The sequence below is a fragment of the Nicotiana tabacum genome, chromosome 9 (genome assembly GCF_000715075.1).
Source record: "Nicotiana tabacum cultivar K326 chromosome 9, ASM71507v2, whole genome shotgun sequence".
In the NCBI taxonomy this organism is placed as follows: domain Eukaryota; kingdom Viridiplantae; phylum Streptophyta; class Magnoliopsida; order Solanales; family Solanaceae; genus Nicotiana; species Nicotiana tabacum.
In genome coordinates, this window is record NC_134088.1 from 44,195,748 (window position 1) to 44,267,836 (window position 72,089).

General features: G+C 40.3%; 2 protein-coding genes and 2 long non-coding RNA genes across 7 annotated transcripts in view; 3 read left to right on the plus strand and 1 right to left on the minus strand.

The window, feature by feature from the left end:
- LOC107789645 (uncharacterized) overlaps window positions 1-521 on the plus strand; it is an 828-nt gene extending 307 nt beyond the window's left edge. The window contains exon 1 of the mRNA XM_016611504.2: window positions 1-521. This exon is cut by the window's left edge and continues 307 nt beyond it. Within this exon, the coding sequence (XP_016466990.2) occupies window positions 1-521 (521 nt within the window).
- Window positions 522-31,734: 31,213 nt separating this feature from the next.
- Window positions 31,735-37,717, plus strand: LOC107789646 (uncharacterized). Of its 3 annotated transcripts, XM_016611505.2 has the most exons (5): window positions 31,735-32,385; window positions 32,577-32,654; window positions 32,736-34,751; window positions 34,961-35,093; window positions 36,891-37,717. In XM_016611505.2, exons 3-5 carry the CDS (start codon window positions 32,739-32,741, stop codon window positions 37,526-37,528), a joined length of 2,784 nt encoding a protein of 927 aa, XP_016466991.2. In that variant the 5' UTR covers window positions 31,735-32,385; window positions 32,577-32,654; window positions 32,736-32,738; the 3' UTR covers window positions 37,529-37,717. The 3 variants fall into 3 exon arrangements, with proteins under 3 accessions (XP_016466991.2, XP_016466992.2, XP_016466993.1); XM_016611506.2 differs by lacking the exon at window positions 32,577-32,654; XM_016611507.2 differs by lacking the exons at window positions 31,735-32,385; window positions 32,577-32,654 and having other exon boundaries at window positions 32,881-33,018; window positions 33,087-34,751.
- Window positions 37,718-37,867: 150 nt separating this feature from the next.
- On the minus strand, window positions 37,868-43,257 carry LOC107789647 (uncharacterized). The gene is made up of 2 exons (XR_012694855.1): window positions 38,160-43,257; window positions 37,868-38,076 (listed from the first exon to the last, which is right to left on the minus strand). It is a non-coding gene; the product is annotated as an uncharacterized LOC107789647 (long non-coding RNA).
- Window positions 43,258-44,351: 1,094 nt separating this feature from the next.
- Window positions 44,352-52,536, plus strand: LOC107810883 (uncharacterized). 2 transcript variants are annotated; one of them, XR_012694857.1, is made up of 4 exons: window positions 44,354-44,814; window positions 45,078-45,208; window positions 46,638-48,259; window positions 52,198-52,536. It is a non-coding gene; the product is annotated as an uncharacterized LOC107810883 (long non-coding RNA). The 2 variants fall into 2 exon arrangements; XR_012694856.1 differs by having other exon boundaries at window positions 44,352-44,814; window positions 45,078-48,259.
- The last annotated feature ends 19,553 nt before the right edge of the window (window positions 52,537-72,089 follow it).

A 72,089-nucleotide genomic window follows, 5' to 3' on the forward strand; every position in this document is an offset into this window, starting at 1 on the left:
GCAAGAGACTCCGGGAAGTCACCGAGGATGACATCACCTTCACAGAGGAGGACGCAGATGGACTCCTACTACCGCATAATGACGCCCTGGTAATCTCTCTAAATGTCTTAGATTTTAAAATTAAACATGTTCTGGTGGACCCTGGAAGTTTGGCCAATATTATCCAATGGAGAGTGTTCGAGCAATCTAATCTCACCGGAAGTATCATTCCGGCCATGAAACTTCTTGTCGGGTTAAATCTGGCAAGCGCGACAACCCGGGGAGATATCCTACTGCCCAAGAATGCCGAAGGGGTTATGAAGATGACCCTTTCCGAGGTAGTAGACGGCGATATGGGTTACAATATCATCCTGGGGAGACCATGGTTGCACGAGATGAAGGTCATCCCATCAATATACCATCAGTTGCTAAAATTCCCAACTCCCGAGGGAATTAAACAAATAAGAGGTGACCAACCAGCAGCAAGAGAGATGAATGCAATCTCAGTCTCCAGTAGCAAAGGGAAGGAGCATGCAGTATAGAAATTATAGGAACCGGCGCCTGCTCCCGAGCCGAGCAAAGTCAACCAGGGGGAAGAGTCATCGTAATCCTATCAGGTGCTAAGGTATTTCTAGGTACAAGAAGAGACGGATGCAACAAAGTCCACAGTAGAAGAACTTGAACAAGTCGTATTATTCGAAAAGTTCTTGGAGAGGAACTTCCACTTGGGGACAGGACTGCACCCCGAACTCAGGTCTGGATTTTTTGAATTTCTTAAATTAAATGAAAATTGTTTTGCATGGTCATATATGGATATGACAGGTACCCCACCAGAAGTGGCCATGTAAAGTATCCTAACTGGCTAGCTAACGCAGTAGTAGTTCCAAAGAAGAAGAATAAGTTTCGCATGTGCGTAGACTATAAGGATTTTAATAAGGCGTGCCCAAAAGACTCATTCCCATTGCCAAACATTGATCAAATTATTGATGCGACGGCCGGGCACGAGTTGATGAGTCTCCTCGATGCTTTCTCCGGGTATAACCAAATCAATATGAACCTGGAGGATCAGGAATAAACTTCGTTCATAACGAACTTTGGCACATATTGTTACAATGTGATGCCTTTCGGGCTAAAGAATGCCAGAGCCACTTATCAACGGCTTGTAAACAAAATGTTTGAGAAGCAAATAGGAAAAACTATGGAAGTTTACATAGATGACATGCTGGTTAAGTCTTTGAACATAGGTAACCATCTGAATCACCTACAAGAGACCTTTGACATCTTGAGGAAACACAACATGAAGATTAACCCCGAGAAGTGTGCATTCGGGGTCAGATCTGGTAAGTTCCTGGGATTCCTCATGTCACAAAGGGGGATCAAGGTTAACCCTAATAAAATTAAAGCCATCGAAGATATCCCGGACCAGCTATCAAGCGTAAAAGAGGTTCAGAGGCTAACGGGGAGACTGTCCCCTTTGAGCAGATTCATTTCCCAATCTTCGAAAAAATGCCATCATTTTTTCGCACTTCTAAAAAAGAAGAATAACTTTAAGTGGACACCGGAATGCCAGTAGGCTTTGAAGGATCTCAAAAGGTATTTGTCAAGTCCTTTGTTACTGTCAAAATCGGAGGAAGGCGAATAACTACTGATCTACTTAGCGGTCTCGGAGGTAGCAGTAAGTGTTGTTTTAGCCCGCGAAAATGAAGGTACGCAATCTCCTATTTATTATGTAAGTAAATTTTTTACGGGAGCAGAAACACGCTACCCACATCTGGAAAAATTGGCCTTAGCCCTCGTAGTAGCCGCTCGAAAGCTAAGGCCTTATTTCCAATGTCACTTGATAGCTGTGGTGACCACTTTTACCCTACGGAATATTCTTCATAAACCTGAACTCTCAGGTAGACTGGCCAAGTGGGCCATCAAAATGAGCGAATTTGACATAAAATATAAACCTAGGACTGCAATTAAGTCACAAGTTTTGGCCGACTTTGTGGCCAATTTCAGTCCGGGACTTTTATCTCTGGCTACCAAAGAAGTAGTAATGGTGCCGGAATCGACATCAGGAGTTTGGACCTTGTTCACAGACGGAGCTTCCAATGTGAAAGAGTCCAGGCTTGACATAGTATTAACCACGCCTTCAGGAGAAACCCTAAGGCCGACCATAAGAATTGTTCCTCTAACTAACAATAAAGCGGAGTATGATGTTTTGATTGCAGGACTCGAATTGTCCGAGGAACTAGACTAGTCATAGAAATCAAATGTGACTCCCAGTTGGTAGTAAATTAGATCTACGGATCTTTGAAGCCAAAGAGGAACTCATGCAACAATACGTAATGAAGGTCCAGGCCTTTCTTGCTTAGTTTCGGGAGTGGTCAATTACATATATCCTGAGGGAAGAGAATGCAGAAGTAGATGCACTAGTTAACCTTGGATCATCAATAGAGATGAATGGATTAGACTCTGGTACGGTAGTACAACTTATACATTTGGTATTCAACGCGGATAGCTATTGTGAGGTAAACGCGACTAATTTGGTCTGGGACTGGAGAAACGAGATTATTGACTATATCGAGCACGGGAAAATTTCCCGAAGATCCTAAGGCATCTCGGGCACTACGCACTAGATTAGCTTGATAAAGCTTCAAGGGGGGTCAATTGTATAAAAGATCTTTCCAAGGCCTGTTGGCCCAATATTTGGGAACCTCCGAAGCTAATTATGTTAAGCGAGAAGTCCATGAAGGGATCTACGAAATCATTCAGGAGCAGATTCCTTAGTATTAAAATTGATTAGGGCAGGATACTATTGGCCTCGGATGGAACAAGATGCCAAAGATTATGCTCAAAATTGTAATAAATGTCAATGCTACACACCGTTGGTATATCAACCGGCAGATCCATTGCACTCAGTTTTGTCACCATGCCCATTCATGAAGTGGGGAATGGATATCGTCGGACCACTACCACCGACCCCCAGTAAGATAAGATTTCTTTTGATTTTAATTAACTATTTTTCTAAATGGGTTGAAGCAGGTCCTTATCAGTAGATCGGCAAACATGAAGTGGTAGATTTCTTATGGGAGAACATAATTTGCAGATTTGGTATACCAAAAGAGATAGCCTGCGACAACGTGCCACAATTTATAGGCGCAAAGGTCACAAAGTTCCTTGAAGACTTGAAAATCAAGAGGATCACATCTTCAGCCTATCATCCGAGTGCAAACGGCCAAGCCGAATCAATGAACAAAGTGATTATACAAAATCTCAAAAAGAGATTAGAAGCAGCTAAAGGTAAATGGCCCGAAGAGCTGCCAGGTGTACTATGGGTGTATGGCCAAATCGAGCATGAGGGAGACGCCTTTCTCTCTCGTGCACGGGGCAGAAGCCCTGATCCTGGTGGAAGTAGGAGAACCTACCCTAAGATATTTTCGGGCAAACAAAGAAGAAAACAATGAAGCAATGTTAGTCAATTTAGAGCTGCTCGATGAATGCAAGGACTTGGCGCATATAAGGATGGCAGCCCAAAATCAGAGAATAGAGAGATATTACAATTGAAGAGCCAACCTCCATTATTTCAAAGTAGGAGACTTGGTTTTAAGGAAAGTAACTTAGAACAAACGGGATCTCAATGCGGGGAAGCTAGGTCCAACATGGGAAGGCCCTTACTGGGTTTCAGCTGTCGCCGGAAAAGGGTCATACGAGTTATAAAATCAAGATGCAGAAAAGTTACCAAGCAACTGGAACGTGGAACACTTAAAGAGATACTATTGCTAATAAACATCGCCTGTACTGAAAATATGTGTTGCACTCTTTTTTCCTTTATCCAGTTTTTGTCCCAATTGAGTTTTTTTGGCAAGGTTTTAAACGAGGCAGCAACAGAAAGCATTCTATGAAGGAAGCTTCAGTAGCAACAATAAGACCTTTAAATGACAAGGCACACAAGCAAAGAACCACTACAAAGAGGTTAGATAGTCTTTTGCTCGATAGTAAAGTTCCTACCGGGAAGTTAAGTTTGTTGCCAAACAGAGATTACCCGACCATTCACAAGTGCAAGCCACTAGGGGATTGTTAGATAATCTTTGGGTCGATAGCATAAATTCCTAAGGGGAAGTGAAGTTTGTTATCGAACTGAAGATTATCTAGCAATTCACTAGTGGAATCCTCAAAGGTGAAAAACTTCCAGTGTTCAAATTCGGATTCTTTACATTCGAACACTGGGGGGGATTGATACGAGGATACGACATGAATTGACTGCCACATCAACCGGAATATGAAATCCGGAAATATAATTGTATCATCAGGACCGGGGACTGCGTGACCAGTCTCATAGAAATAAGTTGTACAAGCTAGCCACAAGTAATGGCAACTTCTTTTTAGCACAACGAATGCTTATGTACTTTTGAAAATGGAAGGAATAAAGTAAAGTCCTTTTATTTCTATCTTGTTTCTTCTTTGAATGATGAATTGATTTTATCATTTGAAAGTTAAACAAGTACTTTAAATGTTAGTGCCGTAATGAATAGGAGACGTCCTCTTCAAGAGTAATGTAAACATAAGAGGGCCCTCTCTTATGAAAACCCTCACGTTATAGGGTTGATTTCGGAAGAACTTATGCCCGAAATCCAAGTGCTTTCGGGGGGGCAATACACCCGAAGCCTTTTACAATTCGACAGAAAAGTAAAACTTGCGCAAATACTTAAACAAAACAAAAGATGCAAATAGCAAACTTGCGCAAATACTTAAACAAAAAGGACGCAAAGAGAAAAACTTGCACAATACTAGAACAAAAAGATACTTCTATTCACAATGAATGTGCCAAACAACACAAGTAAAAAAGTGTAAAAAAGAAAGCAAAAACTAAGTTGCTATATTTCGAGAACCCGGAAGAAGAGAAGTATCTACGCCCCCAGAAGAAGTGGGTAGATCTGCCATCAGTTCGATATCTTAGCCTTCATCATTTTTGCCTTCAACATCATCACCTTCCGGTTCTTTCTCAGTTCCCGAGAACTAAGAACCGGAACCAGAAGAATCGGTAGCATTAGGCTGGACCGGAAGACCCCTTTTGGCACTTGACTCCAACTCCCAAGCCTTAGCGATTTCGGCATCAAAGTCAATAACACCCGTTTTGGTCTCTTCCAAAGTTTTTCTCCTCATGTTGTACATAGCATATGTTGTTTCAATAATGATGGAAGCTACTTGGCGTTGAAGTTCTTCTTTAAGCTGGCCAACCTCAGCAGAAAGGTTATCCCACGTGGATCTAGTGGCCCGAAGGCTGACATCAAGGACACGGATAGTGGAACTGAAAACCCTATTGTGCTCAATGGTCTTTTTATGCTTCTCCACCAAACGGGAATACTTTGCCTCGACAGCAGTAACTTCTTCAGTTTTGGAGTTTAAGGCTATCTCCAAATTTCTCAACCGTTTAACGGAGGCAGCCTCACCAACGGATGCAGCAAGAATGACATTGTGGACTTCAACCCATTTGGCCTTAGTTTCTTCAAATTGTGCCCTTAACGGGGCGTGACTAAGGGTTACCACTTCTTGCTTGCTTTGCGGCAACCGAGCCTCCAACTCAACGGCCTCAAAAGCTCGTGCTTCCAGCTCTGAGAGTCGAGTACCAGTTTGCTCTCGCTCGACCAAAACTTGACCTCGCTCGGAGGTAAGTGCCTCCTTATTATGAATCAGCCTTTGAAGGCCCTCGAAAGAAAGAAAGTTGGATTGCAAAACGAAAAAATACAAATTCATAACCATGCCATAAAAAAGATAGAAGAAATAAAGGAAACAAAGATTATATCGCCCGCTGCATTGTGCATGGCATTGTTCAACAAACACTCTCCCGAGAAAGTTTGTATTTTTTTCCCTATCTTTTTCTGAAGCCAAAGGCTTCAGATAGTTTGCAAGTTCCACTGGTTGGGACAACAGATGGCATCCGGTAGAGACCAAGAGGGTAAAACTCCTCCTCCTTTGGGGATCTTCGAAAGGGACATCATAATTTTGCACCAAATTCCCATGATCTGGGGACTGGGAAAGAGGGACATCATCCTCTCGAACAACCGCGGCCGGTGGATATGATGTAACAGTTGCTGGTGGCGAAGGCAGAGTTGGTGAAGAAGGAGATGAAGCTGATGGCGAAGCAGCTAAGGCAAATGCAGTGCTGATTATTAGTTACTCATCAACCAAAGACGACAGGGACCCGGTACTCAGCCTCATAGTATCGGGCGCGGTAATAGGACTCGAAAATGGGAGATGGAAATTTCTACTATATCAAACTCCCCCGCCCCCCAAGAGGGCCGAGGCATATTCCTCGGTTGGTGTAACTGACTCAACAGATTGAGCATTCTGTTGAGCTGAGGAAGGTCATCGTGTTCTATGTAGGGAAGCCCCCTCCTCGTTGGCTTCTCCATCATCGTCGATCACCACAGTGTTTATGGCCGGCTCCGGCACGGGGCTCATTACCACAACTTCCGAGGACGAATCAGGTGCGGAATTATTTGTCTTTTTATTTTTTCCCCCGGCCACGGAGGAACGTCTTCTTTTTGGTTGCTTGTTCTCCGGCTGGGGACTCCGAGAAGAAGCACTTGCACCAGAAGCAGGCCCGGAGACACCTGTTTGGGTAAAGGCCTCCTGCAGCAGCCTCGTTGCATCATCAAGATTAGCCAAAATGCCCTCCTCGGGGATGACAAGTGAGCCCTGGGTAGACCTAAATTCAATAAGAGAAAAAGGGTTAATCCGTTTTTCTTGTACGAAAGGGGAAAACAAGATAAGTCTAACCTACCATGATTTTTGGCCTTCCACCCATATTTAAGGGTTAGTTCCTTCCACGTACATGTCTCGGGCATAGTAATATCCAAAATTTTTTGGACCCTCTGGTCCAAGCCTTTGACCCTCGGTGGAACCCATCGAGTTGCTGAAACAAGTGAAAGAAGAAGAATCAATAACAGCATGGGATGATCTTTAGCTAGAAGAAGAAGCAAGCGATGAACTTACGCGTACAGTTTCACAATTCTGAAAAGGATGAAGCCGTGGCCGGAATGATATCATTGGTGGCAACTGCAACGAACCGTTCCATCCACTCACAGTCGTTGTAATCATCCATGCTAGTTAGCAGAGCATGGTGGCCACTTTTGCTGAAGTTTATCATTCCCCCTCGGAAAATCTTGGGGGAATAAAGGTTTATTAATCGAACTAGGGTTAGCTCCTCTCCCGTCTCCTGGCATAGACACTGAAGGCAAGTAACTGTCCTTCACACAGAAGGACTTAGTTTGTGCCAGGCACACCTGGTAACAGATGCAGAACTCCACAACAACGGAATCAAGCTCCCCACTCAAAGAGAACAGCCCCAAAGTGAAGGGATACGTATAAAGATACGTAAAACCCTTCTTGGGCAAAGTTACCCGCTCCGCCATATTAGGAGTGATAATGTCTAAATCATGGTAATGGCAGTCTTCCTTCACAGCAAGAATACTGGAAGGACGGATGGAAAAAGGGTACACGCCAATGGCCCACGTACGAAGGTTAGCAGAAGGATACTTCTCCTCGAAGTCTTTAGTAATGATAAGACTTTTTGGGATGATGGTGCTCACCATAGGAGGATCAGCATCATCAGCTTTACCTTTGTTATTTAAGAAACTAGGGTTTCTGGAAGAAGAAGCCATTTTTATCAAATAGGAAGTAAGGGTTTCTCTGAAGAAGAAGATTAAAGAAAGGTTGAAGACAAAGTACGTGTTGAGTAAAGAGAGTTTGAGAAAGTTTGGAGAATTAGAAAGTGTAAATAAAGAAGTTTGATGTGTATAAGTAAAGGAATAGGCGGCTAAAATCGTGGCCATAATTACCTCGATAACCGGCAAAAGTGATGCTGAATCGTGGGATGACGCATGTTCGGGGCATTAAATGCGGAGAGACGTGCGTCTAATCAACCGTGAGAAACTTTTCAGAGGGAGGCAGAGAATTTTTCGCCAAGAAAGGTATCTCTACCAACTTCTCGGTGACACAAAGTTATGCCACTGGAAAGCAAGGGGACTATATGTATGGGATAAAATATATTCATATTTAATGTTAGCATGAAAGAGTGACACGTGGAGCCGAAAACAGAAGGGCCTGAGGGCAATGATCTCGCTTGGTATCAGAGAGAATGATATACATAAAAGCGAAGTAAATGCCCACCATATGGTAGCATTTAATGAGGAATATTCCACAGTATTAAGTGCACGGTCTGTTACAGAGAATATAGCATTCATTGCTTAGCGTTATATATTATTCAGCGGCCCTCATAATTGTTATTAAAGAAGGGCTTGATCTTAGGACCTCGTTGTACTATAAATAGTAAACCCCATAACCATTGTAAGGAGGAGGATTTTTCTGACAAACATACATTATATTCTATTAAAAGCTCAATAATATTTTACTTTCTTGCTTATTTATATTGTTCTTACTACCTTCGGTAGCTCTGTGTCCGGGACTATAAAAGTGTCATTGTTTCCCTCTATCTTAAAATTAGTTATGTTACAAGGTTGAATGTCCTGCTCATAATGTGTTTCTTATTGTCCTCATGTAATAAGAATATGGTCAATTTATTCACCCAATAAGAGGAACTCCCTTCTCATACTTGTTGCGATTAAAGGTTGTCAGAGCTATTAACAGTGGGGCCAAAAATGAAAATGGTTTTGCAATTTTAAAGTAATTGAAGTAGAAGGAATTTCCATTGTTTTTCTAAGTAATTATGAAAGCGATGGCGGTACATTTCATCTTGATTTAAATAATTTGTAGGTAGGCCACCCAAGGGGCGGTTGCCCTTACATTAAAGAAGACACATGGTACAGCAATTCAAATAATAACATGTTCAATTTTTTTCCCTTTCGAAATAATTATGTATATTGTATGTTTGGTGTGAGTAAATTTTGGTTGGTAAGAATGTTTTTGTCGAGCTAGAAAGGGCTTTTGAGTTTTGACTTTTGGATTGCTTGATCAGTGTTTATTTATGATTTCTATATATAGTTTAAGGACATTAAATAGCCTTAAGTTTAAGAGTTTTTGTTATTCCCTCCGTCTCATATTAATATCGTGATTACTAAAAATAGTTGTCTCAAATTATTTGTCATTTTAGAAGTTCAAGACAAAATTGATTATTTTTTTTCTTTTTTATCCTTAGTAATAATTGTTCTTGAAGATAGAGATAACACATAAATAAAATAAATATTCAATGCAGAGAGATTATATCTTAAGACATAAATAAGAATAGAATAGTCCAATCCCTTTCCTAATTAATAAGGACGTGTAAAAGAGAAACACGACACATAATATGAGACAGAGGAAGTAATACAGAGTATCAGTTATTTCTCTTTTAAATATCTCAATTAATTCAATATCAGTAATTAGAGCAGTAATGGTAATTTTGAAAAATAAGTAAAATATTACTTTTTTAAAATATCGATATTTTGGAAGAAATTCAATTTGGCAACACATAAATATTTAGAGCCGGAAAGAGTATGATAACTTTTTGGGGGTCCTCCATTTAATCCTTCCATCTAAACCTTGGTTGTACTTCATATGAAGCATGAAATGTTAATAAATCTTTCAAAAAGTCAAATGAGGTCTAAAAATGTTTTCTCATCAAGGTAGAAAAGATTGAGGTAAAATTCAGTGATAGTTTTACAGTACTTTTAGTGTTTGTAGTTATCAAATTGCGATTTATATCATGCTCTTCATAGTTTTTGTTAATTTCACTATGTTTAATGTCACTTTAATCCGATAATTCCTCAGATATTACGCGGCTACAAACTTAATATAACGATCCGACCAGTCGTTTTGAGCCCTAGCGCGTCGTTCGGTAGTTTGAGGCCATGAGTAGCTTCACTTCAGGTATTATGACTTGTACGTGTGGTCGGAATTGGATTTCGGGAAGTTCGGAGTTGATTTGGAAAGAATACTCTAATTTCAAAAGCTTTAAGTTGGAGGAATTGACTAAGGGTTAGATTCTTGAGTAAAAGACCTCGGAATCGAGATTGGAAGGTTCCAACAGGTTCGTATGATGATTTTAGACTTGGGCGTATGTCCGGATCAGGTTCTGGATGACTCTGGATCGTTCGACGCCTATTGTGGAAAGTTGGCATTTTGAAAGAATTTCATGAATTTGGGTTGAGGTGTATTTCAATGTTGTCGATCCGTTTAAGATTTCGAGCCTCGGAATAGCTCCGTATGGTGATTCCGATCTTAGGAGCGCGTCTGGATATGGATTTGGAGGACTGTAGGTCACTTCGGGATCATTTGGCGAAAGTTAAAAATTTGAAGGTTTTTGAGAAGTTTGACCGGGAGTGGACTTTTTTATATCGGGGTCGGATTCCGATTCCGAAAGTTGGAGTAAGTCCGTAATGTCAAATGTGACTTGTGCGCAAAATTTGAGGTCGAACGGACGTGATTTGATAGGTTTCGGCATCGAATGTAGAAGTTTGAAGTTCTAAAGTTCATTAAGCTTGAATTGGGTTGCGATTCGTGATTTCTATGTTGTTTAATATGATTTAAGGCCTCGAGCAGGTCCATATTATGTTTTGGAATTAGTTAGTGTGATTGGATGGGGTCCCGGGGGCCTCAGGTGGGTTCCGGATGGTTAGCGAATCAAATTTGTGTTTGGGGAAAATGTTGGGGCTGTTGTCTTCTGGTGTAACCGCACCTGCGAGGTTTTGGCCGCAGGTGCGGAGCAGCAGAAGCAGCCAAAAGGGTCGCAGAAGCAAAAAGAAGGAGAGAGGGCTTATTCGCAGAAGCGGCAATGCAGCCGCAGAAACGAGTCCGCAAAAGCGGACTCTTTGACCGCATAAGCGAGGGAAGTCGCAGAAGCGAAGAGGAGCATCGCATCTGCGGAGCCGCAAAAGCGACTAAGGACCACAGATGCGAGGGATCGATGGGCAGAGAAGATTTTTATAAAAACGGGACTTGGCCCATTTTTCTTCTTCTCTCTTGGTTGGGCGATTTTTGGACAGCTTCAAGTGGGGGTTTCCTTCATCTATGCTAAGGTAAGTTATTCCCAACCATTGTAAGTTAAATACCTGATTTTTATATGGATTCAAGCATGAAAATTTATAGAAATTTGGAATTTTGAAGAAAAACCTAGAAATTGGTATTCTTGAATTTTGACCACGAGATTGGACATGGGATTTGGGATAAATTACATAATTGATTTCGTAGTGTCATGGGTAAAGTTTATTTTTGAAAATTTTCGGAATCCGGGCATGTGGGCCTGAGGGTGATTTTATCAACTTTTCGAACGGAGTTGAAAATTATTGTAAATAGGATTATAATGAGTATTAGAGTATATATATTTATGGATTTACTCATTTATTGACTAGTTTTGGAGCGTTGAGCATCGAATTGAGTCGTTTGAAAGGCTTGGGAGCCAGCTATGAAACTTCGGAGCGAGATAAATCTCTTTTCTAACCTTGTAAGAGGGAATTAACCCCATAGGTGAATTGAATTAATATGTGCATCCATTTGTGAGGGGCTAGTACGCACGAGGTGACGAGAGTCCGTACGTAGCTACTAGTTATGCCTATATCCGAGTAGTTTTAGGTTTACGCCATGCCTTGTTGATACCGTTATTTGATTGTGTTTATTATTTTCCTTGAAAAGAATTGAGATCGAGTATGCTTATTAAATTCCTTGAAAAGAGTTGAAATTGAGGATTTCGAGACTTGAAAGTTTTCATTGAATTTCATATTTTTGAAAAAGAATTTAAGAATATTAATTAATTATTGTTGGCTTGCCTGACAGCGGTGTTAGGCACCATCACGACCTATAATGGATTTTGGATCGTGACACTTAATGGCATTAACACTTTTGTTTTACCAACTAAGGCATTTAATCCGACTCTTACATATCGGTGGGAATTGGATGAAGTGTACCAAAGAACAGGACTACAACAGGGAGTACGAGTGGCAAACGGGTAGGTCGGGTCGGTTATGGTTCAGGTAAAAAATAGGTAATAAAAAAATGGATAATTTATCCGACCCGATCAATATTTAATACTGATAAAAAATGGGTTAACCGGCGGATAATATGGAAAACCATATTTGTATACGGTCAAAATCGGGCTTGCCCTTCGTATGACTAATCGAGACTAGAACATGGTAGGCTAAGGTTCAACCTCGTGTTATATCTAACCATGGTGCGAAGTTAGATTGTTGAGCTCGTGACCAGAGACCGATTGAGATCGAGACCGGTCAAGATCAAGACCAAGCAAGATCGAGACCGAGGAAGATAGAGATCGAGCGAGACCGAGGGAAGCTTACCGAACCAAATAATGGAAAGCTGAAATATCAGCAATTGGACGAGGATTGCGGCGAAAATCACGGCACGAATCAAGAAGAGGCCAATTAATAAGCCTGTCATGAGATTCCTTACTGTATTGAGAATTGTATCAAGAGTAGGACCTCCTACTATATAAAGGGGTCTGATCATTTGTAAGGGATATTCATATTCACGCAATACAAAGCAATTATACTGCCTTCTTTTATCTTTCAATATCTTGTTACTCTGTTCTTATATCAGTTGAACCTTCACTTGGTTTGAGGGTGACCGAATTCGAGGGCCAAGGCTATTCGATTCATTTGGTTTGCAATATGGCAAAGGAAAATAATAATAATGTTTCATGGTGCCGGACTGGGCTTACGTGTTTGAGGAAAGGAAAATATTTGGCAGTGGTCCATTATGCGACCGCAGAAGCACTCTGCGGGCCGCACAATGGCCGCAGAAATGAGGCAGGAGAAGGCCAGTTTGGATGCAATTCTGCAGTCGACTATGCGACTGCATAACTGTTCTGCGGTTCATTATGCGACCGCAGAACAGGTCTGCGGGCCGCATAGTGACCGCAGACACAGACAGATATTTGCCAGTACTGGACACCGATTATGCGACCGATATGCGGTTCGCATATGGATTATGCGATCGCAGACCTTGTTCCAGAGCTCCATTTTTGGGTTTTTAAAACCCGACCCTACTTCATTAAATACACGCTTTGGGTCATTTTTGAGCTAAAATCTGACATTTTAGAGTGAGAGAGAGTGCCCTAGAGTGAGGAGATATTCTTCAATATTTGTTCTTCAATTCTTGCTAAAATTTTGGAAGATTAAGAAGGGAAACTCACTAGGTCTTCATCCTAGAGGTAAGATTCCACACCCTAACCCCCAATTTCGAAATTTTCTAGAAAATGGGTAATTAGCAAGATAAATTTTCGGTATGAGAGTTGTTTATTTTACATGCATGTGATATCAAGAGGTGTAGGAAGATTGTTGAACTAAGCATGGTAAAGATTGGGTTGTGGGATGATGGAATCCTCCATAAAAGGACCTTAAAACCTTATGCACACCTAGTGTTGGATAAAATTCTCAAATGAGCAAGAACCATGATCATCTTCCTAATTTGGGTTCAATTTGTTATATTTCTAAAATAGATTGAAGTTGCTAAGAATTCCGAAATATTTAGAGTGTAAGAAAGCTCAAGTGAGGTATGTTGGCTAAACTCTTCTTTAAGAATTGGAATTCCCATTATCCTTGTAAGTTTCAAGATGTTGATTACAAATCGAGTATTCCGATAAGTTTTGTGATAAAGATATATGTTCAATTCGTATTTCAAATGCTCTTATCATATTGCATTATAAATTGAGGATGTGTTCCAAACTATGGATTGTGTATCCACATGTTATAATTTCAAGTTGTGATTTATATAAAAGTTATTATGCCAAGTTGTGTAGAGATTAGGATTGTGATACACCTCCACCTTCATATATTGGGGTGAGGCGGCATGACCGCTTTGTGTAGGAATTATGGTATTGTGGGACTACACCTCCACCCGCATATATTGGGGTGAGGCGGTACGACCGCTTTGTGTATAGTTTTGGTATTGATGTGGCACCACCACCCACATATATATATTAGGGTGAGGCGGCATAGCCGCTTTGTGTTGGTATTGGTATCGTTGATGCATTTCAACCCGCATACATTGGGGTGAGGCGGCATAGCCGCTTTGAGTAGGTTCTTGGTATTGTGGTTATACATCCACCCGCATACATTGGGGTGAGGCGGTAGGGCCGCTTGAATAAAGTTGTGGTATTATACTTATACCTCCACCTGCATACATCTGGTGAGGTGGCGAAGCCACTTTGTGTGAAGATGGTTACAGAGGATCTCATCTTAAATCCTATAAATATTAGTGATAGCTCTTAATAAGCTTGCTCTGGTTTAAATGGTTATCTATATTATTCTATTGCCGCCCTGATTCATCATATTCATATTGTATTTCTAAATTGTTAAATTGGTGTTTGGTTTTTATACTAGTACTATTCGACGTTACTAACGTCCCTTTTACTGGGGGCGCTGCATCTTTAAATAGATGCAGGTGGTTCCACAGCAGGAGATATTGATCAGTGATAGTAGTACACCTTCTTCCCAGCTGAATTTGTGAGCCCCACTTCATCCCGGGGTCATGTATCTTTTATTCTTTGTGTATTCTGTTTGAGGTATAGTCAGGGCCTTATTGCCGGCATTATCCTTGTACTCTTCTTTACCTATAAAGGCTCCGTAGACATAGTGTGGGTTGTGTATTGGTGCTGGAAAAGACAAACTATGTTATGTTGTAGTTGTATTACTTGTCCCATTTGAGACTTTAAAATAATGAAAACTATTGGTAATGAATTGGTATTGTAGACATGATCACGTTTTTTTCTAATTAATAAAATTATGTATTATCTTCATTCATGGATGAGTTTGGGTAGAAGGAAATCTAATGGGCTTGCTCTGTCGGGTTCACTCGGTTGAGCGCCGGTCGCGCTCCTCGGTTTTGGGGCATGACAAACTTGGTATCAGAGCCTAAGGTTTTAAAGTGTCATAGGATGTCTCGGAGCCATGTCTAGTAGAGTCCTTATTATCGGTGTGTTGTCGACCACATCTATAATTAGGATGCTACATTGGCATTTAGAAATAATACCATTCTATCATGTTCTTGATCGTGCGATAAAGCTGGTTGTAAGATTGTTCCTCCTTTAACTCCTGAGTTGCTCTAATTTTCAGTAGATGGCACCTAAAAAGAAGGCAAGAACTGGCCAAAGAGCCAATGTCACCCAGGAGTGGCAGTCGATTCTATATTTGATGATGCGGGTGAGCACCCGAGGGGTGAGGATATTCCCCCAGTTACTACACTGCCTGATTCTACCACAGCTATTCAGACCGCACTTATCCCTACACCTATTAAAGGTGCAACAGTTCCTCCAACTGATATTCCAGTTCCACCTCCAGCTCCAGCTTCCGATTCTGGTGTGTCTGATGTTGATCTTAGGGGAGCCATACAAATGTTGACACAGATAGTGGCTTCTCAGGGCTAGAGATCGAGTGTTGGGCCTACTTCTTCCAGTCATCCAGAAGAATCTGCTCGTTCCAGGGTGAACTAGTTTCTTCAGTTAGATCCTCCAGTGTTTACGAGTTCTGATCCCGAGGAGGACCCCCAGGACACAATTGATGAGATACACAAAACTCTTCGGGTTATGCATGCTACAGAGACGGAGGGAGTGGAGTTGGCCTCCTACCGCCTGAAAGGGGTGGCCTATTCTTGGTTTGAGTTGTGAGAGGAATCCCGTGAGGAGGGAAGCCCTCCGGCAAGGTGGGGTGAATTCACAGATGCCTTTATGGCTCATTTCTTGCCTGCCGAAACTAAGGCAGCTCGTGCCGCTGAATTTGAAAGCCTGTAGCAGGGTAGTATGAATGTGTGGGAGTACCATATAGAGTTTGTGCGCCTGTTCAAGTATGCTATTCACATGTTGCCCACTATGGAGGCAAGAGTGCGCCGGTTTGTACAGGGCCTTAGCCCCTTGGTTATAAATGAGGCCTCTAAAACTGCCTTAAATTCTGATATGAACTATGGTAAGATGGTGGCATTTGCTCAAGCCATAGAAACCCGTAAATTGAAGAATAGAATAGAACATCAGAGTAGCAGCAAGGCCCGGTCCGCAGGCAACTTTAGTGGTTCTTTCGGTGGTGGTAGTGGTAGGTCGGCATTTAGGGGAGGGTCATTAGGACCATCCCAATCATTCGCCCAGTCTTCGATGGGTGCACAGTCATCTGGACCGAGTTAGGGAAACAAGGGACCCCACCAGCAGGGTTGGCCCGATAGAAGGTTTCAGCAGTGGAGGCTTCCATGCCCTAAGTGTGGGAGGATGCACTTTGGGTCCTGCTTCATGGACCTACCAGTATGGTATGGGTGTTGTGTGAGGGGTCACATTCAGAGAGATTGCCGCTCGTCCCGCCAAATTATGGGTATAGGTGCGGCGCAGCCAGCTAATTCTACAGTTATTACATCCACAACACCTCCAGCTCGAGGCACCCCAGCACCCACAGGGCGTGGTGCAGCTAGGGGTGGTGCACAGAATTTGGGAGGACCCAGAAGATTTTATGCTATGCGGAGACGTCGGGAATTAGAGGCTTCTCCAGATGTTGTCATAGGTATATTAAACTGTCCAATCCCATGATGTATATGCTCTTATTGATCCCGGTTCCACTTTGTCATATGTCACTCCTTATGTTGCTATGGAATTTGGGATAGAACCAGAACAGCTTCATGATCCATTCTCTGTATCTACTCCGGTTGGTGAGTCTATTTTGGTCGTGAGAGTTTATAGGGATTGTGTTGTCACATTGCGTGGTCGGGATACCATGGCCGATCTTATTGAATTGAGAATGGTCGATTTTGATGTGATAATGGGGATGGATTGGCTTTATTCTTGCTTTGCCAAGCTTGATTGGCGAACCAGGACTGTTAGGTTCGAATTTCCAAATGAGCCAGTTATTGAGTGGAAGGGTGATTATGTGGTGCCAAAGGGTAGGTTTATTTACTACCTTAAGGCCACAAAGAAGATCAACAAGGATGTATTTACCATTTGGTCCGGGTTACGGACACCGATGCTGAGGCACCTATACTTGAGTCTGTGCCTGTTGTGAATGAATTTTCAGGAGTCTTTCCGGATGAACTCCCTGGGATCCCACCAGACAGGGAGATTGATTTTGGGATTGATGTGATGCCAGACATGCATCCTATATCTATTCCACCCTATAGAATGGCACCGGCAGAATTGAAGGAGCTAAAAGGAATAATTTAGAGATTTATTAGAAAAGGGTTTTATCCGGCCAAGTGTGTCGCCTTGGGGCACACCGGTCCTTTTTCTAAGAAAGAAAGATGGGTCACTGAGAATCTGTATTGACTATCGACAGCTTAATAAGGTCACAATCAAGAATAAGTACCCACTACCAAGGATAGACGACTTGTTTGATCAATTGCAAGGTGCCAGGTACTTCTCCAAGATTGATTTAAGATCCGGGTATCACCAATTGAAAATTAGGGAGCGGGATATTCTGAAAACAGCTTTTAGAACCCGATATGGGCACTTTGAATTTTTGGTAATGTCTTTTGGGCTAACAAATGCCCCAACAACTTTCATGGATCTTATGAATCTAGTTTTTAAGCCATTCCTCAACTCTTTTGTGATAGTGTTTATTGACTATATTCTTATATATTCACGAAGTCGAGAAGACCATGCCGATCATCTCAGGGTAGTTCTACAAACCCTATATCAGCACAAGTTATATGCAAAGTTTTCAAAGTGTGAATTTTGGCTTGAATCGGTCATATTCTTGGGTCATGTAGTCTCTAGTGAGGGAATTAAGGTTGACCCTTAGAAAATTTCAGCTGTGAAGAATTGGTCGAGGCCTACAACTCCAACAGAGATTCATAGTTTCTTAGGCTTAGCTGGATATTATAGAAAGTTTGTGGAGGGGTTTTCTACTCTTGCCTCTCCATTGACTAAATTTACGTAGAAGGCAATTAAGTTTCAATGGTCAGATGTTTGTAAAAAGAGTTTCTAAGAGTTGAAAGCAACTCTACCAGAGGGTATAGATGGATTTGTGGTATATTGTGATGCTTCAAGAATTTTGCTTGGGTATGTATTAATGCAACATGGGAAGGTGATAACTTATGCTTCTAGGCAACTAAAGAATCATGAAAAGAACTATCCAACACATAATTTAGAACTTGCGGCAGTGGTATTTGCATTGAAAATTTGGCGTCATTATTTATATGGGGTCCATGTTGATATATTCACGGACCATAAGAGCCTTCAATATATTTTCAAGCAAGAAGAATTGAATCTGAGGCAGAGAAGATGGCTTGAGTTACTCAAGGACTATGACATTGATATTCTATATCATCCGGAAAAGGCCAATGTTATGGCAGATGCTCTTATCCGGAAATCCATCGGTAGTTTGGATCACTTGGAGGCATATTAAATGCCATTAGCCAAGGAAGTTCACCGATTGGCTAGTTTGGGAGTTCGTCTGGTGGACTCTAGTGAAGGAGGGGTAATTGTGCAAAATAAGGCTGAATCATCGCTTGTTGTGGAAGTCAAAGAGAAACAATACAACGATCCATTATTGGTGCAATTGCAAGAGGGGATTCATAAACATAAGACCATGGACTTTTCTCTTGGCATGGATGATGGTACAGTAAGGTACCAAGGGCGACTATGTGTTCCAAACGTGGATGGTCTCCGTGAAAGAATTATGACTGAAGCTCACACTTCTAGGTATTCCGTGCACCCAGGTTCTACAAAAATGTATCATGATCTTAAGGAAGTATATTGGTGGAATGATATAAAGAGGAATGTAGCGGAATTTGTGGCAAAGTGTACAAACTGTTAGCAAGTGAAGGCTGAACACCAACGGCCCGATGGGTTGGCACAGAACATAGAAATTCCAATGTGAAAGTGAGAAATGATTAATATGGATTTTTGTGGTAGGATTACTGCGCGCTCCGCGCAAATTTGACTCAATTTGGGTGATTGTGGATCGACTCACAAAATCAGCACACTTTTTGCCAGTTAAGGCTACTGATGTGGTGGAACAGTATGCTTAATTGTATATCAAAGAAATAGTCAGGCTGCATGGCACTCCAGTTTCTATCATATCTGATCGGGGGGGGCACAATTCAATGCTAATTTTTGGAAGAAATTTTAGCAAGGTTTGGGTACCCAGGTGAATCTTAGTACAACCTTTCACCCGCAGACTTACGGGCAGGCAGAGCGGACTATTTAAACGCTTGAGGATATATTGCGCGCTTGTGTTCCAGACTTCAAAGGTAGGTGGGATGATCATTTACCACTCATAGAATTTGCATACAACAATAGCTATCATGTTAGCATTCAAATGGCACCGTTCGAGGCTTTATATGGTAGGAGATGTAGATCTTCCATTGGGTGGTTCAAAATTAGTGAGGCAGAGTTGATAGGGCCAGACCTCGTGCATCAGGCCATGGAAAAAGTTAAAATCATTAAGGAGCAGTTGAAGACTGCTCAGAGTCATCAGAAATCCTATTCGGATGTTCGTTGTAGGGATTTGGAGTTCAGAGAAGATGATTGGGTTTTCCTGAAAGTTTTCCCCATAAAAGGTGTAATGCGATTTGGTAAGAAAGGGAAATTGAGTCCGAGGTATGTCAGACCGTACAAAATAATTCAGAGGATCGGTGAGGTGGCGTACAAGCTTGAGCTACTACCTGAGATATCATTAGTACACCCGGTGTTTCATGTGTCTATGTTGAAGAAATTAGTTGGAGATCCGACACTCATTGTTCCGGTTGAGACCATTGAGGTTAATGAGGAATTGACTTATGAAGAGATTCCAGTTTCTATTATTGATCGGCAAGTCCAAAAGTTGAGAGACAAGGAAATTGCCTCCGTGAAAGTGTTATAGCGAAACCAACAGGTTGAAGAGGCTACTAGGGAGGCCGGGGAAGAAATGAAGAAAAAGTATCCTTATTTGTTTGAATGACCATGTATTTATAAAATTGTGATCTAGAAAAATTATAAGACTTACTTTCTATGAATTTTGTATCATTTGAACAATTGGCGTTAAGGGTGTTCCTTTCTGGAAATATATTGCTTATGAGGCCACAGTTGGTGCTGTTTTGTATTATGTTACGTCGTTGGATTATGTATATGCTGTTAGGATGTGTTTCTGGGGCTCTCTGACAAGTGGATAGGCCTAGTTACAAGGGAAATTCTAGCGAAAGTTTTGGAAATTTAGGGTGTTAGTCAAATTTTGGGCTGCTGGTGTGTGGTAAGATGCTAATAACAGATTTTGACCCTCATTCGAGGACGAATGATCCTAAGTGGGGGAAAATGTAAGGACCCCTAAAAATTTTCAAAGGAAAATAATAATAATGTTTCATGGTGCCTGACTGGGCTTACATGTTTGAGGATTGGGCTCACCGCAGCTCACACTTTTTGGGTTGAACAATGCACCGTAAAGTAAAGGAAAACTTTTGGCAGAAAAATTCGTTCTTGCAGTCCATTATGCGACCACAGAATAACTCTGCGGGCCGCATAATGGCCGCACAAGTGAGGTAGGAGAAGGCCAGTTTGGATGCAATTTTGAGGTCGACTATGCGACCGCATAACTGTTCTGCGGTTCATTATGTGACCGTAGAACAGGTCTGCAGGCTGCATAGTGACCGCAGACATAGACAGATGTTTGCCAGTGTTGGACACCAATTATGCGACCAATATGCGGTCCGCATATCGATTATGTGATCGCAGACCCTGTTCTGGAGCTCCATTTTTGGGTTTTTAAAACCCGACCCTACTTCGTTAAATACACACTTTGGGACATTTTTGAGCTAAAATCTGATATTTTAGAGTGAGAGAGAGTGCCCTAGAGTGAGAAGGTGTTCTTCAATAATCGTTCTTCAATTCTTGCTCAAATTTTGGAAGATTAAGAAGGGAAACTCACTAGGTCTTCATCCTGGAGGTAAGATTCTATACCTTAACCCCCCCAATTTCGAAATTATCTGAAAATGGGTAATTAGCAAGATAATATTTGAGCATGGGAGTTGTTTATTTTACATACATGTGATATCAAGGGGTGTAGGAAGATTGTTGAACTAAACATGGTAAATATTGGGTTGTGGGATGATGGAATCCTCCATAAAAGGACCTTGAAACCTTATGCACACCTAGTATTTGATAAAATTCTCAAATGAGCTAGAACCATGATCAAGTTCCTAATTTTGATTCAATTTATTATATTTCTAAAATAGATTAAAGTTGCTAAGAATTCCGGAACATTTAGAGTGTAAGGAAGCTCAAGTGAGGTATGTTGGCTAAACTCTTCTTTAAGAATTGGAATTCCCATTATCCTTGTAAGTTCCAAGATGTTGATTACAAATCGAGTATTCCGATAAGTTTTGTGATAAAGATATATGTTCAATTCGTATTTCAAATGCTCTTATCATATTGCATTATAAATTGAGGATGTGTTCCAAACTATGGATTGTGTATCCACATGTTATAATTTCAAGTTGTGATTTATATGAAAGTTATTATGCCAAGTTGTGTAGAGATTGGGATTGTGATACACCTCCACCTTCATATATTGGGGTGAGGCGGCATGACCGCTTTGTGTAGGAATTATGGTATTGTGGGACTGCACCTCCACCCGCATACATTGGGGTGAGGCGGTACGACCGCTTTGTGTATAGTTTTGGTATTGATGTGGCACCACCACCCACATATATACATTGGGGTGAGGCGGCATAGCCGCTTTGTATTGGTATTGGTATCGTTGATGCATTTCCACCCACATACATTGGGGTGAGGTGGCATAGCCGCTTTGAGTAGGTTCTTGGTACTGTGGTTATACATCCACCCGCATACATTGGGGTGAGATGGCATAGTCGCTTTGAGTAGGTTCTTGGTACTGTGGTTATACATCCACCCGCATACATTGGGGTGAGGCGGCAGGGCCGCTTGAGTAGAGTTGTGGTATTGTACTTACACCTCCACCTGCATACATCGGGTGAGGCAGCGGGGCCGCTTTGTGTGAAGATGGTTACAGAGGATTTCATCTTAAATCCTACAAATATTATTGATATCTCTTAATAAGCTTGCTCTAGTTTAAATAGTTATCTATATTATTCTATTCCCGCTCTGATTTATCATATTCATATTGTATTTCTAAATTCTTAAATTGGTGTTTGGTTTTCATACTAGTACTATTCGACGGTACTAACGCCCCTTTTGTCGGGGGCGCTGCATCTTTAAATTGATGCAGGTGGTTCCACAGCACAAGATATTGATCAGTGATAGCAGTATACCTTCTTCCCAGCTGAATTGGTGAGCCCCACTTCATCCCGGGGTCATGTATCTTTTGCTCTTTCTGTATTCTGTTTGAGGTATAGCCGGGGCCTTGTTGCCGGCATTATCATTGTACTCTTCTTTATCTATAGAGGATCCGTGGACATAGTGTGGGTTGTGTATTGGTGCTGGAAAAGACAAACTATGTTATGATGTGGTTATATTACTTGTCCCATTTTGAGACTTTAAAAATGATGAAAACTATTGGTAATGAATTGGTATTGTAGACATGATCACGCTTTTGTCTAATTAATGAAATTATGTATTATATTCATTCGTGGATGAGTTTGGGTAGAAGGAAATCTAATAGGCTTTCTCGGTCGGCTTCACTCGGTTGAGCGTCGGTCGCGCTCCTCGGTTTTGGGGCGTGACAGTTAAAACGTACCATGGTGTCGATCACAAGGGAGAAGCGAACTCGGGATTACACACCAGAAGGAACCTTGTCCTTCAACGACGAGGACGCATAAGGGATCATGCAGCCCCATAATGATGCACTGGTAATATTTGTACTCATGAATAAGACTCAAGTTAAACGTGTGTTAATTGATCCAGGTAGTTTGGCCAACATCATTTGGTCGAGGGTCGTAGCACAACTCGGCCTACAGGATCAAGTTGTGCCCGCGGCCCGAGTGCTAACGGATTCAACATGACATGTGAAACTACTAAGGGCGAGATAACTTTGCCAGTGAGCATGGCCGGGACCATCCAGGAGATGAAGTTCCATGTGATGGAGGGCTACATGAGGTACAACGCCCTGTTCGGAGACCATGGATTCACAACATGAGGGCAGTGCCCTCAACCCTTCACCGGGTTCTAAAATTTCCGACACCAGAGGGAATCAAAATCATCTACGGGGAACAACCCGCCGCAAAGGAAATGTTTGCCGTTGACGTAGTGATTCTGGTATCGGCACTCTCATCAACAAAAGAGTCAAATTCGGAGGGAAAATAGGAGGCCAAATAGCAACCACAAACGCCGCCCTCAACCCAACTAGAGAAGCAGGGGACTGACGAAGATGATGATTATGGGGTCCCTCGATCCTTCATAATCCCCGATGACTCTGACGCTACCAAATCAACGGTCGAAGAGCTAGAGTAAGTCATACTAATCGAACATCTGCCCGAACGAAAGGTATACCTGGGCAACGAGGTTAACTCCCGAACTCAGGATACAACTTATTCCATTTCTTATAGCTAACATGGATTGTTTCGCTTGGTCCCATCTCGACATGATAGGGATCCCACCAGAAATCACCACCCATAAACTAAGCTTGAACCCGAAGTTCCATCCGGTGAAGATGAAAAGAAGACCCCAGTCAGAGATCAAGCATGCCTTCATCAAAGACAAGGTAACGAAGCTTCTTAAAATAGGGTCTATCTGGGAAGTCAAATACCCCGAATGGTTAGCAAACGTAGTGGTAGTCCCTAAAAAGGAAACAAACTTAGAATGTGTGTAGATTACAAAGATCTAAATAAAGCATGCCCCAAGGATTCTTTTCCTTTGCCTAATATCGATCGCATGATCGATGCCACGGCCGGCCACGAGATCCTCAGTTTTCTCGATGCCTATTTCGGGTACAACCAAATACAAATGAACCCGGATGATCAGTAAAATACCTCGTTCATCACTAAATATGGAACCTACTGCTATAACGTAATGCCATTTGGATTAAAAAATGCTAGTGCCACGTACCAACGCCTAGTAAACCGGATGTTCGAAGAACAAATAGGGAAATCTATGGAAGTGTACATTTATGATATCGAAATGGGCCGTAGAAATCAGCGGGTATGATATCGAATATCGACCCCGAACAGCCATTAAGTCTCAAATTTTGGCAGACTTGGTGGGTGACTTCACACCGGCCCCAGTACCCGATGTTGAAAGAGAGCTATTGGTAAACTCGGGTACATCCTCAAGAATCTGGACCCTTTTTACGAATGGTGCTTCGAATGCACAAGGGTCTGGACTCAGCATCGTACTGAAATTACCCGCATGTAACATGGTTAGACAATCTATTAGAACTGTGAAATTGACTAACAACGAGGCCGAATAAGAGGCCATGATTGCAAGTCTCGAACTAGCCAAAGGCTTAGGAGCAGTGGTGATCGAAGCCAAATGCGACTCCCTCCTCGTGGTTAATCAAGTTAACGGAACTTTCGAGGTTAGGGAAGAACAAATGCACAGATACTTAGATAAGTTACAAGTAACTTTACACCGATTTAAGGAGTGGAATTTGCAACATGTCTCGATATTAGAATAGTGAGGCTGATGCCCTCGCAAATTTAGGGTCATCGGTCGAAGACAACAAGCTCAATTCGGGGGCCGTCGTGCAACTTATGAGGTCAGTAGTCGAAGAAGGCCACACCGAGATAAACCCCACAAGCTTGACCTGGGATTGGAGAAATAAATACATAGAGTATTTGAAAACTGGAAAGCTTGCCTCAGATCCAAAAGAATCGAGGGACCTGCGCACGAAGGCAGCACGATTCACCTTGTCCGAAGACGGAACCTTGTTCAGAAGAATGTTCGATGGTCCATTAGCGATATGTATGGGACCGGGAGACACTGAGTATGTTCTAAGGAAAGTTCACGAGGGCACTTACAGAAATCATTCTGGTGCCGAATAATTGGTTCAAAAGGTAATCAGAGCCGGCTATTACTGGATCGACATGGAAAAAGATGCGAAAGAGTTTATTCAAAAATGTGACAAATGCCAAAGACATGCACCAATGATTCACCAACCCAGGGATCTACTCCATTCGGTTTTGTCACCATAGCCATTCATGAAGTGGGGAATGGACATCGTTGGCCCTCTTCCATGGGCACCGGGTAAAGCTCAATTTATTTTATTTATGACTGTCTATTTTTCTAAGTGGGTTGAAGCACATGCCTTCGAGAAATTTAGGGAGAAGGAAGTCATCGATGACATTTGGGATCACATCATATGTCAATTCGGGATGCCATCCGAAATTGTGTATGATAATGGGAAACAGTTCATCGCCAGCAAAGTAACCAAATTTCTCGAAGATCATAAGATCAAAAGAATCCAATCAACACCTTATCATCCTAGCAGGAACGGGCAAGCCGAATTGACCAACAAAACCACCATCCAAAATCTTAAGAAGAGGTTAACCGACGCCAAAGGAAAGTGGAAGGAAATTCTGCCCGAAGTTCTTTGGGCATACCGTACGACCTCGAAGTCCAGTACCGGGGCTACCCCATTCTCATTAGTTTATGGGACCGAGGCTCTAATACCGGTCGAGGTCGGAGAGCCGAGTATCAGGTTCCGATATACAACAAAGGAATCAAATGACGAGGCCATGAATACGAGTCTAGAGCTATTGGATGAAAGGCGTGAAGCCGCCCTCGTCCGATTAGCTACCCAAAAGCAACGGATCGAGACATACTACAATCGAAGAGACAATCTTCGATATTTTAACGTCGGGGACTTAGTGCTAAGGAAAGTCACCCTCAGCACCCAAAATACGAATGAAGGGAAATTGGGTCCGAATTGGGAAGGACTGTACCAAATTCTCGAGGTCACCGGAAAAGGGTCCTACAAGCTCGGAACGATAAATGAAGAACAACTACCAAGAAATTAGAACATATCTCACCTAAAACGGTATTACTGTTAAGGTACGACCCCTTTCCATTTCCCTTTTTTATTTCAGACTAACACTCGCAGGTGGCCAACAAGAAACGACGATGGATTTTTCAGCAAACGGCACGAAGTCTTTAGGTCTGAAAGCACGTATTGCACTCTTTTTTCCTAGACCGGTTTTATCCCAAATGGGTTTTTCGGCGAGGTTTTTAACGAGGCAACAATGAATCGTACTAATATAGAATCAAGCCCGATTACAAATCGGCACCAAAGATCAATTCAACAATATCCGAGGTTCCTTTGCAATCAACCTCGAATACTGGGGGGATACCCTCGGATATGCATTGTCTTCGAATATCAAACTCTAGCGAGGAAACTACTCCATAAAGGGAGGGTCTCGATAGATAGGATTTATTGTAAGGGGCAAACAGTCAAAACAAACCGTGCCCATGTAGATTGCTCGAGCCTTGGCATAAAATATGTACGCATGTATGATTGTTTCGATCGAGAATAAAGAGAAGTACTTTCCTTGCAATCATCTTATATTTTAAAATTTTTCCTCTTTACATCCCCTTAAAGAGCTTCGTACTCGGGGACTGCCGTCCAACTCAAACAGCCCAAGTCATCGGGCCTCGGTGGTAAAAGACCTATTAGGCAACTCCGCGATTTCTAAAGGCCATGGCCAACCTACTCGGGGACTGTCATCTTGGGCAAGCCCGGATGACTCGAAAAAATAAGCTCAGTGGGCAGTTCCCGAACTAAAAGGCTACGGCCAATTTAACACGACTCGGAGATGTCCGAAACCAGTAAAAAAAAATAGGCCTTCTAAAAAGAGAAAAAATTTCACAATCGGTTCTAAAGGCTTCCCTCGGCAAAGTCATAAATTCGAATCCTCAAACACAACCTCATTGTTTCATGCTAAGGTATTTCGGCCTTTGTGAATACAAGTAACAAAGCAAAGGAAATATTTGAGAGCCAGAAGAGGAAGAAAAGCCTTATATATAATAAAGGCCAGATCGGCCTAATACAAAAATTTACAACGGCCAAAACGGCCTCAAAAAAGATGCAAAGAAAGCAAAAATATAAAGGCCTAAGTGGCCTGGACTTCATCGGGAATAGCATCTACATCCTCGGGATATTCCCCTTCTTCAAACTCGCTTAAGCTGTCGGAGTCATCCTCAGGAAAGGCCAGCTTCCGAGCCCTGGTTTCCTCTGCTTTGGCATTCTCGATTTTGGACATAATATCTAAGCCCTGAGCATGGACTCCCTCGAGGGCTTCCCTCCGAGCTTGCCATTTTGCATGATCCACCATGCTCTTGGCCTTCGCCTGGGTGGCCTCGACATCGACCTTAAATTGGGACACTTTAGCATCAACTTTGGTGTCGGCCACGACCACCTCAGATCTGGCCACTTTGAGTTTATTAGCTAAGTTTACCTTATCAGAAATAGCCAAGTCCAACTGAGATTGAAGCTCTTTGATTTCTCAACCTGCACCGAGGCCTTCTCTTTTGCAGCTTGGAGCTGGGTCTCGGCCGACTCCAGTTGTGCTTGGACGGTTTCCTTTTTGAGGCTAAGATGTCCGTATTCTTCTTGAATTCTTCAGCCTCGGCTTGTATTGTATCTACTTGTTTCTGAAGCTCCCCGTCTGTTTGAGCCTCTGCCGGACCTGCAGGCTTGGATCATTAGTTACTATTTTCAATTCATCTTCACTATCGTGAAGCACCCAGAATACCTGCTCGGTCGTCTCGGCATGCTCATCCCGAGTTGTTACTAAATCAGCCTGAAGCTTCTCACTGAGAAGCTTGTAGGTGTCACTTTTCTCAGTGAGGTCCCGAACCTCGGCTTCATGATGAGTTAATTCCTCCCAATATCAGAGGAAAGCCTCGTGATGCAGCACTGAAGCCTGCAAGCATAAAGGAAGATATTATAGTAATTTATTACTTTAAAAGTTAAAATATATGAGAAAGAAAAGACACGCGAATTTACCCGATTTAATGCTTGTTGGGATTCATTGAATAGGCAGGGGCTTTCCACCTCGTCCATCACTGCCTGATCTTCTTCGGTCACCAAACACCGAAGGTGACTAGCGACCCCCACAGGGTTAGAGAAAACCCGGGCATCCTCCGGGATAGAAAAAGCTATTGACCGTCTTCGGACATGATTAACACATGGGACCGGTAATCGATCCACCAGTTTTGAGCCCAATGAAGACCCGGTGGCACCCGATGACGGTTCCTTCCTTGGTATCGGTAGGTCACCGAGCCCGATGACGTTTTCCAAAGCAGCAGACTCAACCCCATACAAGAAGTCGTGGATATCAGTCACCCCCTGAGGACTCAACATACCGGCCTTACGGATCATGGCATCCGAAATCTGAGGAGACCCGCTGATGTCGATCGCTCCAAGTTCATCTAATGGGGCACTTTCCGCAGCTTGAGAACCATCGTTCTCGGTCTCTCTCTCGACCCCCCTAGCTTGGGGCGGAATGGGCTCAACCCTTTCTAGCTCGGAAGCTTCAGCTAGAGCTCTCTCACCGACCTCCTCATGTCGGGATGCTTCAACCTCAGCGCTCGCTGATTTGAGAACTTCTTGTACGGTGACACCGGCCCGCACGCGGTCCACCAGTTTGGAATTATCTTCCTCTTCTTCTTCGGACTCATCCCTTAATCGGCGGATTGAGTCTGAAGACATAGCATCGGTGTCCCCCTAGGCTTGCGAGACCTCCTCGCCGGTCTCTTCTTTTTCGAGCCCGGGGAAATCGGAGCCTCTTTCCTCTTCTTCTCTTTGGCCTGCTTCGGAGCAGGCGGGTGGGGAAGGACTTCTTCGTTACCAGATGGGGGCCTCATTGCAATATCCTTCTCGAGGCCTACAGAGGAAAAAATATAAGTAAGATCGAGAAGAATCCCGAGCGATCACCGTTCTAAGAAAGAAACTTACTATGATTACGGGCCTCCCATCGACCCTTTGGTAACTCCATCCAAGCACACTTTGAATACAGCCTCTATAATACAATGCCTTCGACCCATTCCTTAAGTTCCGAAATTGGGTCCGGCATCTGGGCCACAGCTGCGACACCAGAAAACATCAATGAAGAAAGAAATGAGAAGAAAAGTAACGAGATTAAACCTTCAAAGCGAAGTACTACTTACGTTTCATGTTCCATTTCTCGAGAAATGGCATGTCTTTGGCAGGGATCAGGTCTGAAGTCCTTACTCGAACAAATCAGCCCATCCAACCTCGGTCCCTAGTTTCATCTATGCTCGAGAACGGAGCCTTACTGGCTCGGCGAGCAAGCTTGATCAGCCCCCCTCGATAGAGTCAGGGACTGTAGAGGCGCATAAGGTGGTCGAGGGTAAAGGGACATCCCTCGATTTTTGCTTACAAAAAATCGGAGGAGACTCACTATTCTCCAAAAGGAGGGGTGGATCTGGCCGAGGGTCACATCATAACTCTTGCAAAAAGCAATAATGATGGGGTCTAATGGGCCCAACATGAAGGGGTAAGTGTAAACACTTAGAAACCCCTCCACATGGGTAGTAATCGACTCCTCGGACGAAGGAACCACCACATGCTTATTGACCCAGTTGCAGTCCTGTTTAACCCTAGTGAGGAGGTCTTCGGTAATTGCGCACATGTACCTCGAGACCGACTCACATCGGCCCGGTACCGAGGAGGTCCTTTCGATCCTAAAATCAGTGCAGTCTGGCACCCTACCGAAATGAACATGGTGAGGTTCCGCCGCAACCTCACTGCCGGTGGGCCGTGATGAAGAAGCAACCTCCTTTTATGGTACGGTCTTAGAAATTTTCGCCATTGAAGAACAGGAGAAAAGAGAATTAAGATAGTATGCGGATTGATGAAAATTCAAGAAATTTGGGTGCAAAAGTTGTAAAGCAAAGGGATTTTTTGAAGAAAGAGCAAGAGTAGTAAGATCTTTGAACGTAAAAGTTTGAATGAGAAAAAGCTAGGGTATTTATGGCTTGCTGGTGACGATTCAGAACTGGTAGTGGCCGACCTGCGACTGACAGGCATTTAATACCTTGATAACTAGACCGACGAGACGTTTCGAGTTGTTTCTTACGCCATGATCGGGTGTATCAATGAGGTTCGTCGCCTACGTCATTACCCATTGAGATGGAGCTCAAAAATTCGTATCATTTTTTGTCATCTTCTTTCCTAGAAACGAGGGGACTATCTGTATACGGTCAAAACCGGGCTTGCCCTTCGTATGACTAATCGAGACTAGAATATGGTAGGCCAAGGTTCAACCTCGTGTTATATCTAACCATGGTGCAAAGTTAGGTTGCCAAGCTCGTGACCTAGAGACCGATCGAGATCGAGACCGGTCAAGATCAAGACCGAGCAAGATCGAAACTGAGCAAGATAGAGATCGAGTGAGACCAAGGGAAGCTTACTGAGCCAAATAACGGAAATCCGAAATATCAACAATCGGGCGAGGATTGCGGCGGAAATTTCGGCACGTATCAAGAAGAGGCCGATTAATCAGCCTGTCATGAGATTCCTTACTGTATTTAGAATTGTATCAAGAGTAGGACTCCCCTACTATATAAAGTGGGTCTGATCATTTGTAAGGGACATCATATTCACGCAATACAAAGCAATTATACTGCCTTCTTCTATCTTTCAATATCTTGTTACTCTGTTCTTATATCAGTTGAACCTTCACTTGGTTTGAGGGTGACCGAATTCGAGGGCCAAGACTATTCGATTCGTTTGGTTTGGATTATTTCTTTCAGTCAATTTCAATATTAATATATATATTCTCTCAATTTGTGCCAAGTTATATCACGTATCCTTAAAACCGCATATAAATTCAATTGTTATTCATTTTTTGGGTAAACAATATTATCCATGACTTCTTGAATATGATCACTTTTGGGAGAATTCCTAATCTTTCAGACTTGAGGAACCCCCAATTTGAGACTTTACAAATATAAAAGTTAAACCTATTAGTTATCTATTGATTACCCATTAATTATCCATTTTCTAAATGGATAATATGATTCTTATCCATATTTGACCCGTTTTTAAAAAGTTTATTATCCAACCCATTTTTTAGTGGATAATATGAGTGGTTAGTTATTTTCTTTTAACCATTTTGCCACCACTAATTGGGAGTATTAAATAGAGTTGAATACCTTGGGTTAAAGCGTTTTATAGTTCACAATCATTCTAATTAAGTCTCATCAGCCACTCTATCTTTTATGTTAAGGTAGCACTAGTGTTGTATATAGAAAGAGAAAACATGCTACAGTCTCCACAATCAAAATATTAAAAGGGAATTTAAAAATAAAAAAAATTGTTCGCATGAGAGTGATCTTTGAGCACACCCACTTTGAGTGTGATGTGAAGTTAAAATTACTAAAATATAACTCCAATTATATAACTCTATAATAATAATAATAATAATAAGGTCCGGAAAGAGAGTGCATCCCTCGCTCAACAGGGCTGAACCGAGTTAGTTAGCTAGCAGGTTACTAAAGACTAGATGCTTAAAGGTCAGTCTGACGCACATAACATTTCGCATTCACGCAGATTTTGGAAAAGAGTTGTACCCCAAGGGATGTGATGTAAACAACCTATCCTAACGCAAGCATTAATAGCTGATTTCACGGCTTGAACCCGTAAACTATAAGTCATATATAGACAACTTTATCATTGTTACAAGGCAATCGTAAAAAAAATCTTTTTGCAATTTAGTGCACAATTCATATCGCACTTCACGGTTTTATTGTCACTGTTGTTTACATGGACCTTTTTGTACTTCATCTTTAGTATGTAGAAAAAATCTCACATGCCAAAGTTATTTCCAGAAAAAAAAAATATAATATTAGGTTTCGGACTAAGACTAGTTTTAAATAATGTTAACGGGAGCAGAGAATCTAGATAATCCACCTCAAAAACAGTTCCTTGGCACAGAATAAGGTTTTCCAAGCACAAGCAAACAGTTAGGCACCCATATATTTAATAAATTCACGGGCATTTTCATTTTTCACAGGTAGTTTCTCTTTGTAAGTAACTGCACACAACTTAGGACTACGTAGGGTAGGTGTCTCTTTCCAAAGTCTGTGATCCAATGCCCCTTCACCTTTTCTTTCCAATTAGCCCTTAACACACTGCAATTCACATGTATACACCATCTTTCTCAACCACCTCCAACAATTCACATTTAAACCTCTCCTGAATTTTTAGTTTGAATAGGAAAAAAAAAACCTATTTCTTGAAAATACAGGGACCTTGGGATCTTTGTTTTCTGTTAAAGTAATTGGCATTGTAGTATAGAGTGAAGAAAGTCAAGATTCACCAGCTATTTTGTACTATGTGGGATCTGGGCTTCTTTCTTTTTTTGACTAAAGATAAGGAGGCTTAGCTGATAATGTAGGTGGAGAGCAGTTAATGAGTTCATGGGTTGTTTAATTAGGTTCTTGAATGTGTCTATCTGAGGCTTGGTTTCATCATTTGGGGTTCTTGTCTTAGCTCAACATTTTCATTTGGGTTTGCTCTTTTAGAGGTCTGAAGGTGAAAGAATCAATTTTTGATCATTTTCCATTTACCAGAAGAGGCAATAACTCAGGTACTTCATATGTACTAACATTTGGAGAGTTGTTTTTAGTGCTTTTTGTGTCTTGTAGATTTGTTATTCAAATGTTCAGATCCATTGCCTTTTTAATTTGAATATTTCAAGAGGAGATGAATTTGTTCAAAATTTGGTACATTTGATATTTGTTAATTAGTTGTAGACGGCAACTAATTCTTTGCTTTCAGTGACTTCAAGCTAAGAAAGACTTGTGTCTGTCTACATCACTCTCTGAAAAGCTTGGTGGAGATATACTACTAGTTTATGTGAGTACATTCGGCAAATTCTACTAGTATAAGCTTGTTTAAGTTGCTGACTTGTTCTTGTGAATTTTTTTTGATTAATAGAATATGCCTCAAGACAGTCTGAGATCAGCTGTATACAGATCCTTTGTGACATGTGATGACCCGAAAGGTGTTGTGGAATGTAAGACAATTAGAAAATCCAAGATTGACCATCCAAAGATGGAAGGAACACAAAGAACATGCAGCCATTTGAATGTGTCTTCATCATCGTCAGTCTGCAAAGGAATGGCGGCAGATGAGTTATATTCCTCATCTTCCATCCAGCTAATGGAGGTGTCCAGAGAAGCTCAAAAGCTGAATCAAGTGATTGACTCATGGTCTAAGGGTATGACCTTTGAAACGCATTCTAAAGATATCGCCAAAGATTTGTTGAAAGGAGCTCTTGATTTACAGGAGTCGCTAGTGATGCTAGGAAAGCTGCAAGAAGCTTCACAACATATGGCTAAGTTGAAGAAAAATCAGAAAGATGGAATATGCATTGGAAGGACCAAGTCCGAGAGGATTTCAGATCACAGGTTTAATAGGCTTGAGTTTCAGAAACAGAGATTTTCTGTTGATGGGGCTTCTCAAGATTGTTTTGATGAGCTGAGGGAAATGATAAGAGACAGCTTTGCTAGACAAAATCTGTTGCCACCAACTTGTGCTTCAGAAAATGATAGAAGGAAAGTGGAATTATCTCCAGATCTCCCCTTTACCAGCTTCAATAGCTCAAGTGACTCCTCCTTTGAAAAGGCTAGTGTTGGTAGAAGTAAAATGATTACATCATCGGATGTCCCATCAACTAGCTCAAGCCAGTCCTCCATGGTTCAATCCCAAGAGGTTAGCTCTTTTGGTTATTCTCCACCCAAGGTTCAATCCCAAGACGGGCCGAATTTAATTGCCAGACTGATGGGTCTTGAAGAGATTCCTAGAAAGCCTCAGCACTTGGAGAACGAAAGGGTTATCAAGCAGAGCAGACCTATATTTGAAATAGATTTGCCAAAGGCAAAGAAGCCAACATCCATCGCTCAGAAGGTGGATGCAAAAAGAAGAACATTGGATGAAATTATTGAAACCATGCATTTCAAGGGGCTTTTGAGAAGAAAGTCTAATCATGGAACTCCTCAATTATTAAATAGGTTTGTTGATGATTCTCCACCCATTGTGATCATGAAACCTCTGTATGCGCTAGACTCGCAGGCTGAAAGGTTTCCTCCCTGTAACCATGAAGAAAATCCATCAGGCAATAGAAACACAACTGGAAAATGGGATGTAAAAGAAGAAACTTCACCTGAAAACTCTGATGATAAGAAGGGAGCATTGAATTCCACCATATATAGGAAATTGGAGACAGGAAAATATCAAAATAATAGATTCAGTAAAGGAAAAGGGCGCAATGATCATGGTGAAGCACCTGCAAAATCAAAGACTCTTGATGTTCTGGTTCATGGAAAACAGCCTAATTATACAAAGATTAGAGCTTCTTCTCCTGGACAGTATCGTGGTGCAAAATCAAAGACTCTTGATGTTCTGGTTCACGGAAAACAGCCTAATAATACAAAGATTAGAGCTTCTTCTCCTGGCAAGTATCGTGGTGCAAAATCAAAGACTCTTGATGTTCGGTGTCAAGAAAAACAGCCTAATACAAAGTTCAGAGCTTCTTCTCCAGGCAAGGATCGTGGTGAAGTACCTGCAAATTCAAAGACTCTTGAAGTTGTGATTCAGGAAAAAGAGCCTAATACAAGGACTAGAGCTTCTTCTCCTGGAAAGACCCTGCAACCAAAGAAAGAAGCAATTGAAAAAAGAGAGGACGGGACTCAACGAGTAGCTCCTGCTTTGAGAAAATCTAAAGAAATGAAAAATGTCAAAATCAACGACAGTGCTAAATTTCAGGACCAAAGCAAGATGAGCACTATGAAAGTGAGAAAACCCGAGAGAAATCCACTGGTTGCACAAGGTAAAAATACTATATCAGATCCCACCTCGAAGCGCATAACAACCACTGCATCTGATAACTCCAGTAAGAGGAAGAAGAATGTTAAAGCTGACAAGTCTGTCAAGAGTACCCCCATTGCTACAGTGAGTACATAGTTATAACTGATATTTTCGAGTCTTCCTTCTTCTGGAAGCTATGGTTCTCATCTCACGTGTTATTATTTATTGTCCAATTTCCTTTTTCTAACACAGAATTAGGGGACACTGTTCTGTAGGTGTTGGTCCTTCTGTGGAAATTAACTTAGGAGGATTTTTCTAGTATGGGCCCAGACTAATGAAATGTATTGATACAGGTTGACAACACGGAACACAAGGATGAAAATGTAGAAGCGGAGAAAGACACAGATATAGCCATAACCAAAGTTACATCCTCAGAAGAGCTTCAGTTAGAAGAAATGGCTGATATCTTTGAGAATCTTGTCATCGGTAAGACACTTATTTCATTATTTTGCCAGTTTCATGCAATTGTTCAGGTTATATTAGAACATGTTGTTTGCAATTGTTCATCATACATAGGCTTTCAAGTAACTATTTCCAGGGAATTACCTTAAGTGTTGCAATGTAGTTAGATATATATAGAGAAAAGGGCCAAATATACCCCTCTACTTTCATATATTGTCTACATTTAACCTTCGTTATACTATCGGGCCAAATTTACCCCTATAATCAACAAACTTTTAAAAATACCTCTTGATCTGTTAAATAATCCAAAATCTCCCAAATTTCTTTTATTTAAATTACTTGTTGTTCTTCTTCGTCCACTATTTCTGAAATAATTGGCATTTACCTGCTTTCTGAATTAGAGAAAAAATAAATAAGAGAAAAAAATATTAAATAATACAACCGAATAAACAAAGTATAGTAAATTGAAAAATCTAAATTAGGTAGCTTTTCTAAATTCTAAAAGTATTTACAACATCCCAATTTTAATGAATTCGTTGCACCAAATGTATGGAGACTTTGCAAGTATTAGTGATTGAAGTTGAAGTTCCTCGGAGACTTTACATTGTCTAATTCAACTTTGCTTTAATTAAATACCTACACATTTTGCACTCTTAAGTTAGTCGATCGAACTCTATACTAACCAGGCAATGACAAAATATATTTGAATATACATGTACATACATGATGATCAGCTGCATATAATACACAATAAATAGACCCACTAAATTCTACGGTGTGTATATGATTGAAAAATAAAATAAAAAATTAAACCAATTTTATTTATTACAAAAAGAGAAATGGGCGCATTGGTAATAAAAAAAAATTATGAATAATTTGTATAGTCTAGTAACTTTAGCATTCACATCAATAGTAATTTTTGAAATTAAAATAGTGGACCAAGAAGAACAACAAGTGATTTAAATAAAAGGAATTTGGGAGATTTTGGATTACTTAACAGATCAAGGGGTATTTTTAAAAGTTTGTTGATTGTAGGGGTAAATTTGGCCCGATAGTATAACGGAGGTTAAATAGCAGACAATATATGAAAGTAGAGGGGTATATTTGGCCCCTTCCCGATATATATATATATATATATATATATATATATATATATATATATATATATATCTCCAAATCAAAACAAACAAGAATGATGATATTACCTACATATAGTATCTAAGAGACCAAACATACAGAGTATTTATATTCTTCCTGTGCAGCTTAGAATATCTATTTTCTTCTTTTCGGCGAACTAATATATGCGACAATACTGTATACTGTTTAGTAGACACGCAGCAGCTGCATATAACCAAAAACTTAAACGAAAAATCTGGTGGACTCAAAAGCTTCCATAAAATCTATATATATATCCGATATTCTTGAGAAACTATATAAAGTTGTTTTCTAGTAAAACATATGGATTTTTGTATCTTGATTACTGTCTTTGTGGGTGAAAGTTCCAAAACTTGTAAAGAGATCAAGGGTTGGAAAATCTGCAAGCAGTAATTGAAGTAGTCTAATGCACTTCAACCTTTTACAGCCAGACACACAAAAGGTTGTAATAATTATAGTTCCTGAAGAAAAAGCTTTGGCCAATGGTAGCCACTGCTTGCCATGTGCATATATACCTCTTTGTTATTCCATCCGTTCAAGAACCATGATAGACAGATGACAATCTGAAAAGCTGTCATCAGTCAGGCTCCAATTTTCCTTTAGTGAGATTTATCTGTTGGCTTTGTGAAAAAATTCTAATAAAATATAATACTTCTTCTATTGCAGATAATATTGCCAATGGTGAACGTTTCCCTTGTGAATCTAGCGTGCAATCAATCCATTGTGTCAGTGACATCAGATTAGTGGAGCACACTAACTGTAACATCGATCTAGACTTCACTGAGAATGAAAACTTCAACTCCGGAGCCACTACAAGGTATTTACTGTTAAGCAGTGAATCATTCCTCTGTCAGTCCGAGGAGCTATTTGAAACAGATGCATGGGAACCAACTGTAAGGCATATAACAAGTGTAGATCATGAAATCGCTGATAGCGGACTCTTACTTGATTGTGCAAATGAGTTGTTAGAAAATAGAAGGTCTCAATGTGCACTGGCAGTTGATCCGTTTTCACTGAAGATGCAAAAAATTCCTATATCTTTTGACAAGTTGGTGAATGAAATTTGTGACGGGATTGAAGTTTTGCGAAGTTACCATAAGGTTGCTGGGAAGAACCTTTCAGCAGATGCTCTTCATCCACTGCTAGAAAGAGATTTATGGTGTAAGGGAGTGGTCAGCAGTGCATGGGATTTGGGTTGGAGAAGTGGATTAACTAATAATGAAGTTGAACAAGTAGTGACTGATATTGAGAAGTATCTTTTAACTGGATTTATCGATGATGTGTTGACTGACTTCATGCTATAGCACCAGTACATATTCACGTTGGCGATTTAGTAGCTTGACTTATATAATCTGTAAATAAGATAGACGAGTTGAAATAGGTTTTTAAGAAGCTGGGGTTTCGGAATAACATGAAGTTTACTAGCTCAAATTACATTTTAATGCTGAGTTGATCTTGAATTTATTCATATATTTCTGATATAGTTTTACAAATCCAGATATCATTTTGAAGCTTGATCAGCTTCGTAGAGGCAGCATGTGCACCGTTGTTTATGAAAAATTGAGGTTTCTGTCAAAAGTTGTTTAGAAGGATGCACCGTCTGTTTTAGTTATATTGTACTTCAAGTTTGTACACCTGCAAAAAAAAAAAAAAAACGTCCATTCTGCTTCATTCCTATACTTTTCGTGTTGATGTTTGTACACGAAGCGGAAAGCACTAATATAAAATGCTAAAAGAACTTCAGACAGTTGCTCCCTTAAAAGCAACTGTTTGAGTTGAGTGATGAAACAGCCAAAGTTTGAGTTGAGCCCACCACACATTGCCATCCACTCCCATATAACTTATCAAATTCCTGAGATCAAATCAACGCAACAAAAAGCATCAAGATTAAACCCAAGAAAACTAAACCAGAGTAGCTAAGTAAAATTAGAGTACCTTCACAACTATAGAGGTATAGTCATAGACATCATAAACATCAAGAGCTTCAGATGCAGAAGCCATCTGCATCCTCATTGCCATATCTGTCTCCTTTATCTTGCCTTTTTCCTCCAGCATTCTTTCTTTCTTTCTTCAACTCTGTTTTTACAACTCCACAAATAGATGAATTCTTGTTTTGGAAATCAATAATGGAAAACATAATTTCATACAAGAGGTTTTTTTAAAAATTTATTTGGGGGAGAGGGGAGAAGGAGGGGCCTTTGTACATGAGATCAACCTTTATCAATAGCATTAGGTCTAGTATTTGAAAGTGCATCTTCCTGATCCACAGGTATGGACACTTTCTATTGCTTAATTCACTTCTAAGTACTACTAGATATCGTTACCCGTGCTGTGCACGGGCCCGACATGAAGATGTTAACGTGCCATGGAAGATGTGAGACTTGAAATTCAGTCCTTCAAATTAACAATTTCGATAGTATGATTTAGCACAAAAAGAAGTACAAATGCCTGTATTGCATTCAAAAAGTACAAATGAGATGTCGACATGTCTTTCTCATTCAAACACACCCTGCCTCAATTCCATTATCACATTTTTCATCCAACAGAGTCCACATTTGCCATCTAAAAGAGTGAATATTTCACAATGCTGAAATGAACAGCCAAGAACGCCTTACCCAACTAAAATTAACTTGCGATAGATGAGGAATCTAATCTAGTTGCTACATATGAACACATCAACGCTATTATTTCTCAAGATTTTCTCATGTACCTGGAAAAGCAGCCCATATCAAAGAGAGATTATTATTTTTTGCTTTACTAATGACCCTAACAGTACTTTCACTGCATTGGATAGCAAAAACAGTAAATCAAGCAATTCATATCTATCTCCCAATAGAGTAAATCAAGTAATAAGAAAATCACAAAGTTCCCAACAACATTTTCAGTAATAGAACAGTTGCAACTGCCCTCAAGTTCATAGGAGGAGCTAGTAGATAAGGTAGTAATTGGCCATGTTGTTTGGCTATAATTATATATTTTTAGTGCATTACTTACCTTACATTTTGGTGCTTTAATACTAAATTGTACTATATTTGTGCTTAATTAAGTTTATTTTATGTGTAGGTACCGTGGAGATGAAATTGGGAGCAAAGTAGAAATTTTATGTGTATTTTATATCCTACAAGAATGGCTCATGATTATTTAATGATTGAAAATATTATGATATCATGATTGGGTGATGATTGAAGACATAATAAAGGGGTAATGATTAAAATAAGAAAAGAAAACAACAATTGGAAAGAAAGAGAAAAGGAACGAGTAGAATGGCAAAGTTAGGCGGAAACGCTGTGTTGCGGAATTTTTCCTATTTCGCTTAGGACAGTTATTTCGGCCCTACACAGTCCCAACTCATTTAAAAGGAGTTCTAAACCTAATATGGAGGCTACCTAACATATTTTGGAGGCAGAGAACACACACCACGCTTGGAGGAGCCTTCTAACTAGTTTTCTTCATCTTCTCTTCCTTTAACTTTTATTAGTTTTAAAGTTTTGGGTGCAACACGAACGTTATAGTTTGAAACTTGAATTGTTCTTATTATATTATCATATTGGTTTATTAATTCAATCTTGTGCTTAATTATTTGATTGTTTGATCACCAATTGAATACTATCTACGATTCTAGGATTGAACTCGGCAGAGGGAATTCTAGATTGCATATAAGATTGAGTAGAGCAAGATCTTGAACCTGAATTACGGAGAACGGATTTGCGGTTAGGATAGGGATATACTTAATTTCCTTGCTTGGTTATTATACGGGAATTATTAATGCGTTCTTGTTAACCGTAATTCGATAGGAATATATGTGCTAGGTTAGCTTGAATAGGCGAGTAATACTTCGGGAGAATACTACGAGTAATATTAACCCTGTCAATTAATATACAAGATAAATTAATTAGACAATTTAAGTGGAAGACTCAACGGGATTGTTAGCTAACCCATAACTCTAGAATATCGTCTCATTGAATTCGTCTCTAATATTGCCGACTTGTTTTCTTTAGTTTCTTGATTTTTGACTCTAGATTAGTTGTAGTTAATAATCGTTAGAAAAGTGCTTGAATAGATTAATTGTCTTAGTTTAATTTAGTAAATAGTTAATCACAAGTCCCTATAGGTACGATATCTGGACTTACAATCCTATATTACTTGTATGACCACGTATACTTACGTGTGCGTTTGGGAGCAACACAACTTCTCAGCAGGATCACCATTGTCACTCTTGGGTAGGTTGAATTTCCTGGTGAATAGTAGCATTTTTGTTGAAACTTTAAGCCAAGCTATTAGAACCCATTTTAGAAAAAATCTTCTGGCTGTGATTTACACTTCCATGCGCTAGCTCGGCATCTGCCTTAAAGTCCCTATTCGCACAAGGTTTCACCGCATATTCAACTGTTAAAATAAGAAATTTGAATTGGAATTTCTATTAAGGTTGTATACGGTCGAAATAGATTTCGGTTTTCGTACGTTTGATCGAGTTCGAAAGATAATCGATCGAAGTGAGACCTCGAGATGGGTTCCGAAGATGGTACAAACAAGCTTCGAATCCGAGGGGCCGATCAATGTCGAGTTCGATATCATTATCAAGCTCGGATCCAAATCGAACTATGATGCAAAGTAAAGCTATCAAGCTTATGATCCAGAGACCGACCAACATTGACCCCGAAGCAATTCGAGAGCTCAAGTCAGAATCGAGCTCGAGCCAAGATCGAGAGCTCGAGTCAAGATCGAGCTCACAGACAAAAGCCGTTGCAATCCCACTAGAGGAGAGAATCTTGGCAGGAATTGTGAAAAAGCTGATTTATCGTTGGGTCTCCCACTGAGTATTTTTAATTATGTTTAAAGCAAGATCCCTCTACTATAAAGGGCATGGTTATCATTTCTGTAAAGGCAAGTTTTCATGCTTACATTGTAATCAAAACACTATATTCTCCCATAGTAAAGAGTTGTTCTTTCAAGCTTCTTAAATTGATTCCACTTGTTTAGTCCTAAAATTCATCTTCCTTACAACCTTATCTATTTTGCATTCTTTGCAATCCATACTTATATTTCTATTTATCCTTACAATTTGTATTAAGTTGTGCCACATATCCTTAGAACTACGTACAAATTCAACTCCATCCGTTTTTCGGGTAAACAAAGGTGACCGATGACTAAACAAGCAAAAGATGGAACGCGACAATTTCCACCAATAGAAAACATAAAATTAAGCAGGAATAAGTTGCAGAGTGGAGCAAGGCCAAATGAGAGGAAAACATACATTAAATTGAGCATACAGAAATTTTAAGACAATAAGGTCAAACATACATTTAAAAAGTGAACATACTACGTACTTCAGCATCTCCTTTATGTATTGATAAAACAAAATGTAAATATTCCTTCTTTCACTGTCTGGACTCTCATATGAGTTTGTTATTGCAAACAAAAACAGGAAAGAGAGTTTTCAACCATAAATTAGTAAGAAAGTGCATATCATTCATTTTTCCCATTTACCTAGGATGAACTCATCCTTGTTTATCCATCAGGTGCATTTTCAATTTTTATAATCTCTTTCTACGTTAAGAGTATTTTCTTCACCAGAGAACATATGGGAGAATTATGTCTCTAAAATTTATTTTGGAGTTTTTACTTCTACTTTAGGACTCTTTCAATGAATGCTGTTTATTTCAGAAAACTGCATTAAACGGTTAATTATAAAGAGCGAAGTATCAATACCATTTTAATTGAAATTAGTCTACTACACCATGCAATCACTATTCTCTTAACAATCTTTTACAGAATTAGCATATATAATATATAATATAATGATATAATGGAAAGAAAGAAATAAATTAAACTTTTCTGCGGCTTCTATTGCATCTAACTATTTGCCTTATTATCTGGTGCAAGAGCGGAGGATGAATGAATAAAACATGTGTATTAGCAAAAGCATAATACGCTTAAAAGAAGAGAATGAAGATGAGAATTTATTTCCTTTCATTTTTGAGAAGCTTCAATACATTCCTAAGATTGAAGTACAGTTCCATAAATATTTTTTAGAAACTCTTATCATGATTGGCACCAGAACAACAGTCGAAAACAAATGCAGAACACATCTAACATGTCGCAACTTTACCATCGCAAAGCATATTGGGAGAATCTAAATACTCCCTTTGTCCCAATTAATTTGATGCATTTCCGATTTTGAGAGTCAAAATTCTCAATTTTGACTGCGAATTCACACATAAAACTTTTAATTTTTTAAATAAAAATTACATATTTGAAAACTACATCAAAAGTATTATAAGTCATAATAATTAATAATTCAAAATACTTAAAAACATAAAACAATCGCGATCAAAGAATAGTCGTTTAACTCTCAAAATCCTAAATACATCAAATAAATTTGAACGGAGGAATGTTCTATAATCTGAGATGACCATCCCTTTCTTATCCCCTCTTTTGGCATGTACATAGAATCTAAAACAAATTTTGTTCTTAATACAACTTTCAGGTGCCCATAGAAGAAATTAAACCAATAGAGGATATATATGGAAGTTGCAGAATTAATAAAACAATGACAAAACTTAGACAAGAGCAGCAAATAACAATGGTAGAAAAGGAAATAAAACTATGACCGATAGGTCAAACAGATGACCAAAGTAGGCAATTAGAAGATACAGAAAAAAGTCAAACGACAACTACAGCAACCATTAGCTTTTATTGCATAATGGTGTTTAAAAGATAGCGAAGAAAAAGAAGAAAATATTAAACTAATGCAACTAATCACAAATAAAAGCTAATGAAGATACATAATAACACCTAAAGAAAATTCTCGAAAGAGGCAAAGGCACACCATCGCATAGGGTCATAGTTTTATTACTTATGGGTTTCTCCAACTGATTTACTTGATTACTAAATCAACTTACAGTAAAAGAAAATTTATTAATTCTAAAAAGGTAGGAGATTACCTGAAATACCAATGGCCATTAGGCGTGGATGCATAGAGAAAGCTCTAGATGAAGCAAGCATAGAGAAGATAGACAAAAGTTGGACAGACGTGGCAGTTTCCTTTAGGTTAAAAGACACACGTCCAGTTTTTAAACTCCAAAATGTCCTTATTGAATGAAGCCTACACGTGTTAAAAGTCAGGCCCAAAAGTGGCAAGAGCCAACCAAATAGGTCCCACACTTTATATTAGTACAATTTCGAAAACTATTTGAACAACAAATTATAACCGTGTTCGTCCCCTACAACACCCTTTTCTAAATATTAGTAATGCAAGAAGATGAAAATAAAATATGTATTAATTTTGCTATTATTAATTCCTTATTTGGTAGTGTTTTTTAACATATGATTAACTAATACATGTATTAGTTTTACATCTTATTCAACACTATTCTTATACATAGTAAACCATGACATTAGTAATGCCATTATTTTTAATATGAATAAGTATATATAAAGACAGAACTGCTCTTTTAAAACTTTTTTCATATCCTTTCTAATGAATGTGGAGGGTATATTTGTAAATAACCAAATTTTAAAGAAATTATGCAATGCATGTTATATTTAATATACCAAACCAAACAATCGATAAAAAATAATTATATCATAACTAATCTCAGCATAATTAATTCAGTATTACTAATCTCAACATTACTAATACATCATATTCGATACAATTCTTATACATCCTACCAAACGACCTCACAGTGCACTACTCATCGACATCAAAGTTCCATACCTTTTAATGAGATGTACCATGGAATGATCACACACAACACCCAATAGGGGCCACCTTAAATTGTAAATTTGGAGAATAAAAATGACGGAATGGCCTCGTGACCACTTAAACTTGTATTAAATTTTAAAACCGATATATAAACTTACATCGTTCCCATTTGAACATTCAAACTCACGTATTTGGTAACTAATAAACTTATTTGACGGTTGACCATAACAGTGACAGGTGGTGTGGACAAACACTATAAGAAATCTGATATTTAGTGGCGACTATTTGTGGCGCCACAAAAGATAAGTGTTTAGTGGCGACAAATATTATTGCCGCTGAAAGCTCTGAAAGCTTAATATTAGTGGCGACTAAGAACGAGTCGTTACAAAATATAATGTATTTCGCTGCGGCCGGGGTGAACGCCACATAACACAAGGGATTATGTGGTGACTCTCGGTGTCGCCACTAATCTATATATAATTATAAAGCAGGGCTTTAGACCACTGACGCGGCATCTATCATTGAACAAGAATGATATTTATCTAATTTCTCAATTTTTTGAGCTTTTTCTTCTTATTTTAGGATTCATCCATCCCGAAAAGGCGGAGCATTCACAATTTCCTGAGCCTTTCAAACCAACACGTTTTAGAGCAAATTTCCCAAACCGTTTCAAACCAGCACGTTTCAGAGCAATTATTCCACCGCTTCAATTGCAAGCACTTAAAGCAAAAAATGAAACAACAAAGCGGATTCAATTTCAATGGTGCTTTATTATTTCCATTACCTTCTTAATCAGCAACTACCGATCCCTGATTTCCAATGAATTATATCTCAAGCTCGGATACACACTGATGATTACAAACCCCTTACTGTTTAACATGGGTAATTCTTTTCACTACCTAACCCTAATCCCCTCTTATTTTGTTCCTTTAAAATTTTCTTGGTTATATACTTATGATAATTGAAACTAATGAATTAAATATTGTTTGTTACTCTTTTGGATTGTGCAGTATTGTGATTACATTCACTTCCAGCATCCAAGAAAATTTCTGATTTTCTCTTAAATATTTCTCAATTTATAGTAGTATGGTTGAGGAAACATAATCAAGCTATTGTGGGTTATTATAACTGAGTTTGTTTTGCAGGTATCATTCGAATGGTAAAGATTTTTCTGATATTATTGTTTGAGACACTTGTGGTGGTGCTAAAGAGCAGTTGCACTACAAATATTTCAATTATTAATGCAGGAGATGGTCCTAGACAACATCCAGCTCAGGTTTGCACCTCACGTAATTAAAATAATTGCTTTAATAGACTCATGTTACAATTATCGGAGCGGCAAGCTAACCAACCATGGGAATTCTTTGAAACTTTTTTCTCCTTTGCTTCTTCTTCCTTTCCTTTTTGGCCTTCACATTGTTAGTCTGGAGAGTGAGATTTATATTAAGAAAAAAGAAGAGTGCAAAAAGAAAAACTGAGAATAGTGTTTGCAATTGGTATTTACAGCATTTATAGGTTCTATAAATGTGCTGAAAGTACACTTAGTGTGACTAGCACTGATATAATAATTCAGTTTGTATGCAATTTCATGTTCAACTAAGATGTCAATTTTATAAAATTTAGCACCTCTGGGTTTCTCTTTTTATTATTTTTAATTACATTGAGGGTAGTATAGAGCCTGAAACTTGGTATTATAGGCTTATCTTGATTTTTACTGGCTATTTGCTCTATGTTCAGTTTGTGTGTCATTGCTTCATCTGATGAATCAAATGTTCAATAGATATTGGACTATTAAGGTGGTCGTAGTAGTTGTTTTAAATTGGTATGTGTCTCCACCTCAAGGTCCAAATAAATCGGGAAGAAAGTAAGTTTTAAAAGAAAAGTGAGCAACTGCATTTTGATGGATGGATTATAGCAACCATATTTTCTTGCGTCAATGAAAGTGACATTCTTTTTTTTTCTCTTTCTCCGTAAAAATAGCATTTCTTCTGCTCTATCTCTGTATGTCATCCATCTTTTATTTTGCTTTAGCTAAATACGACTCTAAGAGGCTTTCTCAGTTGTTGTTAGGAAAAAGAATAAGAACGAAGAAAATGTTTAAACTTGTGTTTTGTTGAGATGGATATTATTTTTGGTAATGTAAACACAATTACTGTTGAATTCGTCTTTAAATACATGAATTCTTATATACTTAAGTGGTCACGGATGCTTATTAATTGCTTCCATAATTAGGAAGTCAAGGCAGCTGCAGAAACTAAATAATGAAGTTCTTATTTTATTTGATCCCTTTTTTTATTGGGTGCCAGGGTAGGGTGGTTTAAGTTTTGAATAATGACGCAAGTCAAGTTTTTAAAGTTTTGATCTTTCTTATACTTTGATCAATTATGGGCGATGCAATGGGTTGAAGGTGTTTCTTAACTTCTAATGTCCCTCAACTTAAGATATTTTCATGGAGTATAGAATGATTTAGTTTGGGTTTACTGGGAGGATAAAATATGAGAATTGGTTTTTATGATCTAGAAACAACCACTTCGCTAGCCAGTATAACAATTTTTGAATTTCCAACAGTAAGTTATTTCGACAAGAAGATCATTTATTAATTGATTGCTATAAATAAGTTTTATTGAGAGATTCCATGTTGCTTCCAACTGATAATTAACTTTTGGCATGATTTGCTTTAGAATTCTGATACTATTTTAATCCAGATGAAGCCTTTAGTGTTCTTTAAGATGTTCTGAGTGAGGAGTGTACCGACGCTTCTACTCAGTTGTTATCACACTCTTTAGACAATAAAATTTGGGGAAAAAAAGATGTCCAGCCACAACCTTTTTGCACCTGCTATTGATTTGGACTGGTCTAACCTGCAAGGAAGATATTGATTGAGTCGTTGATTAGCTCCTATTTTGAGAGGCTGAACATCCATTTTGGAGCGGATAAGTTTATTTTTCAAGAGCGGAGAAGTTTGCCCTTTTATAGTCCATTAATAATGTTATTTTGTTATTCAAATTGTAAATGTGTGTATATATGAGATCATTTCCTCTTTGTAATATAATGGGATTACATAATCGAATGAACATATATATTTTTTGTTTTGTAACTAGCAATTGGAGGTAAGAGAAACTTTTTGAGTATTGTGCAATATGTATAATGCAAGTAAAAGAATAATGCAGACATGTTTTTTTAAGTACGATATCAAATCGTCGATGTAGCATAGTATCCTTCTTCGAAATTGAACATGCTTTTTCTATAAAGTTATTTTCTGAAACTGAGAGATTGGATTGTATGTTTATTTTCGCTTTTCCTGTATCCTTTATCTAGGTGAAAAGTTGTCTCAATAAAAATACATCATTCGAAAAATTATACGAGATACGGTGATATGAATTGGAAAGAAAAGAAGATTCTATGAGAGGAATTCTCTCTAACATTATGTGATGTGAATGAAAAAATAAAATCAAAAGATAGAAATATAGAGAAAGGCAAATCTGCACTAGAGGGTGCATAATCATAGAGGTTTGAGAGAGAAGACAACCGATCGAGGTGCTGCCAATTAAAGATAGGTTTGTGTGATGAAATTGAGAAACTAAACTGATATATTTCCCAATTTCGAGGCTTTGACCTTTTATTTCATTGTTAAGATATCATTGTTAATGCGGAATGGTTAAAAAGTGCAGATTTAGTTATTTTTTAATTTATTTTTCTTTTTATTTCACATGTTTGCTTTATTTTTTAAATACTAATAAGGAATCCATGGCTTCTCTTATATCTTAAGAATGTGTTATGTCTCATTTGGTCGATGTTGAATTGTTGAGTACTATTCTTACTATTTAAAGTTGGAGCATACAGAAGCTAAAATTGATTGAAGAGTAAAGATTAATTTTTTCTAATTAAATTTTTAACAATAACTATTTAGCCACACAAATTCACTAGTTGTAATATAATTAAATCGCCCTAGATAGTCCTATTTTTATATAAAGACGAAAAAATTAAAAAACAAACCCTAAAGTAACAAATCTCCTCCTCATAAAGGAGCTAACGCTCCAGCTTCTCAACCCCAAATCACCTTTCTTCTACGACTTGCTTCTCAGTGAAGAGGACCACACACCGTCGGTGGTGAACATGCTCCTTCTTGTCTCATTATCTGGCGAATCGAGCGCTGATTTCCGTCCTCATTTCTTCCTCTATCTTGATTTTGTGCTCTCTGTTTTCACAGGGCGAAAAAACCTAATCTCTTTTTCTCTAATGTGATGGTTTACGAATTATCATCATATTCAAAAGAAGCTATTATACCTGATGGCGACTGGTGTGTTTGTGCAGCGCAAGGCTCATGGTAAGCACGGTCTTTAGGGTTTTTTGGTTATTTAGTGTTGTTTCCTTTCTCTAGAAGTGTAAAATTAAGTCCCGATTATGTGGATTTTAACTCTTTTTTATGGTATCTTTGTTCTCTTAAGCTTTAAAACTACTGGGTTTGATTAAATTTTTGCAATTTAGGGTTTTTATACTTGAATACTGCTCAATGCTTTGGAGTGCTAAGTTTTAGGTAATTTTGGAAAGATTCAATTCCCATTTTCCGTAGTTATTGGTTATGATAGCCTAGAAATTAGGTCTTTGAATGAGAACTTGTATTAATTTGCTTCATATGTTCCCTTGATGATATATTATTTTAGATTAGAAAGAAAAATAGAATTGGGGATTTATTCCATCTTGTGATTTTTCATAGAAAAGAGAATATGTGATTCACATATATTTGGATAGTTGATTTATTATGTATTTGGGATGCCCATCTAATCAGATTGGTCGCTAGTTAATTTGCCAAATTGAAACTAAGTGCTCTTATTGTTATCAACTTCTATTTATTTCCTTGTTAATCCAATGCTCCGAACAGGTTATTTTTACCATCCTAATATTATAAACATATTATTTTTGGAGATTTGTACTTGTCAATGATCTGCATTAGAAAATCTGATACAATTTTCTTCTCATGTTTAATCTTTTAGTAGCCTCCTTATGGAAACTACCTGATGAACTTTTTTCAAGTTTATATTCTTATTAATCACCTTTGTATTAGGTGTATCATTGAAGGGTGCCTGCTTATTTTGAGAAGTATTTATTTTTAAAAGCGCTTTTCAAAAAAGTATTTTTGGTGAGAATCGGTTTGTGTTTGGCTAATTAAGTTGAAAAGCATTTTTGATCAGTAATTAGTGTTTGGCCAAGCTTTTGAAAATTGCTTCTTAGTATATTTTTCTCAAAAGTGTTTCTTTGGAAAGTGCTTTTGGGAAGTTTGTTCCGGAAGAGATTGATATTTCAGCTTATTAGCAACTTTAAGGTACAGTAACTTTTGGTAGGATGCATTGTGGTTAATGAGTTATGATAAGAGCCAAGTGTCTTAAATATTAGTGTTAAGCTCATGTTAGAATAGTAGTAGTCAAGTGTTCTAGTTTCATGATAATACTATTACACGCCTGTTCAACTTATACATTTATAGTTGGTCCTAAAGTTATAATCTTGTGCATTATACACTACTTTCTTAGTCATATGTCTAAATGGTTGTAGGTTAGCAGTTCTATCATATTTGTTCAGGGAGATCGGTGAATTAGTGGCTACAAATTGGTAAAACCAAGGGAAAGTAAGCTATGTTTGAATTTTACCCCTTTGGCGTGGCTAATTTGTGGTCTGATTTGCTAATTTTATAGCTGCATTTCTTCTGCTGTCGCGGAGAACCAACTGATAATTCTCATGTTTCTTCGTGTATAAGTTTATTATCCGGCGTTATTATCATGTGTCAAGATGTTATTATCTTTCATGTAAAATATGTGGTTCTGTCTTTTGCTGAGAAGACTTAAACCACATGGACAAAGAAACTGGTCTCGGAAAGATGACGGATAAACGAGTTAGTAAATCTTTGATATTCCTATTGACAATCATTGTTTTTTTGCTTGTTTATTTAGTAATTCCATTATGTCTATAGGATACAACAACAACCCAGTAAAATCCCACTAATGGGGTCTGAGAAGGGTAGTGTGCACGCAAATCTTACCCCTACCCCGAAAGAGTAGAGAGGTGTTTCCGAAAGACCATCGGTTCAAGAAAATAAAAAGACAAAAGGACAAAAAGGAGACAATGTTAGTAACACCACAACAATCATAGGAAAAATAGGAACACCATGAAATCCAGAAGAAAGATGCAAAGCAAAGGGAGACAATATTAATATCACCACAGCAATCATAAAAAAAATAAGAACACCATGAAATTCAGAAGAAAGATGCAAAGCAAAAGCGATAGCTAGTAAATAGGACCTGCAATGAAAAGCGAAATAGTAAGACACAACATTGCCACTAGTTATCTTAGACAAAAACCCTACATGGCTAGTCCCACAATGGTACGAAGTAAGGCACAACTCAATTACCTCCTAACCTACAACCCTAATACTCGACTTCCACATCTTCCTATCAAGTGTCATGTCCTCGGAAATCTGGAGTCTCGCCATATCTTGCCTGATCACCTCTCCCCAATACTTCTTTGGCCGCCCTCTACCTCTTCTCGTGCCCTCCACAACCAGTCGCTCACACTTCCGTACCAGAGCATCTGGGCTTCTCCTCTGAACATGTCCGAACCATCTAAAGCCTCGCTTCCCGCATCTTGTCATCAATGAGAGCCACATGCACCTTCTCTCGAATATCGTCACTCCTAATCTTATCTATCTTAGTGTGCCCGCACATCCACCACAACATCCTCATTTCTGCTACTTTCATCTTCTGGATATGTGACTTCTTAACGGGCCAACACTCAGCCCCATACATCATGGCCGGTCTAACCACCGCTTTATATAACTTACCTTTGAGTATCGGTGGCACTCTCTTATCACACAGGACTCCAGATGCTAACCTCCACTTCATTCATCCTACCCCAATACGGTGTGTGACATCCTCGTCGATCTCCCTCCCCCTGGATAACCGAACCAAGGTACTTAAAGCTGCTTCTACTCGGGATGACCTGCGAATCAAGCCTCACATCCACGCCCACTTCCCCTGGCTCAACGCTGAACTTACACTCCAGGTATTCCGTCTTCGTCTTGCTCAGCTTGAAGCCCTTAGACTCAAGAGCCTGTCTCCAAACCTCCAGCCTTTCGTTAGCACCGGCTTGCGACTCATCAATCAGAACTATGTCATTGGCGAATAGCATGCACCATGGCACATCCCCTTGAATATGGTGTGTTAACGCGTCCATCACCAGAGCGAATAAGAACGGATTGAGCGCAGAACCTTGGTGTAACCCCATTACAACTGGAAAATGCTCAGAGTCGCCTCCTACTGTCCTAACCCGAGTCTTATCCCCATCATACATGTCCTTAATCGCCATAATGTAGGGAATCGACACACTTTTTGCCTCCAAGCATCTCCAGAGAACTTCTTTAGGAACCTTGTCATACGCTTTCTCTAGGTCAATAAACACCATGTGCAGATCCTTCTTCCTCTCTGTGTACAATTCTACCAACCTTCTAACAAGGTGTATAGCTTCTGTAGTCGAACGACCCGGCATGAACCCGAACTGGTTGTCGGATACGGAAACCGTCATCCTCACCTTCGCTTCAACCACCCTCTCCCACACTTTCATGGTATGTCTATAGGATGATGGAAATTAAAATTTAAAGAATAGATTTAAGTTGTAAAAAAATGTTGAAGGCTACTGGAAACTAGTAAAAGGTTGAACTCAAGCTATTCTCATGCATGCAAATATCTCATTTTAAATAGAATAGCTAGAACAGTTTATGTATAAATATTGTATGTTCATTTGAGTTGTTTTGGTTTGTGATATATGCGAATAAGAGCTTGGGGATGTTTAAGTTTCATGGTTGACCTTACTGTCCACGGAGAAAGAGATAGGATTGATATTGCACTATCAAAATTTTATCTCATAGGATTTAACATTTTCTTGAAGTGCACATCTTATTTCAATGAGATTAAAACATGAAGGCAGTGGAGATGTTAAACTCTCCATACATAACATTTATTTCTATCGCTTGTGAATTATTTCAAATGTTAACATTGTCAAACTATACTTGCATCACAACACATTGTAATACTCAATTAGGAAGTTTGTTCTTTTTCAGTTGATTAGTTTAAAGTTTGGGGATTTACAAATGAATGAAAGTAATTTTAGTCATCATTCCGATCGCGACTTTTTAAAGAACATATTCACATGGTTGCATCATTCCATATTAATGGTATCTGAATGTGTTGTCTAATAAATCTCCTTGAATCTTTGTAGGTAGTAACCAATCTATCCAAAGTGTGTGCAAAGTATAATGATGCACCTTCTTATAGGCAGTACCAAGGAGCGGAACAATGGGATCTGCCAATATTATCCTATCTTGGTTTTGGTCAGGCCTTTTCTCTCACATTTGGCAGCATTTAGGACATCAAAGTTTGTTAGTTGAATTACAAAATCATGTTCTTTAGGGGAGGAGGGAATGGTTCTAGCCAAGGAGGAGCTCCAAAACATTATATTTATCTTTGTTCTTTTGTACATTTCATGTTTATGTACAACTACTATATGTTATGAATTTGTTAATAAAAAGTTCCGATTTAACTTTGTTTGAGAAATATATTTATTGGTGTCTCTTCTAACGTTATGGATTATTCTAATACATTTGGGCAACATTTGTAAAAATATTGCAGCATCATAATAAGAAAAAACTATTTGTGGCGACTAAAGTCGTCACTAATCAGCAAGCTATTGTGGCGACGGAGGCTTGCTGCCGAATGTACGATTGTTTTGTAGCGACTAATGTCGCCACTAAAAGCCACTAAAAGCCATTCTCCATGAGTATTTACTTGTTGCCGAATGTACGATTGTTTTGTAGCGACTAATGTCGCCACTAAAAGCCATTCTCCATGAGTATTTACTTGTTGTGGCGAGTGTAGTCGCCACAAATTGTGGTTTTTTGTGGCGACTATCAAAAGTCGTCACAAATAACCTTTAGTAACGGGAGTACATGCAGCGAGTCCAAGGTCGCTCGACATTGGTCGCCGCAATAAGTCAGATTTCTTGTAGTGAAAGTGTGTCACGACCCGAAATTTCCACCTTCGGGATCGTGATGGTGCCTAACATTTCACTTGCTAGGCAAGCCAACGTTAGAATAATTCTTTTACCAATTTTAAACACTTTGAACAATTTACCCAATCAAACAGAAATGAAACTAAAATGAAGAACAAGTAGCATAATAACTCAATTATCTAGTACAATCCGGATCTGGAGTCACAAGTACACGAGCTTCTAGAGTTTCTACAAATAGGGTTTAAAATAAGTACAACTGTCTCGAGTGAAATGAACAGTAAATAGGGAAAAAGGAAAGGGGACTTCAAGGTCTGCGGACGCCAGCAGATCTACCTCAAGTCTTCAAATAAGCTAAGCCGAGCTGATGCGCCTCACCGACAGCTGGGGCCAGTACCAAAATTTGCACAAGAAGTGCAGAGTGTAGTATGAGTACAACCGACCTAATGTACTCCGTAAGTGTCGAGCCTAACCTCGACGAGGTAGTGACGAGGCTATGACAGGATACCCACGTAATTAAACTTGTACAGACGAAAATATACGTACAATATAACAACAAATAAAGATTAAACATGTATTATTTGGAGGGGACATGCGAAAGGGGTACAAGATACGGTAACTACAACAGGGAATGACAATATGAAATAGTCAATAAACCTTCAGCCAATGATACAGATATACATAATGAATAAAAACTGCATGGCATCACCCTTCGTGCTTTTACTCTCAACTTCACCATGAAACAATAATAATGGTACGCCATCACCCTTTCGTGCTTTTACTCTCAATCTCTTCATAAAATGATAAATACGACACGGCATCACCCTTCGTGTTTTTACTCTCAATTTCATCATGAAACAATAAATACGGCACGGCATCACCCTTCGTGCTTCAACTCTCTTCCTCACTGTGTATTAATCAATAATTGCAACAACAATCGACATGACATCACCCTTCGTGCTTTTACACTCCCCCTTACCATGTAACAATGAACATATAATAATTGGGAGATAGAATAGGCAAGAATAAACCTTACGTCAATAACGGTTCCACAATAACAACCTCAACTTCAAAAACAAAACTCAATTATCACAAATAACCCATAAATGCGGAAAGAATGATCAATTTAGTAACAAACTAGTTTAAGCATGGATATCATTATCAAAGAAGGGAGTAAATTACAAGAAACAAGTCCCACCTGCATGCTTTAACCCAACAACAACGCATAAGTACTCGTCACCTCACATATACTTTGTACCCAACATTTAAACATGTAGAAAATAGGCAAACAAGTCCTAATCCCTCGAGTCAAGGATAACCACGACACTTACCTCGCTCCAAAATCGACTGAAAGTTCAACCACGGCTTTGCCTTTCGAACAAACCTCCGAACCAACCAAATCTAGAAAATTATCAACCAAACGATTCAAAATAAGCCTTAGGAACTACCCACGAATGAAAGAGGTTCAATTTAGGTCATTATTGAAAAAGTCAACAAAAGTCAACTTCCGGGCTCGCTTGGTTTAAACCAAAATTCGGACCAAAACCCGATTACCCATTTACCCCCGAGCCCGGTTATGTAATTTATTTCGAAATCCGACCTCAATTTGAGGTCTAAATTCCAATTTTACAAAAATTTCTAATTCTACCCAAATCCCCAATTTCTACCATGAAAATCCTAGATTTTAGGTTGAAATCTTATGAAATGCAATGGGCAATTGAAAGAAAGTAGGTTAGAATAACTTACCAACGAATTGGGGAAGAAGTGCTCTTGGAAAAATCGCCTTTAAGGTTTCTAGGTTTGAAAATTTGAAAGAATGAACTAAAATCCCGTTTTTCCATCTTAAGTCCAGGCGGAAATGTCGCAATTGTGACCTGGGGTTCGCAATTGCGAACCCCGCAAATGCGATAAATCCTTCGCAATTGCGAAGGTCCCCTATCTCTGCTACCATCGCAAATGCGATGATTTTGTTCGCAATACCGAACTTGGGACTTCCGCAATTATGACCCCTTGATCGCAATTACGAAGCATTCCCTCCCCACTAATACTTTGCAAATGTGAACCAATTGTTCGCAAATGTTAATCAATTGTTCGCAAATGTGAACCCATGGTGCCCAGCTACTCTGCACAATTGTGAGGGAGTAGCTCGTAATTGCAAACTTGACAGGTTGATTTCCTTATCGCAAATGTGAAGCCAGACCTCGCACTTGCGAGGTCTGAGGCCTGCACCAGAAACAGTAGAGCATCAACTATTTTTCTAAGTCCAAATTCACTTCGTAGCCTATCCGAAACTCACCCGAGCCCTCGGGGCTCTCAACCAGACATGCACACAAGTCCAAAAACCTCATACGAACTCGCTCGCGCGATCAAATCGCCAAAATAATATCTAAAACTACGAATCAGACACCAAATCAAATGAAATTTTCAATGAAACTTAAGAATTTCTATTTTAATAACCCAACGTCCGAATCACGTCAAACTAACTCCGTTTTTCACCAAATTTTGCAGACAAGTCATAAATATAGTAATGAACATATACCAAGCTCCGAAACCAAAATTCGGACCCGATAGCAATAAAGTCAAACCTTAGTCAAATCTTTGAATTCATTAAACCTTTAAACTTCAAATTTTTGACAAAATGGGATAACTCGAGCTAGGGACCTCCGAATTCGATTCTGGGCATACACTCAGGTCCCACATTACGATACAGACCCACAGGACCGTCAAAAAATGGATCCGGGTCCGTTTACTCAAAACTTTGACCGAAGATAACTCAAATGGATTTTAAGTCAAAATTTCACATTTTATCAATTTTTAACATAAAAGCCTTTAGAAAAAAGAGACGGACTGCGCATGCAAATCAAGGAAAGCTAAAATGAGATATTTGAGGTTTCGAAACATAGAATTGAGGTTTAAAACTCTAGATGACCTATCGGGTCATCACATTGTCCACCACTAAAATAATCGTTCGTCCTCGAACGGACATAGAAAAGTACCTGGATTGGTGAAAAGGTGTGGATATCTACTCCGACTAACCTCTCCACTGCACTCGAACTGAAGGATAACTTTTTGACCTCAACTGTCGAACTTGCCGGGCTAGAATAGCCACCGGCTCTTCCTCATAAGTCAAATCCTTGTCCAACTGGACTGAGCTGAAATCTAACACATGAGACGAATCACCGTGATACTTCCGAAGCTTAGACACATGGAACACCGAATGGACTGTTGATAAACTAGGTGGCAATGCGAGCCTGTAAGCCACCTCACCCACTCTCTCAAGAATCTCAAAGGGTCCGATATACCTAGGGCTCAACTTTCCCTTCTTCTCGAACCTCATCACACCCTTCATGGGTGAAACCTGGAGCAATACACTCTCTCCGACCATGAATGCAACATCATGAACCCTACGGTCGGCATAACTCTTTTGCCTAGACTGAGCTGTGTGAAGTCGACCCTGAATAATCTTGACCTTATCCAAGGCATCGTGTACCAAATATGTACCCAACAACCGAGCCTCCCCCGGCTCGAACCATCCAATTGGCGATCAGCACCGACTCCCGTATAATGCCTCATAGGGAGCCATCTGAATGCTCGACTGGTAGCTATTGTTGTAGGTAAACTCCGCAAGTGGCAAGAACTGATCCCAAGAACCCTCAAAATCTATAGCACAAGCGCGGAGGATATCCTCTCTAATATCTTAATAGTGCGTTCGGAATGTCCGTCCGTCCGAGGATGAAATGTTGTGCTCAACTCAACCTGCGTGCCTAAATCACGCTGTACTGTCCTCCATAAGTGCGAGGTGAACTGCGTACCTCGATTAGAAATGATAGACACGGGTACACCGTGAAGACGGACGATCTCGCGGACGTAGACCTCATCCAACTGCTCTGAAGAATAGGTAACTGCCATAGGAATGAAATGCGCTGACTTGGTCAGCCTGTCCATAATAACCCATACCATGTCGAACTTCCTCTAAGTCCGTGGGAGTCCAACAACAAAATTCACAGTGATACGCTCCCACTTCTACTCAGGAATATCTAACTTTTGAAGCAAACCACCAGGTCTCTGATGCTCATACTTTATTTGTTGATAATTTAGACACCGAGCTACATATGAAACTATGTCCTTCTTCATCCTTCTCCATCAATAATGTTGTCGCAAGTCCTGATACATCTTGGCGGCACCCGGATAAATAGAATACCGAAAATTTGGGCCTCCTCAAGAATCAACTCACGAAGTCCATCTATATTGGGCACACAAATACGACCGTGCATCCTCAAAACTCCATCATCTCCAACAGTAACCTGCCTGGCACCACCGTGCCGCACTATGTCCCTAAGGATAAGAAAATGAGGGTCATCATATTGCCGCTCTCTGATGCGTTCATACAAGGAAGACTGAGCAACTGTGCACGCTAGAACACGACTGGGCTCTGAAACATCTAACCTCACAAACTGATTGGCCAAGGCCTGAACATCCGATACAAGCGGTCTCTCACCGACTGGAATGTATGCAAGGCTGCCCATACTCACTGCCTTTCTACTCAAGGCATCGGCCACCACATTAGCCTTCCCCGAATGATACAAGATGGTGATATCATAGTCTTTCAATAACTCCAACCACCTCCTCTGCCTCAAATTGAGATCCTTTTGTTTGGACAAATACTGTAGACTCCGATGATCCGTGAATACCTCGCATAACACGCCGTAAAGATAGTGCCTCCAAATCTTCATTGCATGAACAATGGTTGCTAACTCTAAGTCATGAACATGGTAATTCTTCTCATGAACCTTCAATTGCCGCGACGCATATGCAATCACCCTGCCATCCTGTATCAATACTGCACCAAGCCCATTACGAGATGCATCATAATACACCGTGTAAGATTATGAATCTGTGGGTAACACCAACACTAGCGCCGTAGTCAAAGCAGTCTTGAGCTTCTGAAAGCTCGCCTCACACTCGTCCGACCATATAAACGAGGCACCCTTCTGGGTCAACCTGGTCAGTGGGACTGCTATAGATGAAAACCCCTCCACAAACCGATGGTAATAACCCACCAAACCCAAGAAACTCCGGATCTCCATAGCTGAAGTGGGTCTAGGCCAGTTCTGAACTACCTCAATCTTCTTAGGATCCATATGTATGCCCTCTGCCGATACGACGTGCCCCAAGAAAGCGACCGAGTCCAACCAAAACTCGCACTTTGAAAACTTGGCATATAACTGGCTGTCCCTCAGAGTCTGAAGTACGATTCGAAGATGCTGCTCATGCTCCTCTCGATTGCAGGAGTAGATCAAGATATCATCAATAAACACAATTACAAAGGAATCCAAATAGGGCTTGAACACCCAGTTCATCAAATCCATAAATGTTGTTGGGGCATTTGTCAGCCCAAATGACATCACTAGGAATGCATAATGCCCATAGCAAGTTCGAAAAGCTGTCTTAGGGACATCGCATGCCCTAATCTTCAACTGATGGTAGCCAGACCTCAAATCAATCTCGAAAACACCTTGGCACCCTGAAGCGGATCAAATAAGTCATCAATCCTCGGAACTAGATACTTGTTCTTGATGGTGACTTTGTTCAACTGCCAGCAATCTATGCACATCCTCATCGATCCATCTTTCTTCTTCACGAACAACACAGGCGCACCCCAGGGCGAGACACTAGGTATAATGAAGCCCTTATCAAGTAAATCTTGCAACTGCACCTTCAATTCTTTCAACTCTGGCGGGGCCATACGGTATGGCGGAATAGAAATGAGTTGAGTGCCCGGAGCCAAATCAATACAGAAGTCAATATCTATTCGAGTGGCATCCCCATCAGATCTGCAGGAAACACCTCTGGAAACTCACGAAAAACTGGTACTGAATCTATGGAAGGAAATTCCTCACTAGAATCGCGGACATAAGCCAAATAAGCTAGACACCCCTTCTCAACCATATGCCGAGCCTTCACATAAGAGATAACCCTGCTGGTAGAATGGCCAGGAGTCCCCCTCCACTCTAATTGGGGCGACCCTGGCAAGGCTAAGGTCATCGTCTTGGCGTGACAATCTAATATAACATGATAAGATGATAGTCAATCCATAGCCAAGATGACATCAAAATCTACCATATCGAGAAGTAGGAGATTTACGCTAGTCTCGAGACTCCCGATGGTAACCACACATGAATGATAGACACGATCTACAACAATAGAATCTCCCATAGGTATGGACATATACATAGGAGCACTTAAAGAATCACGAGGCACAACCAGATATGAAGCAAAATAGGATGACACATAGGAATAAGTAGAGCCCGAATCAAATAGAACTAAAGCATCTCTATGAAAAACTGGAAGAATACATGTGATAACAACATCAGATAACTCAGCCTCAGACCTAGCTGGGAAAGCATAGAATCGGGGCGGGGCCCCTCCACTCTGAACTACGTCTCTGGGATGGGCCCTAGCTGGCTGGCCTCCACCTCTAATGGTCTGAACTCCACCTCTAGCTGCCTGAACCCTACCTCTAGCTGGCTGAGCGGGAGGTGAAGTAACCGGTACCGGGACCATGGCACGAGTACCCTGCTGTTGTGAGCTGCCCGGTGCCCGAGGGAAAAATTTAGCAATGTGCCTTAGATCACCACAAGTATAACAGGACCTCGGCTACTGTGACTGCTGACCCTGAAACTGACCCTGTCGACCTGAATAACCACCCTGAAAACTCTGGAGCGTAGGTGCACTTATAGGATCTAGTGGTGCACTATAGGCTAGCTGGTCGGAATAAGACATATGAGGGCCGCGACCACCTGAAGCACTGTGGAATGCCTGGAGTGCTGAGTAAAACGGCCTGGGAGGATGGCCTCTACCAAAAATACCCTTGCCTCCAGACGAGGCACCACTGAACCCACCGAAATGACGAGGACTCTTATCAGACCCCTGCCCTCTTTCCTGTGCAAGAACCATCTCGATCCTCCTAGCAACATTATTAGCCGTCTGAAAGAAAATCTCACCTCCGGTCTCCTTGGCCATCTGCAGCCTGATAGGGTGAGTGAGTCCATCAATAAACCTCCTCACCCTCTCTCTCTCTCTCAGTAGGAAGCAAAGGAAGAGCATGACGGGCTAGATCCACAAAACGGGTCTCATATTGAGTAGCAGTCATACTGCCCTGCTGGAGACACTCAAACTGCCTGCGGTAATCCTCTCTTAGTGTGATAGGAAGGAACTTCTCTACAAAATAGCTAAGAGAACTGGTCCCAAGTAAGAGCAGGCGACCTAGCTGGCCTGGTTGATAAAAAATCCTTCCACCACCTCTTGGCGGAACCCTTCATCTAAAACATAGCAAAATCGACCCCATTGGTCTCAACTATACCCATGTTCTGCAGCACCTCATGGAAGTGGTCAAGATAATCCTGTGGGTCCTCAGAAGGTACACCACTGAAGTGAACTGGGAAGAGCTTTGTAAAATTGTCCAATCTCAATAAGCCCTCAGAAGACATGATGTTCCTATCACCGGTCTGTGCCGTAACAACCAACTGAACTACCCCAGCTGGCGGGACTGCTGGAGTCTGATACTAGGGAGCCATCTACTCCGGAGTATGAGTAGCGAGAGTCTATGTTCCTCCCTCAACCTGAGAGACGGTTGGTGCCACAGGAAATGTACTGGCCTGGGCCACACTCTTCATAAGGCCCACCAAATGGACTAGAGCGTCCTGAAGCACTCGGGTGGCGATGAACCCCTCTAGGACCTGAGCTGGTCCAACAGGTACAGTCTGAGCTGGAACCTCCTTGTCAAAATCCTCCTAAGGCCCCACTACTGGTGCTGCTGCTCGAGCTCTAGGCTGAGCTCTGCCTCGGCCTCTGGCGCGACCTCGTCCTGTACCCCTAGTAGGAGCTGCCACTGGGGGCTCCGGCTGCTGTCCAGCTGAAGATGCAGTACATGTTCTCGCCATCTGTGAGAGAACAAGAGTAGAAGAGTTCAATTATAAATGAGAGAATAAAATCTCATGATAGAGAAGAATAGAAGTGAAATTTGTTCCTAAACTCCATAGCCTCTGGAAGATAAGTACAGATGTCTCCGTACCGATCCTCCAGACTCTACTAAGCCTGCTCGTGACTTATGAGACCTTGGCAACCTAGTGCTTTGATACCACTTATCACGACCCGAAATTCCCACCTTCGGGATCGTGATGACGCCTAACATTTTACTTGCTAGGCAAGCCAATGCTAGAGTAAATCTTTTACCAATTTTAAACACTTTAAACAATTTACCTAATCCGACAGAAATGAAACAGAAATGAAGAACAAGTAGCATAATAACATAATCATATAGTACAACCCGGATCTGGAATCACAAGTACACGAGCTTCTAGAGTCTACAAATAGGGTTTGAAATAAGTATAACTGTCTCGAGTGAAATGAACAGTAAATAGGGAAAAAGGAAAGGGGACTTCAAGGTCTGCGGACGCCAGCAGATCTACCTCGAGTTTCCAAATAAGCTAAGCCGAGCTGATGCGCCTCACGGACAACTGGGGATAGTACTAAAATCTGCCCAAGAAGTGCAGAGTGTAGTATGAGTACAACCAACCTAATGTACTCCGTAAGTGTCGAGCCTAACCTCGACGAGGTAGTGACGAGGCTATTGACAGGACACCCACGTAATTAAACCTGTACAGACAAAATATACGTACAACATAACAACAAATAAAGATTAAACATGTACTATTGGGAGGAGACATGAGAAAGGGGTACAAGATACGGTAACTACAATAGGGAATGACAATATGAAACAGTCAATAAACCTTCAGCCAATGATACAGATAAACATAATGAATAAAACCTGTACGACATCACCCTTCGTGCTTTTACTCTCAACCTCACCATGAAACAGTAATAATGGCACGTCATCATCCTTCATGATTTTACTCTCAACCTCTTCATAAAATGATAAATACGGCACGACATCACCCTTCGTGCTTTTACTCTCAATTTCATCATGAAACAATAAATACGGCACGACATCACTCTTCGTGCTTCAACTCTCTTCCTCACTATGTATTAATCAATAATTGTAACAACAATTGGCACAACATCACCCTTCGTGCTTTTACATTGTCCCTTACCATGTAAAAATGAATATATAACAATTGGGAGATAGAATAGGCAAGAATAAACCTTACGTCATCAACGGTTCCATAATACCAACCTTAACTTCAAAAACAATACTCAATTATCACAAATAACCCATAAATGCGGAAAGAACGATCAATTTAGTAACAAACTAGTCTAAGTATGGATATCATAATCAAAGAAGGGAGTAAATTACAAGAAACAAGTCCCACCCGCATGCTTTAACCCAACAATAACGCATAAGTACTCGTCACCTCACATATACGTTGCACCCAACATTTAAACATGTAGCAAATAGGCAAACACGTCCTAATTTCTCAAGTCAAGGTTAACCACGACACTTACCTCGCTCCAAAACCGACTCAAAGTTCAACCACGGCTTTGCCTTTCGAACAAGCCTTCGAACCAACCAAATCTAGCAAATTATCAACCAAATGATTCAACATAAGCCTTAGGAACTACCCATGAATGAAAGAGGTTCAATTTAGGTCATTATTGAAAAAGTCAACTCCCTGGCCCGCTTGATCCAAACCCGAAATTCGGATCAAAATCCGATTACCCATTCACCCCGAGCCCGGTTATATAATTTGTTTCGAAATCTGACCTCAATTTGAGGTCTAAATTTTAATTTTATAAAAATCTCTAATTCTACCCAAATCCCCAATTTCTATCATGAAAATCCTAGATTTTAGGTTGAAATCTTATGAAATACAATAGTCAATTGAAAGAAAGTAGGTTAGAATCACTTACCAACGAATTGGGGAAGAAGAGCTCTTGGAAAAATCGCTTCTAAGGTTTCTAGGTTTGAAAATTTGAAAGAATGAACTAAAATCCTATTTTTCAATCTCAAGTCGAGGCGCAGATGTCACAATTGCGACCTGGGGTTCGCAATTGCGAACCTCACAAATGCGAGAAATCCTTTGCAATTGCAAAGGCCCCCATCTCTGCTACCATCGCAAATGCGATGGTTTTGTTCGCAATTGCGAACTTGGGACTTCCGCAATTGCGACCCCTTGATCGCAATTGTGAAGCATTCCATCCCCAGTACTACTTCGCAAATGCGAACCCATGGTGCCCAGCTACTCTTCGCAATTGCGAGGGAGTTGCTCGCAATTTGTGAACCTGATAGGTTGACTGCCTTATCGTAAATGCGAAGCCAGAGGTCTGTGGCCTGCACCAGAAACAGTAGAGCACCAGCTATTTTTCTAAGTCCATACTCATTCTGTAGCCTATTCGAAACTCACCCGAGCTCTCGGATCTTCAAACCAAATATGCACACAAGTCCAAACACCTCATACGAACTTGCTCGCGCGATCAAATCGCCAAAATAACACCCAAAACTATGAATCGGACACCAAATCATATGAATTTTTCAATGAAACTTAAGAATTTCTATTTTAACAACCGGACGTCCGAATCATGTCAAACTAACTCCGTTTTTCACCAAAAATTACAGACAAGTCATAAATATAGTAATGAAGATATACCAAGCTCCGGAACCAAAATTCGGACCCGGTCGGAATAAAGTCAAACCTTGGTCAAATCTTTGAATTCATTAAACCTTTAAACTTTAAACTTTCGACAAAATGCGATAACTCGAGTTAGGGACTTTCGAATTCGATTCGGGCATACGCCAAGGTCCTAAATTACGATACAGACCCACCGATACCGTCAAATTACGAATCCAGATCTGTTTGCTCAAAACGTTGACCGAAGCCAAATTCAAATAGATTTTTAAGGCAAAATTTCACATTTTATCAATTTTTAACATAAAAGCCTTTCGGAAAAAGACACGGACTGTGCACGCAAAATCGAGAAAGGCTAAAATAATATATTTGAAGTTTCGAAACATAGAATTAAGGTTTAATTCTAGATGACCTATCGTGTCATCACAATGTGTGTGCAAGTCACATAAACTAAGCTCACTACAATAATTTTGATTAAAAAAATTACAAAGAAAAAGAAAGAAAATAAGCCCCCCCCCCTCCAAAATCATTATTCCCCTCACCCCTTTCTGTTTCTTTTCCCTTTTCTCCATCGTCGTCTGCCCCCCTCGTTTTCTTTCTCACCCACTCCAATCTTTCCCCGCTTCTTCCTCTTTTTGTTCCAAACCCAGGTAGCAGTAGTGAGAAAAGCAATAAATTTCGTCAAAAATTTTCTGTCAATCTTTTCTCTCACATTAATTTCCTTTCTCCTTTTTGTATCTATCTCAAGCTGGAAGACAGATAGAGAAAAGAGAAAGACCATAAAAAAATTGACGAATTTTGGGTGGAAAATTCTACTTACACAGTTTGACTTCTTCTCTCTTTTGGATTTCACCATTCGTGTCCTTCATTGACATAGCTTCGCCGACTCTTTTTTGCCTTGACAGTATTTTAGGAGTGGCCCATCGACTCTTTGACTTAGAGTATGAATTTTATGGATTTTGTTAGAAGTGAAAGATGGAATGAATTTTATGGAAGATCATGGTTGATTGAGGCAGTCAGGTGATGGCTGGGATTTTTCCCCAATGGCGGCGCTAAAATATGTAGAAGAAACGGTGAAAGAAGTAAAATAAAAAAAGAAATTATGATAAATTAGTAAAAAAGGGACCCACAGATGACACATGTAAAATAATAAATGATCTTAGCATTTGATGTGTTCTTCTTGTCGGGCACTTGAGTCACACCGCAACGACGAAGGGATTTATACTCAATTGATTGAGTTGAAGTGCTAAAATGAAAAAATTCAAAGTTTATATATCGGTCTTTTAAATCTCGTACAAGTTTAAGTGGCCACGAGGTCATTTCGCCGATAAAAATTGAAGACACAAGCTAAAGCATAAAGCAAGTTAACAACATTAGACATAGATGACTGCTGGAGCTCAAACATCAAAAGAACCATACAGGAAGAGGCAGAAAGCAACCCCTTTCACTTTGTTACTTCCCCTCAAACATAGCATTTTCTATTTTTATGGGAATTGGTAAGGATCCAGTAAAAGTGAAAAAGACCTACTACTTACCGGCATCTTTTAACTTGGAAAGAACCAGAATATCCAACATATACTACTGTATATTGGGCATAATTCATTCTGATCAGTTTTATGTGCAAAGGCAAACCATTTCAGCTATAGTCCGCCCACTAGCTACTAATATTTTGCTATAGCACCTACTCAAATGATCCGTCAGCTATCAACTTTCTTTATCTCATGTTTACATCTGCAATCTTAATTAAATCACAGAACCAAGAGGAACTGGTTCTGTCAAAACTACCTTGATCATGCATTTAGTGTCAACACAAATATGTGCCTATGTTCGAATCACTGATTTTTAAAAGGGGGCAAGGTTAAAATGGCCTTCTATTTCGTCTCAAAGTTCCTAGTCTTTGCTCCTATATAACTTTTTTACATAATTCCATGAATTTTTTCTTAAAATAATTTTTTGACTTTACAATTGTCGCAATTATATTCAACGTCAAAAAGTTTTTCGAAAACATAGTGTGCCACAATTATTTAAAGTTTTAAATAAAACATGGGTGAATGGTAAAAGCATCTATCACAACTGTAGCTAAATGGTAGACATATGACAAAACAGCTATTGTGGGTTCTCAATGTGAACAAAAGCAGTGAGCGAAGTAACTCCTGCAACAACTGACAGGGCTTCAAAATTAGTTTAGAAATCAGCTTGAGAAGAGAAATGAGAAAGGAACAAGATTAGGATGATGATGTCGTTTTTCCCTAGTAATAAGATGATGTGCAACACGAATAACAAGTATTCATGTCATATTATAACCATGCTTTTGAAAACCATTAGAACGAATATATTTATAAAAGGCCACCAATCAACCAACCATCATGCCATCAGTTTTTTCAATTGACAAACAAGCAAAAGTAGGATCGGTTGCCCCTTTTGCTGAATATTGCGGATATCAATTGAATTTATACGCGGTTTAAAGGATATGTGATTTAATTTAACACGAATGATCAAAGAATAGTAAATAATTGAGTTAAAAGAAAACGAAACGATCAAACCAAACACGATAGATGATTAAGTCTAGCTTTATAATAGATGCTGGAAATTGGTCCCGATCCAGCCCTCGAAATGTGCTCGGTTAACTCAACAAACAAACAGCTGAAGAACACTTTGAACAATAGCTAGAGAACAAAAATTAACTTTATTGCATTGGTATGCGTGCCAACATCGGCCCTCAAAATAAAAAAGTTCTCCCATTTATATAGTAGGGCAGTTTTAATCCTAGTACAAGTCTAAGTAAGGTAAAGATCTTCTTCTTCCAGTAAGCATTGATACGTAGTTGATATCGGGAGAGACTTGCACCGTAATATCTGGTTAAGGACGGATATTTTCGCCCCCTTTTTGTGTCGTCTAACCATCTTTCCCTTAGCCACGGTTCTTCACTTTGCTCGAGCTCAATGCTTGGCCGCGTTCGGTTCCCGGTGCATCATTCGTCCTCCCCGGATTCTGGTCTGTGGAAGCCCTCGGCATTGCCCGAGGCCATATCGGGTCGGGTTATCCTCTCGTTTCTCTACCGAAAAATTGGGGGTAACTTGATATCCGATTTTACCCGCACAAAGATAGTCCCCTTACTTTTCGTAGAGTAGATTTATAGAAACGATGAGAAGTGATTAACTGACCCCGGTTCCTTCCTCCATACTCTACAAACGGGTTGACGAGTCAGCAAAACGTCTCATCAGTCTTGTCGTTCTGACTCCGGACACGTGTCAGCCACCGGTTGACCATCCTCGGTGAGCATCGAATGCGAAATGTTACGCATTAATTATTTCCTTCCTATAAAAGCTCTAGTTTTCTTTTTTTTTTCCTCACTTTTTTACTTTCCGATTTCAAATCTTCAAGAGCTACCCTTGAATTTTTTACGTGTTCATAATTCCCTCAAATCTTCACAAATTATTCTTCACACCTTCATTTTTTCATCTCCAATCTTCAAATCTTCATATTTTGTCTTTGAGTCTTCAAGTGAGACCTTCAAATCTTCATACCCATCAGCAAAGCTTCATATCTGCCTTCAAACCTTCATATTCCCAGATAAAGATGGCAAAACCTCAAAATTTGTGTCTCTTACTGCTCCTTTAACTTCTATGCCGACCGCTGATATCGAAATTTATGTGATTCTCCTCCGTCACTTTGTCAACAACACAGAGGAGCCCCGGTACACTATCGACCATCTGCTCCGTATCTACAGCCTCTGAATCTTCCGAGGGGGGTTAATCAAGCTCGCCCGAAGAGCAAAGAAGGCTCCCTTCTCGAGCATCGATGAGGACAAGGATCGAGGCTAGCAGGGGAGATTTGTTCGGGTCAAGACCGAAGATCTCATTCCCTCCAATTTCCTATCGTTCCCTGAGAAGTGGAACTAGACACGTAAGTTCATCGCCTGTTAAGTCGTCAAAATAACACTTCAAATTTACTATTCATTTCCCCAATGCAGTCCCCTGTTTCAAGGAGTGGGTCGAGGGTATCTACAAACAATTGACATACTCCGAGCGCGAGTGGCACAAACTTTCTAAAGGCAAATAGGAGGCTCGTTCCCATGGTAAGTATCCTTTTCCCCCTCCGAGCGCGAGTGGCACAATCCGACTATGTCTCTTTTTCTTCTCACAGTTTTGCCCAAGAACACCTAGCTTCGGAACATTTTCGAGGAAGAAGCCTCATCCCTATCTGGAAAACCCTCCTCTGCAGGACAACCTACCGTCGAGGCTGCTATGCAGAAGGAGGAAAACACAAGAAGAAAGAGGATGTCTTCTGGCTCCTCGGATGCTCCCGCCGAGACCAAGAAGAAGAGGGTTTCGGTCAGGGTCAGAAAGAGTACCAAGAAAAGTACTCACGCCAGGGTCCCGGACTCTGATTCTCTCTACCAGCTCTGGGACTACCCCAAGGATGATGACATGGAGTTTGTCATCCATGAACCGGCCGACACTACACAGGAGTTGGCAGCACCGGAGGGGGGCAACCGTAAGGTTGAACCCTCTTCAGCTCGGGACCCCGAGGAAAAACATGTGGTTGTTGCCTCTCAAGAGTCTACTCCAGTCTCGAGCGAGGCCGCTGACGTTATTGACGTCATGGAGTCACCATCCCTAAAAGAGCCTCTTTCTAATGAGGCTCAGGCCGTTAAATAAAAGCCGATAAAGGCATCACGAGCCGCAGATGAAGCCCTTAACCTGTTTTTCAAAAGTATAGATGTCGGTGCGCTGGAATACTACTCCGAGTTTGGCCACCTGGAGATCTTGAAAAGGGATGTGCTACCGGGTTCAGGTGGGCCAAGTTCGACCCCAAAGCTTGTGAAGCAATTCCCCGCCCCGAGTGCGGACCCTGATCGTAAGACGACGGTCATGTTTACGGCACGGACAAATATCAGGATGCTATTTGGGCTGGTCGATGTGGCCAGCTACCTTCATTGCTTGGTAATCGAAGAGGACCAAGCTAAGATGAACGAAGTTGATATGCCAAGCCTTTTCAACGAGGCACAACAGGCGCTGAACATGGTATGTTTTCCTTTCCTCACGTCTTTAAAGAGTCAATTTTGCCTTAGCGTAATTTAATGATTACAACATTTTTTATTCCTCAGGCCTCGGTGCTTCATCATAAGAGCTTCCACCGGTCTCTTATGGAGGTAGGTCATCTTGAGTTCAAGCTCAAGGAGCAGGTCTGGCAGAAGGACATGTACAAAGCTCTTTGTGAGCAAAAAGATAAGGTCCTCAAGGATCACTCAGTCTTCCAAGCCGAGCTGGAAAGAGCTCAAAAGGAGGCCTCAAAAGTGAAACGGGAACATGCCCTTCTGGTTGAAAATGTAAGAGTGTTTGATATTAATAATGAGAGGATAAGAACAACTGCTAACGTCGCAACCTCGCAGGTCCAAGAGAAGATAAACTCGATCGCCAGCTTAGGGCTGAGATGGACGAGGTTAAAGTCTTAGCCGAGGAGTTGAGGAGCAAGATGGATCTCCTAGCCTCGAAGTGGTATGCCACCAAAGAGGATTTGGCATCCACCAAAGATCAGCTCCGGGTGATGAGGGAAAAAGATGACAAATGGTCTCGGTTGAATGAGGAGCTCCGGGCACAACTTGACTCAGCCGTTACAGAACGGGACACTCTTGGCCAAGAGTACACCGCGTTGAGGTACAAGTTGGAGGCGGCTTCAAACGAGGCCTCCGAAGTTCAGGACATGCTGGCCCAGTAAAAGAATGATGTGGAGGTAGCCGAGGCCTGTGTAATAATGAAGGCTGAGTACGTAAAGTGGCTGTCTCGGAGAGAGACCCTTGAGGAGGTTAATGCTCAGGGGATTGACCTAGCCGCCGAGATTGAAGAGGCTTGAAGCCGAGGCCAAATAGAGATACCATCCCGATGGTTCGGGCAGCGAGTCGGGCTCCGATGAAGACTAGGCGGGAAATGCCTTAGTTTTTTTCCCCCTTATATTCTGTATTTTGGGGTCGTTTCATAGTGCCTCTGTAAATATTTTTTGGTACTTATGTATATAAAAACTCTTTTTCGGCTATGCTTTGTGTCTTTTACTTTTTTGTACTTGCTTGTATCCAAAACTTATAATATGTAATCGATGCCTTACTACAGGATTTGACATCGTTTAAATTGTTCGTTCCCCTATAGCCTGGATGACGCCTGGATTAAGTAATGACTCCGAATTGCTTTGGCTTTGGAGGACTCGATAAAAATGAAGTCTTTGTTAAAATTTTGAACGTTTTAGCCGGACATAATCATTCTTTGCCGTAATTCAAGATCGATTAACTTGACCGAGTCTGAAGTAGTTTTTTTTATTATTAAAAATATGTAAGGACCTTACTTTTCAAGTACGGACTCAGACATTTTCGAGTCGTTTAAGTTGGCTATGGCCTTTTGCATTTGGGCCCTGCCTAGTAGGCTCGCTGCCTCCGAGATTAAGTAACCCGAATTGTTTGGTCTTATCGCTGGGTAGTAGTCCGCGGTTCGGGGAGGCCCGTAGGATTAAGGGTTTTGAAACCAACATTTGTTCTAAGTAACTTTTGACGATAATATTGCTTATACAAATGTGAACCGATAAAACATAGAAGGCAAATTTCTTTTATTATTTTGAATTTCGTGTAAATAATCGATGGTACAGAAGCTATCTTCCATGGAGAGAATGAGCTATGTGGGCACGGTTAGTTTGACCACTTGACCCTTAAACTTAATCCTTATATTCAAGCCTCGGCTTTCAATATCAAATAAGAATTTCTTCTACATTCCCGAGCTCAGGACCATGACTTAGGGTGTGATGGCCCTCTAGTATTCGAGACTAAATTTTTGAGGGCTCGAATACTATTGATCTGATATGGATGGTCCGCAGTCCCCGATCTTCAAAACTAGGGTAGCACATTTTACTATTGCCTCGTTAAAAGCCTTGCCGTAAAACCCAGTTCGAGAGAAAACTGGTCCAAGGGAAAACAAAAAATAAACTAAGGCATTTCCCGCTTAGTCTTCACCGTAGCCTGACTCGCTGCTCGAACCATCAGGCTGGTATCTCTATTTGGCCTCGGCTTCAAGCCCCTTTGATCTCGTCCGCTAGGTCAATCTCCCAGGCATGAATCTTCTTGAGAGTCTCTCTCCGTGAGAGCCACTTCACATACTCAGCTTTCGTTATTACACGGGCCTCGGCTACCTCCACATCGCTCTTGTACTAGGCCAGCATGTCCTGAACTTTGGGAGCCTCATTCAAAGCCGCCTCCAACTTGGACCTCAACGCGGTGTACTCTTGGCCAAGAGTTTTCTGTTCTATAACGGCCGAGTCAAGTGGTGCCCGGAGCTCCTCATTCAGCCGAGAACATTTGTTGGCTTTTTCCCTTAAAATGAGTAACAATTGAATTTATATGCGGTTTAAAAGATATGTGATTTAATTTAACACGAATGATCTAAGAACAGTAAATAATTGAGTTAAAGGAAAATAAAAATATCAAACCAAACACGATGGATGATTAAGTCTAGCTTTATGATAGATGCTGGAAATTAGTCCCGATCGAGCGCTCGGAACGACTTCGGTTAACTCAACAAACAAACTACTGAAGAACACTTTGAACAATAGCTAGAGAACAAAAAATTAACTTTACTTCTTTGGTATGCATGCCAACAGTGGTTCTCAAAATAAAAAGATTCTCCCCTTTATATAGTAGGGGAGTTTCAATCCTAGTACAAGTCTAAGTAAGGTAAGGATCTTCTTCTTCTAGTAAACATTGATACGTAATTGATATCGGGCGAGACTTGCACCGTAATATCCGGTTAAGGGCGGATATTTTGGCCCCCTGTTTGACTCGTCTAACCATCTCTCCCTTAGCCACGGTTCTTCACTTTGCTCGAGCTCAATGCTTGGCCGCGTTCGGTTCCCGGTGCATCATTCGTCCTCCCCGGATTCTGGTCTGTGGAAGCCCTCGGCATTGCCCGAGGCCATATCGGGTCGGGTTATCCTCTCGTTTCTCTACCGAAAAATTCAGGGGTAACTTTATCTCCAATTTTACCCACACACAGATAGTTCCCTCACTTTTTGGAGAGCAGATTTATAGAAACGACGAGAAGTGATTAACTGACCCTGATTCCTTCCTCCGTACGCTACAAACGGGTTGACGAGTTAGCAAAACATCCCATCAGTCATGTTGTTCTGACTTCGGACACGTGTCAACCGCTGGTTGACCATCCTTGGTGAGCATCGAATGTGAAACATCATGCATTAATTATTTCCCTCCTATAAAAGCTCCAATTTCCTTTTTTCACTTTTTACTTTCCAATTTCAAATCTTGTTGAGTTACCCTCAAATTTTTTCCGTGTTCATAATTCCCTCTAATCTTCACAAATTGTTCTTCACGCCTTCATTTCTTCATCTCCAATCTTCAAAACTTCAAATCTTCATACCTATCTTCAAACCTTCATATCCGCCTTCAAACCTTCATATTCCCAGATAAAGATAGCAAAAACCTCAAAATCTATTCCTCAAAATATCGCTCCTTCAACTTCTACC

Coding starts and splice junctions, on each gene's coding strand:
- LOC107789646 (XM_016611505.2), top strand. CDS start 32,739: ATGCCTCAAGACAGTCTGAGATCAGCTGTATACAGATCCTTTGTGACA. Junction 34,752..34,960: donor AGAGTACCCCCATTGCTACA/GTGAGTACATAG, acceptor GTATTGATACAG/GTTGACAACACGGAACACAA. Junction 35,094..36,890: donor CTTTGAGAATCTTGTCATCG/GTAAGACACTTA, acceptor CTTCTATTGCAG/ATAATATTGCCAATGGTGAA.